General features: G+C 44.1%; 2 protein-coding genes across 3 annotated transcripts in view; one reads left to right on the top strand and one right to left on the bottom strand.

Annotated features, from left to right (window-relative positions):
* The window catches only part of FBXO9 (F-box protein 9), a 21,974-nt gene extending 21,115 nt beyond the window's left edge, over positions 1–859 (top strand). The window contains exon 13 of the mRNA XM_046640634.1: positions 270–859. Within this exon, the coding sequence (XP_046496590.1) occupies positions 270–378 (109 nt within the window). The 3' untranslated portion in view covers positions 379–859. The remainder of the gene's footprint in view (positions 1–269) is intronic.
* Positions 860–25,402: 24,543 nt separating this feature from the next.
* On the bottom strand, positions 25,403–61,850 carry GCM1 (glial cells missing transcription factor 1). 2 transcript variants are annotated; one of them, XM_046640624.1, is made up of 6 exons: positions 61,698–61,850; positions 41,835–42,045; positions 31,369–31,621; positions 29,902–30,014; positions 28,710–28,838; positions 25,403–26,976 (listed from the first exon to the last, which is right to left on the bottom strand). In XM_046640624.1, exons 2-6 carry the CDS (start codon positions 41,907–41,909, stop codon positions 26,239–26,241), a joined length of 1,308 nt encoding a protein of 435 aa, XP_046496580.1. In that variant the 5' UTR covers positions 41,910–42,045; positions 61,698–61,850; the 3' UTR covers positions 25,403–26,238. The 2 variants fall into 2 exon arrangements, with proteins under 2 accessions (XP_046496580.1, XP_046496581.1); XM_046640625.1 differs by lacking the exon at positions 61,698–61,850 and adding an exon at positions 44,254–44,300.
* Between the last annotated feature and the right edge of the window lie 10,239 nt (positions 61,851–72,089).

Here is a 72,089-nt window from a genome sequence, read left to right as displayed (position 1 = left end):
TCAGTGGAGAGGTGGGGAGCTTTGAAGAGGCACCGCAAGTGCGTGTTCCTCCGGCTGCCTCCGGGTGCTGGAATTAGGAGTGATTTTCCTTTATGCTTTTCTAAGTTTTTCAAATTATCTACAATATTCCTTATATTATTTAAAATTTACTGAGATGAATTAAAAATAAAAAAGGCTGTGGCATAAAATAAACTCCGCCTTAGAATATGCAAGGATTTTAAGTGAGGGGAAATTTCGTTTTAACTAGTAATTCTGTGCTTTCTTTCCAGATCAACTGGGGAGACGGCAGTCACTGCTTTTGAGATTGACAAGATGTACACGCCCTTGTTCTTTGCCAGAGTGAGGAGCTACACGGCTCTCTCCGAGAGGCCTCTGTAGAGCGTCCGCCGTCCTCTGGCAGTGTTGCATGGAAAAAGTTGATAGAGCAAAAGAGCACCTAAGTTATAAATGTACATATATATATATATGGAATTGGAACTTATTTTACATTGTTGGAGTTCTTTTAAGAGGAATATAAACTGATTATTTTTTTTATTTAAAGGGATAGTTGATTCTTGGGGTGTTTTGTTTTGAAATTAAGAAGTTGAAATTATCAGTTGTTTAAGCACATTTATGTTGTGAAAAACTTCATGAGCTTTAAATCATGTTCTTTTTCAAGCAGATTTCTGTTACATAAATCTTCTGCCTGATCATCCCAATATTTAAATGTATCGGGGGGAGAGCTCCACTGGGTGAGCATTGCTTTCATGCATGACATAGTGTCTTTGCACTATAGGCTCAAAATGTAAAAACCTGTTCTGGATTTGTTTGAAGCTCTTTGACCAATAAAGATCATAAATAAACGTTTCTTTCAAGAAAACATATTTGGATGGTCTTTTTAAATTCTCAGGATAATAAGCAGTCCTAGAGTAGGCAGTGACAGCTTAAGAATCACTGCCTCATTTCATCGTTGGTCTCTATCTGCAGCCGCACACTATAGATGTCTGTGCTCTGACTTCATCCAGGCACCTCACTAATGAGTGATGTGCAATGAGAAAGAGTGAACTTTTGAACACGCTCAGCTGGTCATGTCTGTTCATAAAAGAAGAACAGAGGATCATGTGAACCTAGGCCTAATTCTTTTTTTCCAGCATTAAAGTTGGGGGAGAGCCACCCACCGAGCAAACTGTATGTTGCCTCCCTAGTAACGATACTGTTAGTGTTTAATTTCACTGCTCTGTGTGGCCGACCTCTACCACATCCAGATGTTTTCGGTGATTCAGGTACAGCTGGAGTCGAGTACTCAGGTCCTTTCAGAAATCAACATCTGCAGCCACAGGTGCTTTCAAGTTCATGTTAACATCAAAGGACACTTTATAAGTTCCTGCCATTCAGTATGGGACAGGTCTTGTGAAAAACTACTACGTGTTACACTAAGGATGAAAACCAGCCAGCCAGTGTGTGCACTAAGAGAAGAGAAGCCTGCTTAGGTCGGCTTTTCACAGCAATGAGAGTGGGGCTCCTCAAGTTGGCAGAGGGAGAAAGCCGCAGCCTGCCTGCAACAGGGCAGCTCTCATGATATGGCTGTTACTTCTCCATACAGTTAAGAGAACATGGGGTTAGGACATGGTCAAGTACGGCTGGAACAGTCCATCACTAAGGAAAAGGGAATGTGGAGGCGCTCTGTCATGCCACCCATCCCTGGATTGGATGACCTGTTGCAAACATCCAGTGCGCACCAAGTTCAAGGTTCCTTTGTGACTCAAAAGCAACTTTCACTTATTTCGCTTGGAGCTGAAAATAACATATTTTTCAGATTACATTTTCCGTATATTTAAAATTTAATACAATGTCTATTTAGTGTGAGAAAATCAGAATATTCAGAGAATCAAAACATGAAACAATCCTAACACCCAGAGATAACAGAAGAAATTTTCGCAGTGTAACTTCTTTCTCCCGTTCTCTGCAGACCCTGCTGCTGAAGCCTTTGAACTTCAGCGCTGTCCTTCCTTGGCTGTCTGGCGACTTCAGAAACCAGCACTATGGAAAGCTGGCAGAGCAGTATCTAGACTAACTTAAAAACCAACAAAAAGTTTTCCAGAAATTGCATTTCATCTCCTGCTTGAACTGTGCTCAGGAGATGTCCTCACAGGGAATGTGGCCTAAGCACCAGCATGTGGACTCACCTCCTCGTCCACTCTTGCATTTTCCTCCCCAGTCCCCTCTTAGGCCTGAGTAGAGGGCAAGGGAGAAGCGCTTGGGGCCTTGGGGACGGGGTGCAGGGCTGAGGATTCACCTCAGTCCTCCCTCTGGCTCCATAGTAACCACTCAGCCTTGTGGTGTTTATCTTTTGACTATTTATTATTTGCATCTATCAAAAATGGGATTATATTGTACATAATGCTTTGTAAGCTTTCTTTTCCCACGTAGTAATACCAGGTACATCATTTCATTATTCTTAAAAACAACGTGGTCCAACCTTAATCTCCTCCTTAGATAGTTCCACTTTCTGATTTAATGCCAGTATAAATGTTTCTGGAATGAACATTCCTGTGGCTAAATCTTCACACACATCCTTAATTATTTCCTTAGGATGTTTCCAAGAAGTGGAATTGCTGAATCAAAGTGAATGTTTTTATCTTAACCATTTTTTTGTTAACATGTACACTATAGAAAAACTGGAAAATAGATGAGCACAAAGAAGCAAATGTGAGTCACCTGTGGGCAGCTCACCAAACTGAATCCACTGCTCACCTTCTGGCGTCAATCCTTCTGACCTCTCTCTATGTGCAATTTTTCGTTCCTACGGTGAAACACTTCCAGTTCTGCCTCCTTTAGCTGATGTTCTCATGCCCCAGATCTTACAACCTGGCCCATCGTTTCCCCAGTGATGGGTGCTGCCAGCCACAGCTCTAGGTAACTTGACTGTGACACCGTAACATGGGCTAGGGCTCACTGGGGCTTCTGTGGCTACAAAGAGTCTACTGGGGATCAGAGCAGAAGCTGGGGCGATGCAGTGGGTCTCTGTCTCACACTGATCATCCATCAGTCAACGTGACCGGTTGAGATAGCCACCTACATCCAAAAGGTGATTTCCATCTTTGGTTATATATGGTGAATGAAACCTGCACATTCATCTCCCCTCTGTCCTGAAACCCTGCTGAAAGGACAGAAAAGAAATAACAGGGCTTAAGTCCTCAAAGACAAGAGCAGGAGAGGCCTGATAGTATAGTGAACAACAGAGGTTAGGATTTGGGAAGTAGAAAGCAGATTGGCAAGTGACACAGTGGTTTGAGCATGGATGTGGGTGGAAGTGCTGGATCCACAACTTTGTGACTTTGAGCAAGTCACACTCTCCATGTCACAACAATAAATTGGAGGGGGGCTGACCCCGTGGTCGAGTGGTTAAGTTTGCACGCTCTGCTTCAGCGGCCCAGGGTTTCGCTGGTTCAGATCCGGGTGCAGACATGACACCACTCTCTGGGCCATGCCGAGGCGGCATCCCGCACAGCACAGCCAGAGGCATCACAACTAGAATATGCAACTATGTCCTGGGGGCCTTTGGGGAGAAGAATTAAAAAAAAAAAGATTGGCAACAGTTGTTATTTCAGATGCCAATCTTTAAAATAAAAAATTAAATAAATAAATAAATTGGAGTAAATAATAGTACCTACCCACAGAGTCACGAGGAGTAAATGACACACTCCATGCTAATTGCTTAAGACAATGCCCCCTGATGGAGTTGGTGCTCAACAAATAGCAGCCATTATATGGATTATTACTATTAGTGCTGCTGTTGTTCCAGAGAGACTCGAGACCTCAGCTGGAAGCAGGGGGAGCTAAAAAAAAGCAAATCAACTCAGCTGACCTCCAACTGGAGGTAACGAACCACACTGAACGGCGAGACTCCCCAGGAAGGACCCCCAGTCAGCCCCCAGAACTTACGTGCATCAGGCAGGAAAGAGGAGGCTTCCTCTCTAGGAAAACAGCCCCTCCCCTCAAATAAAGACCTACAGATACTGACACTGAGGCGTCCCATGCGCCACCTCTCAGTCAACACGCCCCTCCCACCCACATGCTCCAGTCAACGTCTAGTGCCTCAATGCTTGAATAGCAACAATGGACAAGCAAGGAACACCAGGCATGTGGGGTGAAAGTCTCTCTAACACGGAAGACAGAATTAACCTTATTAAATAAATAGAGACAACGAAGGCAGAGGAAACAGAAAAATGAAGGTAGAAGAAAATTTTAAAAACAAAGTTAATGTATCTTCAGAGAGATGAAAGAAAGAAAGATATCCACGAAACAAGAAAGCGACTATAAACAGAAACCATCGGAAGGCAGATCTTTTGGCTATTACAAATATGATAGCTAAAAAATTTTAAAATTTCAGGCAAAACTTAGATAGTCAAAGCTGGAAATTACCTTAGAAATCATTGCTTAACGAGCCATCTCAGTGTGGAGGTGAGGAAACGGGGCTCCAGAGAGGTGCAGTGGTTTGCCTGAGGTGGTAAAACTAGGACCCTGAAAACTACAGAAAAGAATTCCTACCAAGGGCCCAGCAGGAGGAAGCATTCAGTCAAGTTTAGTCTAAATACTGCTCATTAAGAGTTTACTTGCAAATAACATTTCAATAAAGCTGTTTAAAATTTTTAAGAGCTTATATGTAGGTGTGGAGCAAAAGGTTGTATTTATGCTTGCAACACATAGGTGTTATTGTCTCCAGTTTATAAATAAGAAAATTGACATTGAGTTTAAATAAACTTGCTCAAGCTTACCCTGGTTACCGAGTGGTGGAGCAGGGCTGACTCCAGAACCCTTGCCTGCAGCCAGAGCCAGGAGGCCAGTTCTGAAGGAATCCCATGAAACTCAAAGACGTTATCATTCCCACTGGAGGTAAACCGATGGCTTAGACCAGCCCTGCCCAGGAGACATATAACTTGAACTACATATATGATTTTAAGTTTTCTAGAGCCACATTAACAAAAACTGAAAAGAAACAGGTAAAATTAATTTTATTAATATACTTTAATCCGATGTATCCAAAATAGCATCATGTCAACGTGTAATCAACATAAACAGGCATTCATGGGATTTTTTTACACTCCTTTTTAATATTCTAAATCTTGGAAATCTGGAGAGTAATTTATACTTACAGCACATCTGAATTCGGACTAGCTATATTTCAATATTTCAGGCGCTCGATAGCCACCCGTGGCGAGTGGCTACCGTAACGGACGTGCACATCACGAGAAAGCGAGAGCGATGGGTGGTTTCTGCTGAGGTCCACCCTCTCGATTTCTCAACCTTTGCAACTGGCTACAGGGCCCGTCCGCCAAGCGCGGAGCTAATTAATTCCCGCTTCAACGCAGGCTCAGCACCTCTGTCACACATTCCCTGACTCCACCAGAAAGTGCCCCTTGTCTGTTTCCCCACATTCCCTCTACCCCAGCAGTTATCACACTCTGTTCTAATGCTGTGTTTACACGTCATTGATGCTCCAGCAAACTCTGGGTTCTTTGAGGACAGGACCATTCCTTGTAAATTCCTGATTGCCAAGCACCTCCGTGTTGAGAACATGAAATAAAATAATCCCTAGGAACCTCGGGACGCGTTCCACAGGCCTGGGGACCAGCTTTATTGACAGACACGAATGAAGGCACGCTCTTGCCGCTAGGTGGCACTGTTGCTCCTCTTTTATTTTTGCTTTTATTCCCTGTAGCCAGTGCTGGGGATCTGACGTTTCACATTCACAGGAAAAGAGGAGCGCCCCAGATCTTTCTGATTGGCCTGCACAGCTGCAGATGATCGGATCTAACACTTAAGGTGTGACTCCAAAACGCAATGTCATCTCTGTGACAGAGCTCTGACTCCTGCCAGGCCAAACTCCTCAACAACCAGCCAAGGAATCCCAGCTTTCTTGGCCAGAGTTTATCTGGCCAATTTGTCTTAGCTGTTTGAGGAAACTGAATATCCTGCTTTGGAATGAATAGGAAAGGGATCCTGAGACAAGTCACCTGCAGGGGGTGGGGGAGAGGGGAAGGGGCGGAAGAACAGCCAGCCTGTCCCCATTTGACAGCAAATGGCCCGATTTGTGACTACTTTATACTCGGGAGGCCTCGAGCCCCTCTCCCCATAGTCTTGCGCCGGGTACAGAGGTTTGATGCATGACTAGTGAAGCTACAGAAAGCGTCCATATCTGCACCTTCTTCCTGGGAGTCCGATAGACTTCTGGCTGTGGAACTGAGATTCCCAAAAGCACGCCACACCATTCTAAGAATGTCGGCTGACACGAGACACTATGTGTGTGTGCCCGCGTGTGTGCAGTAGACTGAGAGGACAGAGTGTGGAAATTTCATCAGCAGCACAGGCTTCTTTCTGACAAAATGGCTTTTCTGCACAGACTAACTTCTTTGAACACCGGAAACATATGCAGCCCAATTGACTGTGTGTAGGCCAAAGGAACAGTAAGTTGAAACCTGCTGTTTAAGCAAGGTGACCACATAGTTAGTTTACAGTCAAAATCAGGACACTTTTCAGTGGAAAGAGGAGTGTGTTTTGTAGTTACACTGGGACAACAAGCATAAGCAGGGACTGTCCTAGGCAAGTTAGGATGAACGGTCATCTATAAACCAGGCATTATCAATGTCCTACAACCAGCTTTTCATCAGACTTCACTTGGAATGGAGGTTATTTGTTCTGTTCTGGCTGCTCTTCTTCCTCCTGACAGAAAAGAAGAAAATGCCTTCAGAGTTCTCCAGTGGATGAAGAGGAACTGCCGTTGGACGCCGCCGATTTCCCTCAGAATGCTCACCCACGTCTGCATTTGACTACCAGAGGCCTTGGTGCCAGGAATCACCAACAGCTTGAAAGTGTATGTCAGGTTCTACCTTGCTCATATCTGTTCTTGATTTCAGAATGATTTCGCTGACGTCTCGCTAATTGCTCCCGGGCCAGGACTGTATTCCCAGGTTAATGTGGACAGTCGCCAGGAGAGAGCTTCCCCTAGCCTTACGACCCACATACCCTTGAAGTGTCGGGCTGGGAGCCAAGTTTCTCCCCTGCCCTGTTCCTTCTTCCGTCCCATCTTTGAGACGCCTCCTCTGTACGACTGCTAAGGGGTGGCTTTATCTGTAGCCCTATGATGTGAGGAGCTAGCTGCCTGGTGTGGTGCAAAGAGCACCTGTTGGATCAAAGGACATGAGCTCAGACCACCTGGCACAGAGTCTGACACGTAGTAGATGCTGGATAAACACAAGCCAATTCCCAATCAGACCTTCATGGTTAACACTTGCAGTGGAGGGGAGGCCTCTGTGGCCTTCTCCACCGACAGCCTGTCAGAGGAGGAGTTCCTTGCCCGGCTGCCCCTGCTGCAAGCCTACAGTAGTAGACGCCAGTACCATTTGGAGCAAGCGAGAGCCACAAACACGGGAGTTTCTACAGATGAAGGGTCTTTCAGTTCTGCATCCTTCAAACTTTCAACATGATTCCTTTGAGTCTTTGGGACCTGGCTCAAGCTCAAGTAAGGCAGGAAAGGATTGTATTCGCCTAGACATAAAGGAGTAAGGCCTTCCCTAACTCAGAACTTGAAGGGAAAAGTAAGGAAGTAGCAAAAAACAGTGGAAAGACACTGCTTGGGAGTCAGTCAGCCCTGGGTTTGAGCTCCCACCCTCACTAGCACTTATTATCACAGTCAGAGTCACCTGATACCTAGAGCCTTATTTGCAAACTAGGAATGATGATACCTACCAGCACAGTTGCTGTGACAATAAAATACTACAGAGGTGAAGCCCCTCATGTAACAGGCCGTCTATATGTGGAAACTCTCATTACGTAGGATTACCTAAAAGAACAGTAACACTCAGGTGGGGGAAGGTAGCTCTGTGACTGGGAGCCCCCAGAAAGAAGCTTCTAAAATCATAAACCTTGGAAAAACAAAAAAACCCTAAGACAGTACTTGTGACCTATATTAACTGGGTAGTTTATACAAGAAATCCCCTAATAGTAGGCAGGTTACCTTATGTCAAATCAACAACAGGGCTTGATGAATTGGTGGGGGCTACCTGAAGTTATGGTTGAGAAAGATGCTGATGTTGAGTCTGAACTCAGTAGGGAAGTGCGCCATGGCTGATTGATTAGTAATGCCTGCTCTGGGTGCAGGACTGGGGAACACATGATGACCCTCTGTTCCTCACGGACCATTGGATAAGACTACTCTTAACACAAGCAAGAATCTGGAAGTCTAGAGCATCACTCAGGCTTTGGGTAGCTTAGGGGAAAAAAATGGAAGGCAGTGGTGCTCCCAAGACTGATACACTAGAAAAGGTGTGGAGATCATGGGAAATCTTTGGTGGCATATGAGGCAAATTTCAATGATTTCCTAATTCTACCCAGGAGCAGCCCAGGAAGAGGAGCCAGAAAGGCCTGACAAATTACCTGAAAGAGTCAAGAGAAAATTGGGAAACTTTAAAAAGTTCACAGAACCAAGGTAAAGAGCAGGAAGAGAGGGGAAGCACAAAAGAATACATACAAGGTAAAATTCAAGCAAATGCCAACCTTGTCCTTGGGAACATTAAAAAGCCTAAGTTTATAAACAAAGTAGTCAAGAGCAAGAAAGGCTTGAATTTCCCCAAATTTAATGCCCCTTCCAAAATCCAGTGGCCTCCTCTAATTGTTGAATGATGTCTCAGTGCATTTATTCTGAGGACTCCAATCTTGAGAAGAATTGAGAAAAAGTGCCGTCTGGGTCGTCCTTAATTATAGAGAACAAATGATGACCTTTTTAAGAGTCACAGAGACTATAAGTAGCAAATCCCTGTTCCCAGCCCTGTGCTCCCCCTGCCGCAACTCAGCAAGAAATAGAAGCACAATCACGTGCAGTAAAGGGATGTGTCAGTCAACAACAGGCCACATATATGACAGTGGTCCCATAAGACTAGTACCATACGGCCTAGGTGTGCAGTAGGTTGTACCATCTATGTTTGTGTAAGTCCACTCAACAGGATGGCACGATGATGAAATCATCTAACGATGCATTTCTCAAAACATGTCCCAATTGTTAAGCGACTCGTGACTGTATTTGAAGCAGAAATAGTAGTCTCAAAGCAGACCTGAGTTAGGAAGGATAATCCTGAAGAACCTGGAAGAGTCAGGAGAAACAGAAAGATCAAGAAATTTTGTTTTAAGAAGGAACAAGTTTTGGAACAGGCTTTTCTTCTTCTACTGAGACTGTCATTAAGCAGCTTTCTCTGAGTGTGAGGACAGTGGCCCACGTGGCCGCCATATTGTTTGTACTCTTCAGGGTCAGCCATCATGGAGGGACCATGGTACAGCTCTCTCCCTAATCTTTCTGGGACAGGCAATGTTCTTTTGCCTTTTCTTCCTACATTTTCCAATGATACAGAAGACTGGGAAGTACCTATGAATTTTTCAAATTTTTTGGCAACTCTTATTGAAAACAAAAGTTTACAGATCCTGGCTCAGTTCGAAAAGATGTAGGTTCTAGATTCATTTCTTTCCTGTATTATTTTTCAGAGAATATATATTTCAATACCTTTTTTCTGATTATAGAATTAATATATCCATCTTGGAAAACGCAGAGAGGCATTCAAAGAAATTAGCATTTACCCATAAACCTTCCACCAGAGATAACCACTGTTCACATTTGTCAGCCTATTATCTGTCATTGACTAAGAGTACTCTGGCCATCCTGTCCATACGTGCTGTGGGACACTAGTATGTTGGGATGATGTCCTTTGTGTCTCCTTGCCAGTTATTCACCAGGAGCAGGACTGACAGGGTTTGGAATAGAGGAAGTGAGGGGCAGTAATAGGGATCAGCACAGTGGTGAGAAATGGCGTGATGGAAAGTGAATGTTTGTGAGCAAACGGTAAATTGAATGCATTATGAATGTAGATGTGATAACACTAATTGTTGGGCTGGGGAATCATCTGATGAAGATTCGGCTTCTCTGATGTATCCTGGCAGGTGTTTCACCAGCTAGAACCACTGTTTTTCACCGTTCGAGAAACATTGTCTTTCAAAGCCTAGTTTCCTTGTTTGTATAGTGGGGAGACCTCTGTTTACATCAGGTAAATTGTGTGAAGTTCCCTGCAAACTAGAGGTAAAACAATTATTTCAAAGCCTATTTATTGGGACACACACAGACAGGGCCTTTAAACCGTAACCATGGGCTCTGCCTCTCTGCCCCGCTGCTAGACCAAGTTTCTCTAAGTAGGCAGTGACCGCCCAGTTTACTGTGATGGGTGGGGACCATGGGGAAATCCAGAGGGAGGAGGACTCTGGGCAAATCAGAGGCTGTCCTAAGATTAGCTCCTCTTCCTGATCATTGAAATATTCCCTGGAATTCTCTGCTCAGTCCTGGGAAGATGTGGTCAAGGGGATAAATTGCTGGAATGGTTCGGGCACGTCCAGAAAACAGTAGGTACACTGACCAGGAGATGAGGCGATGCTTTACAGAAAGATCACCCCTTTGCAGTTAGTGGCTACTCAGAAGCGAAACTATCTCTTTTCAGTTACCCCAGTCACAGCCTTTCATAAATGCCTCAGTTGGAGTTGGTCCCATATGTGGACAGAGGAACCAACCAGACTTTCAGGACTCAGGCGACTGACTGAGGGATGGCTGTCTTTCAATGAGGAGCCAGAGAAGCAGGGTGGTTCCTCACTTACCAGCCATGTGGATTTTAACTCATTTCTCCCAGTTTCCCCACCTCTGGGTTTGTCAACCTTGGCACTGTTGACATTTGAGGCTAGATAATTCTTTGTTTTGAGGTGAAGAAGGCTTTCCTGTCCCTTGTAGGATGTTCAGCAGCATCCTCGGTCTCTCCTCACTAGATGCCAGTAGCAATCCCCTCCCAGTTGTGACAACCAAAAATTTCTCCAGACATTGCTAAATATCTCCTGAGGGGCAACACCACCCCTGTCTTTGGCCTGTTGAGGACCACTGAGATATCCTGAAGGAGGGAGAACCACCCAGAAGGCTTGGACAAGTTACCCAGCAGATGAAGAGATGGATTCAGAGACAGCCTGTTTTGCGGGCTCAAACCCCGTCATCACCAAGGCCCAGCTAAAACTTGGCTCACATGTCCTTAAATATATTACCCTAGGTTTGACTTTGGCTCAAATGACAAGTTCCTTGTCACCACCGAACTGGCCCAAACACTTAGATTCTCTGAAATCTCTCTGTACCGCTTTCCTATCTTCCTTGGTTCTAGCAGAGTTTTCTGCATCTTGATCTGCCAGCCGCAAACTGGCACTAGCCCTGTGTGCACCTGCTTTACCTGTCATTGAAAGGTTTCAATCGTCTTCATCCAAGACCATTCCCACCGATGGCTATTTTTGGTCTCCCGATCAGTTTTATCCTCCGCTGTTGTGTTAGTTTTCTATTACTAGTGCAATGAATTACTGCAAATTTAGTGGCTTAAGACAACACAAATATATTACCTTACAGATCCGGAGGTTAGAAGTTTGACGTGGGTCTCACTGAGCTAAAATCAAGGCGTCTGCAGGGCGGAGCTCCTTCTGGATGCCCTAGGGGCGAATCCATTCCCTGGCCTTTTCCAGTTTCTAGAGGCTGCCCACATTCCTTGGTTCATAGCCCCCTTCCTCCTTTTTCAAAGCCAGCAACACTGCATCTCTCTGAGCACTCTTCCTTCGTCATACCGCCCTCTCTCTGACCACAGCTGGCAAAGGTTCTCCACTTTTAAGGACCAATGTGATTAAATTGGGCCCGCCTGGGTAACCCAGTTTTGTCTTCCCATCTCAAGGTCCTTAACTTCATCACATCTGCAAAGTGCTTTTTGCCATGTAAGGTTTGGTCACAGGTCCTGGGGATTGGGATGTGGACATGTTTGGGGGCCATCTTTCTGCCTACCACAGCCATGAAACTACGGGCTATGTCAACATCACTCCAACTCTATGCCTCCATTCCTTGGGAGCTGAGTGCAGGTTACCGGCTCAGAGTTTTTGGCAAGCAGCGTCACTAGGTGGCTATCAGCCTGCGCGCAATACCAGCACTTTCACCCATGATCATCCTGGCCGGCATCACACATTGAGTCTACCTTCCTTCAGGCACCTAGAGATGAGTTTTGCTACTTCCACCAGCCCCCAACCCCCTTCCTCTGGCTGATCCAGAAATAGGGAACTCCAGGCCTGCCCCTCAAGGAGGAGGATCTAAAGGTAGTCCACTCCCATCTTAGCCTTCCTCTCTCCAGCACCCATAACAGCCCAGATGGCTCAGGACCAACTGGTGTCACCTCCTGTCAGCAAACACTGTGTGGAGAGGGTTATGCCAATCCCCCTGCCACATCCACACGCATCTCCTCCACCATCCCTTCCATTCTCCACTCATCCCAAGACACCGAGGGCTGTAGACTGGCTTATGAAAAATGTGGATAACAGTAAGCAACCCACACATTAACTCACCGAATCCTCACAACAGCCCTGTGAAGTAGGGGCTGCTGTCCTTTCTTATAGGAGAGGAAACTGAGGCAGGGAGTGTTCAGTAACTTGCCCAGGCAGTGGTGGTGATGGGCCTCACACCCAGGCAGGCTGGCTCCGAGCCTGTGCCTAGTCCCTGTGCTACAGTGCCTCTCCTAATGGAGACTGTCACACTGTCATTGGGAATTGAAGTGCATTCTCCTGCCTGGATGTCTTCGCGCTTTTAAAGAGCACAGAGAGGAGCATCTTGTGTGGCATGGAAGAACAAACCCAATCAAGGTAGAGGCGTTCCGATCGGGAGCCCCACAACAAAGATTTGTTCTGCTTCCGCCCTTTAGTGGACAAAGGGTTTTAGGCAAATAACGGACCATTTCTGAACCTCCATTTCCTCATCCAGAGAATAGGGGTGACAGTAACAATACTGCGCTCATAGGGTTGTGGTGAGGATCATTTGATGTGAAATGATCTGGTACAAGGTACTCTGATTGTTTGAGCATGGACTGCATGCTTGTTGAGGATGAATTTGGACAGAGCCCTTGCTGGCCCTCACATCACACCACGAGGCAGCACCTGTTCTTTGGCACATAAAGCCACCCGTTTCTTTTCATTCATTGCCACCACCTAGGTCAGGACCTTGCCACCTCTTGCTTGAACCTATACAGCAGGCTCCTATCAGACACCCTGCCTCTATTCCTGCCCCTTCTGATCTAAACACCACCCCAGATTAGTCTCACTGAGCCACAACCTTGCTCTGTTCTTCCGGAGTCGTGACCTTCTGTGGCCTTGCTCTCTCTGGCAGGGGTCTGCCTCAAATGAGCCAGGAGGGTCAGGTGTGCAGACAGACTGGACCCCGTGTGTCTCATCACAAAGGGAATCGGCTACTAAGCTCCCGCTGATTGTCTCCATGAGGACAGATCTTCCCATTTCTAAAGGGAAGATGGAAACCTGGGTTTTATGGGAGATGTCTGTATTTTTTAAAACTGGCTCAAATTAAAAAACAAAAGAAAACACACTATACAGACCAAACAAAAGCCGTCTACAGGATGAATGGGATTGGCCCGTGTTTGACCTTTGCTGTACAGCCTAAACCCAGTCATGAGTTTTGCCTTCTAGGCTCCGACCGATTGAACAATGACCTACCTTTCCAGTCTCCCTTCCTGCTCTGGTCCTTGGCTAGCCAAGAATAGTTCTGGTTCCCAGGACACCCGAGGCACCTCCCTGCCCAGACACCTTTGCTCTGCTGTCTCTGGAATGTCCATTCTCTCAGCTCCCCCAACTCCACCTCAAGAGTTCTACCGGTCTTCCCAGAGCTCTTCCCTAATTTATTCCAGCCAACGAATAATTAAATAATTACATACAATCTACTCCCACTGGGCCTCCAGGGCATTCTCAAAGGGTACATTTCACCTCTGTTGTACTTTCTACCACATCCCGGCATGCACCACACATCAGAAGGCTTCAGAGAAAAGTTGTGATGCTAAATTACAAGCAACTGTGTGCAGAGCCCTTTCCCAGCTTCCCGCCTCCAGCCCCAGGATCTGCCTTGTAGGTGCCAGATGAACGTCAAGACTTCTTGAAAGCTTTTGCTTTAAGGGACCAAACTGAGTTTATCCCAGTCAGGCTAAACTCAAATCTGGAAGACTAGGGCTGAGTGATTCAGTGGGTAAAATTCCCCCTTCTCTGCTCAGCCCCTCCGTAGGGCCAACGTCTCTTCCCCACGTCCTTGGTCACTCAGGGTCTCAGGCCAGGGGAGCCGAATGAACAGAGCACCCTCACCCCTCTGGAGAAGTGGATCCAGGTGCTGGCCTTGCTGACTGGGGGAGATGCCAGCACCACTGGGAGCAGGTAGAGACGCCCTGAGGGAGCAGCGCCTGGATTTGGCTAATCCAAATTAGTGCTGATAGCACCCTTAAAACATTAGAGACCAGAGGCACCTTATAGACATTAAGATCAAAGCGGGAAATTGAAGCCCAAAGAAGTATGGCTTGCCCAAACAAGGCAGGGCGTGCCCTAGATAGGATCCAGGACATGGAACTCCAGCTTTAAGGACTGTTTTCCATGAAGCCGTAGATTTGCCACTATCATTTGAAATGTTCTCATAAAAACCCAGCTGAGATATCACAAGGCCACGTTTTCAAAAATTCCATTCTATAGCTGTGCAAAAAAGGGCTTCTAATTTGTCTTGTCCTTCCTGCCTTCGCGAATGTAGCAAGCAGAGTATAACATTTGCTGGTCGAGCCATCCTCAGCTTGGTGCATTTCCTTAGCAGAAGGAGGATGAGTGGTATGTGTCTGTGTGTGCATCCACACCTTTCACACTCCTGCAAAACATGTCACAGGAGTGGACGAAATGAGAAAACTCTCACAGGTATTTTGCTGCGATGTGTCTTGACCTGCTCTCCATCATAGCTTGCCATTCCCTGGGAACATTCAAATGAGGAAGAGCTACCATTTAAGGCAAGAAAAAAAATTTTTTTACACTTAGGTATTTTTTTCAAAACCAAAGATGATACTGTTTCCTTCTCACGTCCACCCTGAGAATGTCTGCTGCAGAGTAAGTCGATGTAGGAAGAGGCCTCCTGATGCTCAGACCAGAGCATTACCTTCATTTTGCAGATGGGGAATGGAGGCTCCAAGCAGCTCAGAATCATTCATCCCTTAATTTGCAGTCAAACAAATGGGTCAGGCACTGAGCTAAGTTCTGGAGATACAACAGTGAGCGAGACAGACATGGTCCTTGCCCTCAAATTGCTTCCAGCCTAGCGGGAAAGAAGCTGTCGATAAGTTATATGAAATTGAAAGGAAACAATACGCCACCCCAAAGTATGCCACTTTGGTGTAAGGATTGTTTTGAGCTGAATGCAACTGAGAAACAAAGACTGCAGAAAAGGCTCTCTATCTTCCCTCTACTTGCCTAAAAGCAGGATGTAAATTTCCCATCATGAAGGTATCGCCCTCCCCTCTCTTGTCCAAGGAAGGGCAGAACGACTCCTGATCACTGGAGAGGACTCTGGACTCATCAGTTCAAAGATGGCACTGTGAGGAAGCTACATAACAACCTTCCTAAGACAACCCTTACCTTCTATTTGTTTTCCCATATATTTACCTTCCCACAATTACCACCCCTAGAAGCTCCAAACCTTTTCCTACATCTTGTCACTTTTCTACAAATGTATTTGCCTTTGTAGAAGCCTGTGGGTCTGACCACTTCTTTGGGGGTTTCATTTCACTTCTGTGAAGCCCACCATACGCACATGAAATAAACCTTTTTATGCTGTTAATCTGTCTTTGGCAGTTTAATTTCCAAGGCCCCAGCCAAAGACCTGAGAGAGTAGAGAAACTTCCACCCCCCCAAGAAAAAAAGTCCTGTGCCCTTTCTACTGCTCCATGATGCTGAAACCACACTCCTGCGTCAGCGGTGAATGGGATTCCCCAGGTCAGTTGCTCAGTCCTCAATCCTTATCAGCTCCCTTTACCCAAACCTGACCTTGTTACACCCTGGCCATTTCCATAAAACATGATTTATTTTGTGAGGCCAGGCCAGAGATCTTGATCTTCTTGGCCAGCATTTCACGGGTTTCTCACCAGCATCTTGCAGGGTCAATAGCCCAAAGCAAGCTGCCAGGCCCACATCATCAATGTTGTGATGATGTGGCTCAGCCAGAGAAACCAGAAGCCAGAGAGAGAGACAGCTTCAAAGAGTTTCTTGTTTGCATTACAATTACATAGCCATGCAAACAAAGCCAGGCTTTGACGGTGTCTAAGAAATGCCAAGCATTTCTAGGGAAGCTATCATTTAAAGTCAGCCTGTTGACCTCTGTTCATCCAAAGCATGTTTTCACATCCAGGCCCAGAATTCTTCACCCCAGCCCAAGTGCCATGTCTCTATCCTATGGTTAAGCCCTGGCAGCATTTGCTACCACAGAACCAATACAATCCAGCAGGAGAAACCACAACTACTCTGATGAAACAGGCTGATGGAGACAAAAAGACAACTACATCCAAAGTCATGTGTGTCTGTGTTGGAACTTTGGGGACACCATGAAATATTGCAAAGGGGGCTTTACCAGGCGCAAAGGGCAGAGCTTCAATAAATGTCACTGGATGGTGTGAGTGCCCAGTCGTAGTCCCTGTAGCAGCACCCTAGTTCTGGGTGACAGGTGTATCCCAGGTGTGCCTGAGGCTCACCTGCTTGAGTGTCAGGGACCGTCAGTCACTTGAGCAGTTGTGCTAAAGTCTACCCCACCTGCCGCACATTAGGTCCCCAGAACTTACTCATCTTCTAATTGTGAGTTTGATCCCTTTGACCAACATGTCCCCATCTTACTCTGTACTGTCTCCTGGGTAGCCTAGGAAGCTACTTAACATCTCGGACCCCAGTTTTCTTGTTTGTGAAATGAAGGCAATAACACTTTCTACATCATCGTTTTGAAGATTAAATAAGGTAATGCATAGAAAGCATTTGGCACCATATTTGGCACGTTCTATGCTCTCAATGTAAAGTATCAGAGTATTTAACCTCTCCCAGCCTTCATGAAAAATTTTCAGCGTCTCAGAATGGAGTTTCAACAGCTCATGGACTTCAGTTCCTCAAGGGAGGCTCTCCATCTCTCTTAAACCAGAGCAAAACCCAATGGGTCCCAAGACGTGGGAAAAGGACAGTCCTTGAAGAGGTTTCCGAGGGCAGAGGAGGAGCCTCAGCTGATAGGGAACTAGAGACAAGCTACCCACTGTCTCGGAGAAAAGAGGACAGTGTGCTGTTCCCATTGTGTGCACAAGGAGAAAATTGTGTGCTGGCACGAAGTCACACGAAAGGAGTATGAAGGAACAAGAACTCCCAGGCCTTTACGTCTCACCCTGCGTCAGCCCACGTGTCTCCAGGTTACTGTCCAATTCTTGTATTTGTTTTACACAAGTTCTCTATGACAGTTACATAAAAACACAAGTTCTCTGTGACAGTTAGATAAAAAACCCCAAGGCGTAGCAGAGGATGCTTTGATTTCCAAAATAATTTTTTCTTAGCAGGGCAAAGGGGAGCTGGGAAAAGAAACACAGGAAATTTGTTTCTTCTCTCCTGGTCAAAGAAAAACTGTCCTGGAGGTGGCCTCTATGTAAATATTTGCAAGATGAGAAGATAAAACCACTGAAATCACCCAGGGCAAGAGGCTTTCTCCTCTTCTTATAGGACAATGCTCTACTTTTGAGGGAGGGGCTCTGGTTAGAAGCTGGATAACTGTTCTTTTTATTTTGAACATCAGAATAAAAGTTTGGGAGTTGGTTCTGGTTTTAAATTCATCCCATCCTTTTTTCCTCAACTACTACATGCAATTATTTATCTTCCAATGTGTCTCCCCCAACCCGTCCCTCACCTCATTTTTGAATGGTCTTCCTCTCTCCCTCATCTTTTGAGCTTGGAAGGACCCAGTCGGCCACCAATACACTCATCTTAACATTCCAACCAAGCCCTGATATCCAGGTCCAGTTTAACTTTGACCCCTACTAGTAGGGGCTGGCTGACTAAAGAAAGCAGTAGCTGTTGAGTCACTGTCTGGAGTCAAAGCCACTTGCAGGCTGGCAACACCTAAACCAGTTGCCTTCACTCCCCATTCAACTCCACTGACCTGACCAGGGACATCTTCTCACTTGCCTCTCTGAGCTCACTTTTCTCCATTTACTCACTTCCTGACTAAATCTTATCTATGAACAAAAAGGGAAGCCCTCCCCCAAATGGAGGGCCCTTTAGCACCTTTCAGGACCAGCTAAAGTGTCTGTAGTAGAAACGTACAGAGTACAAGCACAGCTGTTACAACTCATGTAATAGACACACATGTTATATTAATCATATATGATGAACAATAGAAGCGAATAAAAAGTACTTGTGACCAACTTACATTAAGAGAAGTTCATGTAGTGCTTTTAATTTGATTTGTTATTCTTAATTTTTCAATCAGAATGACATTTGTACATGGTTAAAATATATATACAACAGTACATGCAAGGGCCTTACGTTGAAAAACACTGCCCCCTCCAGGCTTCCCCAAAAGGCAACCAATTTAAACCAGGTCTTGGTTTTTCAGAGGTTACCCTCATAATGCTGAGTCATATTCTTATTCTTCTACTTCTTAGTTGATCAAATTTGGATATCTATGGATTCTCCAGATTGAAAAACGAGATTTTAGCTCACTTGAGCTGTCACTCCCTTCTCTCCCCTCCGCTCTCCTCTCTTTGACTTCTCTCAGTCATATGTTGTTATCTGACTATTCTCCATGCCTCTAGTAGATATCTCTGAAACTTGACATAACACATTAAACCGCCATTTACTTACTATTCCATCAACGTCGGTCAGCGTCTCTTGATTCCCCACATGGATATAAATGACGCTACCAAATTCTCCTCCACTTCTATTCCCCTTTAACCTCTGTCAGCTACACCTTTACAACAGTTATATTCTGTGCTGTAGCTTTTATGAGGTTTTCTGTATTTTTCCTGTGGTTAATTTTAAAAGTTGGAACTCAATGAATATTCTTTACGTTATCATGTCTGTGTAACTAGCTCACTGCGGGGCCACACGGTGGGCAAGGATTATCTTTCCTTGTCTGCGGGTTTGAGTTTCTAGCATCGAAATCAAATGCCAAACAACCTTCACTTTAGGCCTTGTGCCTTTAGATCTTGGCCCTCAAAAGGCAAAGATGAGAAACGTTTTATTGTGGGGAACAAGCAGCCTGGTAGAAGCCCCAGTTGTCCTAGAATAGTTAGTTCAGTATCTTTTGAGACAAGTCTTAGTTTTATGGGAGTTTTTTAGTTTTTTCTTCTCTAGGATCCATGTTTGGATGAATGGCTGCTGGAGAGAGCCTGATTGGTAGCAGCTGATCTGTAGAAAGACCCTCAGGGTCGGCCTTGTTTCCAGGGCCCCCATCCCTCCTCATTCCTGGCCTTCCACTGGGTGACATCAAGCCCACAGCCTCTCCAGAGTCCTGCCTCCTTCATTTCAACTCTTCGCGCCTCCTCAACCTGGGTCAACACACTCTCTACTTCCCATCTCCCAGACACTTGTTGACATTTCTTATGCTCTTATTATCTCCCCATGTTCTCTTGGCTCATGAGTTCATTCTTTCTTTTGAACTTCATTATTGACATTTATTGACAAGGAGAGGTGGAAAGGGCATAAATTCGGTCCGACCCCTTGAACTAAATGATAAATGACTTCAATGTTTTTATACAAAATGAAGGTAGTAGAATTAGTTCCTATTTTGAACATTTTGTCCTTACTACGTGTTTATTAAAGTCAGTATAGTAGTCCCCATCATTGCTTTTGATTGGCCTTTGATATTTCTTCACATTTGAGCTATTTTAAGTTGGTTTTACACAATGAGCATTTCTAGGAACCTTGCTAAACAGGATATTTACCGGTTACACATATGGATCATGACAGTATCAAAGACAATAAATTTTAGTGCTATAGTAATTGGTAATATCCATGTTCCCATTTTATTTTCCTTTTATGTTTTTCTATTCTTATTTTATCTTGACCTTAATAAGTTTGGATCCCTTTGGTCAGGTATTATGACTTGTAAGTTTCTCTAGGCTCAAGTGTCGTTCTTGTGATCAGCGAATGCTCAGTAAACAGAGGTGACACAGTTTTGCCTGACACAGCAGTGAACATGAGCATAGTACCCAGGGCAAGTATATGAGTAGATGCTCAATGGAAAATTGTTGAGTATCATACCCAACTAAAAGAAATTCCAAAAACAGAGCCAGGAAAAGAAAGAAAACGAAATTATTTTTTAAAAAATACAAGAACTTGTCTCAGAAACAAAAGATACAGGTCATTAGATTGAAAGTCTCAAAAGGGCCTTGTGAAAAAAATAAAAAGATCCACACCGACACTCATTATCATCAAATTTCAGATAACCGGAAATGACAAAAAATATCCTGAAAGCTCCTAAAAAGAAAAAGTAGGCCACATTCGAAGGATCAGAAGTCAAAATGACATCCAGATTTCTCAACAGTATTGCTGGAGGCTGGAAGACAATGGAGCAGTAACTTCAAATTTTTGAATGAAAATTACTTCCAACCTAAACTTCTGTTCTCCCCTACCCTCTCGGTCAAGTATGAAGATAGAATTAAGACATTTTCAAATATGCAGGGGCTTGGAAAATGTATCTCCCATCCATCTTTGCTTAGAGAACTAGCAAAGCATGTGCTCCATCAAAACTAGGGAATATACCAAGAAGGAGAAAGATGTGGAAACCCACAGAGAGGAGAGGGAAGAAGGACCAGAGACGATGGTGAAGAGAAACAGCACGATGACAGCAGAGCAGCAGGGTTAGACAGCAGTCTGAACACATTTGAGGAGACATGGAAGTCTTAGGAGGACTGTCTTCAAGAATAATATGAGTTACTATAGAGAAAAAGAGTTTTATAGCTTGGACAGTATTTGAGGATAAACTATTGTTGGTTATGTAGAAAATTAAGCAATAAGAGGGGACAGTTATCAACTCCAGGAGAAACGAACTGTTGTCTAAGAAAGGAAATGTAATTATAGTATACCAAATGGCTTGGCTGTAAATATAGTCATAAAAGCAGGAATTCTGAATATTCATTTAACCAAAGACTATGATAAAACTTTGATTCAACAAATGGTGCTAAAACAATTTAATATCTTCATGCAAAATAAGATGAAGCTCAATCCTTATACTTCATACCATGGACAAAAATTAACTAGAAGTGGAGCGCTAAACTAAATGTAAGAGCTGAAAATATAAAACTTCTAGAAGAAAACAGAGGAGAAAATCTTGGTGACCTCAGATTAGATAGGACACAAAAATCGGGAAACAATATTTGCAAAACATGTATCTGACTACAGACTTTTATCCAGAATGTATAACTCTTACAACTTTTTATTAGGAAATCACTCTAATAAAGAAATGAGCAAAATATCTGAACAGACACTTCACCGAAGAAGATAGACAAATAGCAAATAAGAACACACAAAAAATGCTCGACATCATTGGTCATCAGGGAAATGCAAATTAGGACCACAAGGAGATACCACTACATACGCATTAGAACGGCTAAAATCGGGAAGACCTTGAACACCAGGTCAAAAAGCAACTGGAACCCTCATACATGATTGGTAAGAACGCAAAATGTTATAGCCATTTTGTGAAAACAGTTTGGCAGTTTCTGCTAAAGTTAAATGTGCATTTAACAAATGATGAAACAATTTCACTCCTAGGTATTTAGCCCAGAGAAATTAAACCACATATCCACAAAACAACCTGTGTGTGAAAGTTCATAGCAGCTTTACTCATCATTGGCAAAACTGGAGATAACTCAAATGTCCGTCAACTGATGTATAGATAAGCAAACTGTGGTACATTCATACACTGGGGTAAAAAGAAATGAGGTACTGATACATACAAGGATGAATCTCAAAAAGCATTATGCTGAGTGAAAGAAACCAGATACAGGAGACTTTATGATTCCATTTGTATGTCATTTTAGAAAAGGCGAAACTGTAGAGACACAAAACAGATAGTAGTTGCCAGAGGCTGGAACTCAAGCGGGGGATTGACTGCAAAGGGGCATAATAGAAGTTCTCATGGTGATAGCGATGTTTTACATCTAGATTTTGGTGGGGTTTGATAACCATATACATTGACCAAAACTCATAGAACTGTACACTTAAAATGAGTGAATTTCATTATATATAAGCTGTACTTCAATAAGGCGGATTTTTTTAAATTTATTGGGAAAATTGCAGGTAAAGGGTTGGGACATGTGTCCTAAATCCTAAAGTGTTGTCAGAAAACAGCAGATGTATAAAATTGAAAAACAGATGTGTAAGCATGTGATCTAGTGGCATAGAGGTAAGCTTAAGAAGAAACGGCTAAAAGAGTTAAAAAGTGGAGGGTTGGGAAGACGACCGGGGACTGAGAGGGAGTGAGTAAAATGGCTGGTGTTTGTAATAAGCTTTGTGGTTCCATCTGGACTTTTAAACTACATACATGTTCTTGCTTTGATAAATATCAAGATCACAGTTTTCTGGAGTGAGAAAGGTTTGGGAAGGCAGTGCGCCTAGTTTACCAGATGTCAAATGTTTGAAATATCCAGAAAGCCTTGGACCAAATAGAAACTAAAGTTCCCACCCAGACAGTCACTGTTTCCTGATCGCTCACAGTGCAGCGGGAACCTTCCAGGCCTACGACTCTCCATCACGCCCATGGCCTCATCCCACAGCATAAGCAGGCCCAAGCCTGTCCTTGCCTTTTCGGCCTTCTATAGAGCCTAAATTAAAGGCCATCCTTTGTGATAGCTGCGGCTGCCAGACTGTCTCTAATCTAAAAGGGGCTTCGGATTCTGTCACGTGAATTCCATCAATTATGTAAGTTTGAAATTCCACTTACTGGGGTCAGTGAAGATGTTAGGGTATTTTGACCACAGCGTCTTAGTAAGGACAAGCATTTTCAGGGCCCTGCACTTGGCTTTGTGAGTTACACAGACCGGGGTGTCACAATACCCAAGTCTGTAGTCAATTTTAATATTTTTGAACTGAACATCTAGTTCTTCTCAGGGAACAGTTAGGCATCCTTGAAACAACCTGAATACAAAGCAGCTGGTGAAATTACTATGATGCCTACACTCTGAAGGAAGGAATTTCTCTTCTCTGCAAAGAGAGAAACACACGCTTGATTAGCTTTCATTTGGAAGCTGTTAGGGAGATTTGTGTCCATTCAGACATTTGCACAAGTGACCTTTCATCTTTACTCAAACCCTTGGATCCGACAGTGATAGGTCTATAACTGGTTGTTTATACTCAAGAATTGCGCAGGGTGGAGATGCAAAATCCTGGAGACCCCTGAGGGGAGCTGAATTTCATCAGACACTACTGCCTGGAATCCCTTTCTTTTTTTTTTTTTAAAGATTTTATTTTTCCTTTTTCTCCCAAAGGCCCACCGGTACATAGTTGTGTATTTCTAGTTGTGGGTCCTTCTAGTCGTGGCCTGTGGGATGCCGCCTCAGCATGGCTAAGATGAGCGGTGCCATGTCTGCACCCAGGATCCGAACTGGTGAAACCCTGGGCCGCCGAAGCAGAGCACGTGAACTTCACTACTTGGCTGCGGGGCTGGCTCCTGCCTGGAATTTTGAGCCAAAATTTTTAGCAAGTGGAGACACCCGTCTTAAGCACAGAGGAAAGGCATTTTAGGTGAGAAGAAAAAAACTTGATGCAGCAATGAAAATAAACTATAGCTACGCGCGACAATATGATGATTCTTATGGACACCATGTTGAGGAGAAACGGCAAGACAGGAGAGCATGTGCACCAGGTGGCAGCTGGACTGGTGTGCTCTTGCGACAATCTATTGAGCTGTAGGCTATGACTTGTGCACTCTTCTGTGTGTACATTATACTTTAATAATTTTTTACAGTATACCATATAATTCTATTTGTTAGGTTCCCTCCAAAAAGCAAAACCAAACTATTGTTTAGTAATACATATAAAGGTAGTAAAAATATAAAGAGCCAGCCTAGCGATCACCTTGGGGATGCAGGAAGGAGCTTGTGATCAGGCGTCGGGCGCTGCAATCCGGGACCTTCTGAAGTGCCAGGAAGTTCGATTTCTTGGCCTAAGTAGTGCTTTTACAAGCATTTACTTTATAACTCTGCTAAACTGAATATATAAATTCTACACATTTAGACTAAAGAATTTAGTAGATTCAAACCAATCTAAATGTCTATCAATAGGGAACTATTTAAATTAATTATAAAACAGTCATGGAATGTATCATGCGCCATTTAAAATGAGGCAACTGTGGTCTTTTCTCCTTATAAGGATCTGATGCCTAAATTGTGTTCTACAAAGACAAAAGCCATATTAGAAATGAATCTGATATGAAACCACTCATATATATATTTACAGACTCTATCTCTTATCTCTGGAAGAATAGACAGAAACTAGTCAATGTTGTCTTCAGGGGAGCGGAAGCCAAATTTATATCATGTGCATTTGTTACAGTTCAAATAAAAAATATCATTTATTTTGAAAATATTTGTTTATTGCACAGTTCTTTCCAGATTTCATGTTTAGGCTCATCTTTATTGTAAAGTACTTCAGCAAAAAAGAGGAACTGGCATTCAAATATGGCTGCCTGACTACGGCCGTGTTAATTACACAAGGACTTTTCCACGCAAACATTTCTGAAGCACATATTTTGAAGCTGGCTCTGAGTTAGGCACTATAAAGAATAAAGGAAATGGGATGAAATCTAAGCCCTCAGGGAAGGGGAAGACAGTGAGGAGAAGGAGGAAAGAAGAGAGGAGATCGTTTGGCACCACTGGAATTTCTCTTCATGCGGCCATTTTATTTACGAAATGAGGTTAGGTCATATTCTTAGTCTCCACAAGTCTTAGAAGTCAACTAGAGAACACCTATTTTGTACACTATCCTGCGTGTTTAGTACTAGACGAAGTATTGCATACTTCGGTGATAGAATCTGTCTTTCTGCACCTCCACAGCTCTTCTACCATCTCTCCTTTCCTTCATCCTCAGTTTCCGAGGAGGTATAGATGTGTTCCTGGTTAGGTGGGCTTTTCACACCCCTGCTCTGTTCAATATGCATCAAGGACAATGAAAACCCAACAGATGATGCAGCTGACCTGCTGAGAGCCCCAAACAATGAGGGAAAAAAAAAAGCAGAGGACCCCTCCCCCTCTCATTGGACCAATTTCCATTCCTCGCTAAGGATGGGAGGACTAGAGTTGGGGGGTGGGAGGTGAAGATACTGGTGTGAAGAAAGACGTCTTGCCTTCTGCTTGTGACTGATTCTGATTTATCTGTGGTTATGTTCTGAAAACTGTTTCCTAAGGAAATTCTTCCAGTCATTTACCAAAACAGCTTTTTTGAATGATTGTAAAAGATTTCAGTCATCTTTCTCCCCCAGTTTTAGTGAGATATAATTTTATTGAGATGTAATTGACTTATAACATTGTATACATTTAAAGTGTACAATATAATGATCCAATACATGTATATACTGCAAAATTTTTACAATAAGCTTAGTTAATATCAATCACCTCACAAAGTTACAGATTTTTTTTCCCTTGTGATGAGAATTTTTAAGATCTACTCTTTTAGCAAGTTTCAAATATACAATATGATATTGTGAACTATAGTCATCAGGCTCTATATTCTACCTCTAGAACTTAGTTATCTTAAAACTGGAAGTTTGTACCTTTTGACCACCTTCACCCAATTCTTCCACTCTTTACCGTCTGCCTTTGGCAACAATAAATCTGATCTTCGTTTCTATGAATTTGGGAGTTTTTAAATATTCTACACATAAGTGAGATTATACAGTATTTGCCTCTCTCTCTCTGTCTGATGTATTTCACTTAGCCTAATGCCCTCAAGGTCCATCCATATGGTCGCAAAAGACAGCATTTCCTTTTTGATGGCTGTGTAGTATTCCATTGTGTGTATATATGTATATATATACATATACATATATATATATATATATATACACCCCACATTTTCTTTATCCATTCATCCAGTGATGGATACTTAGATGTTTCCATGTCTTGCCTATTGTAAATAATGCTGCAAGGAACATGGGGGTGCAGCTACCTCTTCGGGATAGTGATTTCATTTCCTTCAAATATATACCCAGAAGTGGGACTGCAGGATCATATGGTAGTTTTGCTTTTAATTTTTTGAGCAACCTCCATATTGTTTTCCACAGTGGCTGCAGCAAATTGTCTTCCTGGACCTCACAGTGCACAAGGGTTCAGATTGGGATCATCTTAAAGGACAGAAGTTTAGAAGCATTTCCGTGTTGCAGTGATCCAAACCCATGTACCTCATTTCTTCCTCAAAATCCCATTTGCTACTCTTGCCTGGCAGCGAATATTGGTGGTGAGGATGAGGGGTGTAGGTGAGGAGAAAGGGGTCTTCCTGAGGGGGATGGCCTGTGGTGGAAGGGTAGTAGCTGTTAAAATCTGCATGCACCTTCTCTTCGTAAAGATCACCCCCTGGATTTGGCCATAATGGGTGACAGCTAGGTTTGGCTGCAGGTGGTTCCACTGGAATCTGTTGGAAAAAGGGTTCTGCAGAGTTCTGGGAAGGGGAGAAGTCGTAAGGCCAGTTGGTCAGAGGAAAAGTGTAATTGGGACAATAGTTGTCATTAAGAGGATTTCTCCCCAAAGCAGCATTTTTATTCCATGGCTGCAGATCACTGTAGTCAGGGAAGACTCCGGAGACCGGCTGAAGCAGCTCCCCACTGCTGCAAAGCCGACCACTGGGCAACTTGCACTTCTCATAGAGCTTGGTGGGGCCCAAGGTGGAAGTGGGGTCTGCCATATTAGCGGCTCCCCCCAGACCATAACCCTTGGAGAGGGATAAGCAATCATTCAGTGACTTCTGCTGGGGCATGTTACCTATTAAATGTCCACTGTAACCGCCCGACAATTGGACGCCTTCTTGGAAAGACCAGGTTAAAGGTAAATTTCCCCAAGTCTGCATTTCCCCTGGAAGAGACTTGAAAGAAAAGCGAAAAGCTCACGTTAATAAGTCAAGCAAATCAACACTACTACCACTGGTACCCCCGAGTTACTCTGGACAAGCCAGCACTCTGGCGGATCCTCATTCCTCACATTCTTGAAGCACAAACACACAGCACAGTTTTCCACAACCACTCAAGACCTGAAAGAGGCTAAGCCTGCTGCCATTTCCACTGTAAGCCTCCAACCCAGGGAAGGCAGGCTCTCCCTTTATCCTGAGGAGACGTGAGTGTGTTTACAACATTCCACCCTCAAACGCAAATCCGATGTCCCAACGGCCTTGGTGAGAACTTCTACGGGCTTCTTTAAGAAAACTCAAACTATGGCTTCGAAGGTTTATTTTATGCTCAGTACAACTGTCAGGGGATCTCTCTCTCTCTGTCTCCCACACACACACATGCACACATTATCATTTCCCTCCTTATCTATCTTTTAGTGCTATTTGGAGTCTGCGACATTAGGGTTGTTCTTTTTTCTCTCAAGAGACTTTTCTCTGAATTCACGGGAATTTCGTTGGATCATAAATAGGACCTCTAGAATATGAAGTGGTCAATTTATTTTTATAAATGAAGGAAGTATATTGTCCTCCAGTGAGTCACAGGAAAAGAATCTGGCTAAGAATTAAGTTGTTTATGCAGACTATAGACCAATAAGAGGATAGAGGAGGAGAGACTCGACCAGAGAGAGTAAGGGAGGAAACGCCCTCCACTTGTCCCGTGGCTGGGAGAAGAGATGAGGGACCAGCCATTTGGGCTCGGGGCGCACACTTCCCTACCACAGACTCAAATTACATTTTTTTTCCTATGTAAGCTACATTTAGAGCCTCCAGGGAGACCAGCTCCATCTCTGTTCTCCGAAAAGAAACGTGGAGCATGAAACTGTAGGAAAGTGCAGAAGGTGCTATCACTATTAAGCAGAGAAACCCACAAATCTATAGTCATCATAGAGCCGCAGCCTTCACACCACAGTGTGGCTGCAGGGAGGGGCCTCCAGCCCCGCCCCCCCGATGACCATCATTTCAGAAACCTCCTGGTTATTTCATCTGGGTAGAATATGCTGAGGAAATAAACTGTTTAGTGAAGAATAGAAATTCGGGGTGGGGGGGAAAGCACGAGGCTAATATTTTGTGGAGACCATTTCAGTTAATTTTGATTCTAACAGAATCAAAATACAGAGTGCCAAATATAGATTAAGGACTAATTCAAGCCTCTTTTTTTTTTTTTTTTTTTGAGGAAGATTAACCCTGAGCTAACTACTGCCAGTCCTCTTTTTGCTGAGGAAGCCTGGCCCTGAGCAAACATGTGTGCCCACCTTCCTCTACTTTATATGTGGGACGCCTACCACAGCATGGCTTGCCAAGCGGTGCCATGTCCACACCTTGGATCCCAATCAGCGAACCCCGGGCTGCCAAGAAGCGGAACATGCGAACTTAACCGTTGCACCAGCTGGCTGGCCCCTCAAGCCTCTTTTTAATTATTGTCGGGAAGATGATTTTAGAATTCCATGGAATTTACGGTTGACAGTATGCCACCAAGATGGTAGAAATTAAGAGGAAAACCTCACATTCCATTTCTTTGGTGGATGCTTGCTGGTAGATGAGCCTGTAAGATTTTTAGCTCTCATCCATAGGTAAGGGACCTGGGAAATCTACTGCTCCCGTCGTAGGGGTGGCAAATTGCCGCATGTTTTCAACACACAGGGGAGGGTTACCTTTGTCTCGGGGCCCCCCTTGAGCTGCAGGGAGCCGGAGGAAGATGCTGACTGCGCCTTCTTCATCGCTCTTCTTGCCTCCGCTTCCAATTTGGTTTCTGGTCTCGGATGATCATGCTCTCCCTTTGACTTAAAGGAGACAAGGAGAGAAATAAATGACTAGATTGTACGTCACTGTGTGTCCAGTTTCACCCTGTGCTCTGCCATCTGACTGGGTGTTGCTGCCACCAACTACCAGAACCAGATGGGACCAGCCTTTGCAATTCCTCCAAAGCCCACTATGCACCTTCTGGCCCACCTGCCTGTGCCCTTGAGGCTGCTTCTCCCCGCGGCTCCTCTCCCCCACCTGGCAAAGTCACCTTCGTAGCGATAACAAGGAACGCTTATTACACACCGCCTCACGCCATCTTCACACAATCTCGGGAGGTCCAGCCCATTATTATCACCCCCAGTTTACAGAATAGGAAACTGAGGCATGGAGAGATCCCACCACCTAGGTAACCTCCCCTAGTAAGCCGGGAGCTAGGATTCCAAGTGTGCCGGAGCCAGCTGAGCCGAGAGCCAATTGTAGACCTTCAGGAAATTCGTGAGCTGGTTGTTAAAAATGGCTGGGAGCTTGAAATCAGCCCTGGTGGGAACGGGTTACATCACAGAAATGGGCAAACCCTATCAATCAGCGCATTTCTTTTTCAGAGGGCAGGTCAACCAGCGCTCCGCTGACCCAAACCCAGGCAGCCTGCTGCCAGATGCTGCTCTCCATCACTGTACACACCTCCGCCCCCATGAGAACTTCCTCCTGTCCACATTTTACAGAAAACTGGGGCTCAGGGGAGTCAAGTAAGGGGTGCGGGTCTACAGAGCTGGGTGGAAGTGAGTGGTGTTCAGCCTGGGAAGTTGTGGAAGTCTGCCACCTGCCGCAGCCCTGAACCAGCCCCAGTGGATCAGATTACTGAGCACCGCCTCCCGTACAGAGGCCGAGGTGGAGGCAGCTGCTGCCCTGCCCTCCAAGGGTCCAGCACCTGATGCCTGTCGAGGGGTGGGGTACAGATGGTTGCTCCCCCAACTGGGCCTCAGGGGTGGTGCAGGTTTTCATTCACCTGTGCACCTCCTGCATGAAACTCCTCCTCACACCCTGCAAATCCTTCTCGAATTAAAGAGAAACCCTATCTCATAACTCGAACTCCAAGCCAACCTGGAAAAAGATGAAGCGTCCGTCGTGCCTCCAGAAGTTGGTGACCGGGAAGCCCCCGTGGCCTCGGCAAGGAATCAGCTTCAGAGGAGCTTCGCAGTTGGGACAGCGTTTCCCTGCAAAAGAGCAGAGGAAGGGGACCGCGGCCGCTGAGCCATGCAGCTGACGCCTGAGCCTGCGCAGTGCTGACGGCTTCAGCCTCGCCGCCAGGATCAGAATGGCAGCGAATACACATGGGCAGAATTTTCTGGGCTTCCATCCACTGGGCACTACTCCTGACCCCAGGAGGCTGGCCACCCAAATGTCCCAGACGCATGTCACCCGTGGGGAGAGCCAGCAGATGCCACAGAGTGGGAGAGTCCCCAGGTCAGAGAGAGCTCTCCAGAGCTGAAACTTCATCCTCCTTCTTTACTGATATTCGAAAATCTTTGCAGAGAAGAGGAAAAAATTATTTCATTTCACGATTAGAACTAAGGGTCAAGGGACAAAGCCGCATGGGAGAGAGAACACAGCTTCTAAATTTTCACAAAGTGTAGGTATCCGATAGCAGATCCCGCCCCGAGAGCAGGTCTTGAAGACAAATTACAAGGAAAGGACATGAAGTAACTTGAGGCCTGAAATAGGCAAGGCGCAGGGAATGCTGAACGCATCTATTTCACAATCTGATGAATCTGATAAAAAACCAAAATGAGCAAATATTTCAGCATGTGATTACGGCATGGAATGGAACATAATCTCAAACCGAGTCCACTGCTCCCACCCCCCATCAAAGCACTCACTGAGATCCTTCAGGGACCCATCCCCCAAGACGGGGGGTGGCAATCTGATAAATGACTTTCTCCTAAACTTTATGGGGGTGCAGTGATGAATTTATGCTAGTCCCCTAAGTGACACAGTTTCCTTTGAACAGACGCCTTGAGTCAGGTGCCTTAATCCAAGGGAGCAGTTCTGGGTTTTTTTTTTTTTTTTTGAGAAAGATTAGCCCTGAGCTAACTGCTGCCAATCCTCCTCTTTTTGCTGAGGAAGGCTGGCCCTGAGCTAACATCCGTGCCCATCTTCCTCTACTTTATATGTGGGACACCTACCACAGCATGGCTTGCCAAGCGGTGCCATGTCCGCACCCGGGATCTGAACCGGCGAACCTGGGCCACTGAAGCGGAACGTGCGCACTTAACTGCTGAGCCACCAGGCCGGCCCCCAAGGGAGCAGTTTTAATGGTGGGTGCTCTGGACATGGCAGATCTGTGGGGCAGATACCCATGGGGGACGTCTGGGCAGTCCCCCATGGGGGACAAGGGGGCTGGTTGGCTCTCCTTAATATGTTCTACCTAAGAACAACCTTGTTCCTACACAGGAGCACTGCAATGTGAAGGCTGAGCCCTCGGGATGTACTGGAATGTAGTGGCCCATTGGGGTAGGAGCATCTGTATGGATGCCAGCTTCCTCTCCAATACCAGGGAGCCCCACTCACTCTGCTGCTTCTGCCGGGCTTTGTCACAGATGGCAGGTCTCAGGTAGATCTTGCGCCCCTCTTCCACAGAGCAGTTGCGGCTGCACACCACCACGCCCAGGCAGGACTTCTTGAGGATGCGTGAGTTGTGGTTGTTCGTGTTGCGCATGGCCCAGCTGCTCAGGTGCCGCTGCGCGTTCCTGTCCTCTGAGCTGTAGATGTGCTTCTCGTAGGAATCTGGCCATTCCTGGAACCAGTCGGTCTTTTTCACATTCTGATAGAAACACAGAGAATACCATTATATTTTAAGCTGGAAAACACAACTGCCCATCATGGTGAAGTCAATAGACGTGAAGGTTGTTTTGGCCCTCCAGAGCTGAGTGACAGGTGGGCAAAGACCATCCTGGATTTAATTCTGTCGGTGGGATCTGGGCGCACAGGACAGCAGCAGCGACGTAACTGCCGTGCCTACCGAACGTTTGCTCCCTGGACCAAAATGAGCTGCAAGTGAGCTCCTCTGAGCTCTACCCGGTTGATATTTCTCTAGCCCTTGATAACAATTGTTCTGACCATTTCTCACTCAGAATTTTTGACGGTGAAGTAATATTATTGTGCTCTTACACAATTACTGTGGAAAACATTGCGGTGGGGTAGTGAGATAATGTCTCATACCACATGGTAGTTACCTTATTGGGAATGCTAAGGGTTTATGTCAAGTCACCAGATAAGCAGTGGGAGGACTAGAGAGCTGCAGTGCAGGAGGGTACTGAGAGCTATTTCCTCCCCTGCAATTCTTCTTTTTTCTCTACTCCCATATTCGTGTGCCTCCAACAAGGCAGAAGAGTAAGGAGAGTTTACTTTTACTGGAAACTTCTATATTCTTGCCCAGGACTGACACTATGAACATCTAATTAAGCTCTCCTTTAAAAGGTCAGGGACACAGACACTCAATCCTTACGGCCTAAGTTCTTTGGCTTTCTGTGCTTTTGTTTCCTCATCTTTACAATAAGGATAACGAGACTTGCCTACCTCCAGAGCGGTTCTGAGAATTAAATAGGATAATATATAAAAAATACTTAGCACAGCACCCAGCATGGAATAAGCTCTTAGTTCCTGATGTTGTCGCTCCCATTTCTTAGGCCCTGCTTTGGTGCACAAATGTTCCATGTAACAGATCCCACCTACTTCTTAGAGTGAGAATCATTAAGCAGTCTCAGAAGACAAACTCAGGCTGTGCCCATCCCAACAGCTTCCAGAGATCTGGCATGGTCTAAAAACATTTTTCAAGAAGATTCTGGAAGGTCAGAAAAGAAGATTCTAGAAGGTCCGGAAGGGGAGATCAGGCTGCCTCTCGTTTGCTCCTCCAACAGGAAAACCCAGCATAGAACATGAGACAGGAAAGATAAGACGTTTTAGAAGGAAAAAAAGCAAACATCAGCATCAGGATGGAAGGGCAGCACAGGGAAGTTGGTATTTATTCGGTTAGATTTCAAGTTTAGAGGTGCCAAAGAACTTTGTAACATAAGACTGTCTCTGAAGCCTCATTATGCTCTTCCATAAAGTGGAGACATTGATAAAACATGCTTCCAAAAAGTACTGTAAAGAGCAGATGTGTTGTAAACTGAACTTTTATGTAATGCTAGCTGTCATTTGAATGGAATGTCATGGGAACTGAGGTGGGTCTGAGGAAATATAAATGAGAGGTTTCACATACATGAGAGGTGGTACTAGTTAATGGCTAAGGGCTGGGGTCTGCAAATTAAGGCCCATGGGCCAAATCCAGCCCACTGCCTGTTTTGGGGGGGTTTTTTGTTTTATTCTGTTTTGTTTTGTTATTTGAGGAAGACTGGCCCTGTGCTAACATCTGTTGCCAATCTTCCTCTATTTTATGTAGGACACCACCATGGCTTGACAAGCAGTGCTAGCTAGGTCCACATCCAGGATCCAAACCAGCGAACCCCAGGCTGCTGAAGCAGAATGCATGAACTCAACCACTACACCACCCAGCCAGCCCCCCACAGCCTGTTTTCATAAACAAAGTTTTATTGGAACGCAGCCATGTTCATTCATTTAAGCATTGTCCGTGGCTACTTTTACACTACAGCAGAAGAAAGTCGTTGCAGCAGAGACTGTTATGGCCCACAAAGCCTAAAATATTTACTATCTTGGTCTTACAGAAAGCTTGCCGCCTCAGTGCCTCCACTTTCTACTCTGTAAGACAGAGGTAACAGGAGTACTTACCTCACAGATTGAACCAGTTAACATACACAAGGCACTTAAAACAGCACCTGGCACATAGCAAGTTCCGTATCAGTGTTAGTTGTTACTCTACTAGATCTGGGGCCACACACACTCAGACAACGAGGTTGTAAAAGCCACCGGCATTCAGGAGCGCGAGAAGACCCATAGACAGGTTACGTCATGCCTTAAACCTTGCCAAGCCAAATCCAGGGCAGGAGCCCAAGCACCTACAAAACAAAAGCTTAATTGGTGCAACTCTTGTCCCAGGACCTCTTTCTCTGAGCAATGACAACGGCTAGCCCTTCATGCACTGCACTGAACTGCTGTGGTGCAGGAAGGGGAAGTTGCTCGAGAAGATAAGGGATGAAGGAGTGTGGGGGCTGGAGAAGTCCCCTCTGGTCCATCAGGGAGCTACAGCAGAGTCACCAGCAGAGAGCCAAGGCCAGGCCAAGATGCTGAACGGACCGTCGGCTTTTTCCAGGTCTTTCCCTCTCTCCCTTAATTCCCTGGTAATTCTGAGCTGGAGAAGACTCGGTGTCCCAGGCTGACAGAAACAGCTCCGCAGCCCCATCTCTGCTCTCTCCACCCAGCTCCTCTTCTCTTCCTCCGACCTCCAGCTCCAGATGGTGCTCTCTTGTTTTCTGTCACAAAAATGCCATAGAAAGCCTACTATTTTATCTTCGGAAATAATAAAAATGCAGGTTAAAGTGTTAAAATGTGCACCTTTCCTAACAATTCGGACTATAACAGTATACTGGTGGACTTGAATTATTCAAATGCGAAGCATGGTTGTAGGGTAGCATAGACAAGGGCAGGATGGACTTGGAGAAAAGCTGAGATTTTCCAATCTTAAAGGTGAGCAGTCTGTTCAGGCTGGTCAGAGCCGCAAAGCCCCCAAACCAGGAAGAGGAGAGTTATTTGTGAGAGCACATCAGAGTTTCCAGTAAAAGCGGAGGCTCTCTGGCTACCGCAGAAGATAGGATCTCCACCATCTTTGTTTTTTCACTTTCTCTCAGTTTAATATATATTTTGATCTCCCTTCCAAAGGCTTCCTCTTTGACCCATGGATTATCGAGGAATACATTATTTAGTTTCCATATATTTACAGATTTTCTTGTTGCCTTTTGCTATTAATTTCTAGTTTGATTCCATTGTAACTGGAGAACACAGTGTGTTTCCAATTATTTTAATAATGTCGAGGTTTGTGAGAGGGCTCACAATGTTCTCCATTCCACCATCTTTTTAGCTTTTTTTTTCAACAGCCCATCACTGGCAACCTAATTTTCCAATTCTATTAATAATGAAGTAACGATTTTGACAACATATGGACTCGAGAAAATTCCTAGGAGTAAATGTGTTGACACCAAACTATTACTTTGGCTGTTTATTCATGCCCAGTCTTTTGATCTGGACTCTTACTGGGATCTTTGACATCTTCTGACATTGAAATTAAGAGAAAACACAGATTCCAATAATACAAAGCGACCCAGATGTCAAAAGAATGATAGCGACCTCTGAAAGCCGTGTAAATGTAAGGCACCAGAGAGGTAAAAGTTAAAAAGAAAGAATAATCATTTCTTAATCTTGTTTTGCAAATCCTCACAAAACATTTTCTTCTTTTCAGGTCTTTTGTTTACTTTAATTTCTAACTTTTCATGAGTAACTCTTTGTTTTTCCTCTTGGTTAAGAAGTTTATAATTTAAAGGGAATATTCTCAAGGTTTCCAACATGTAAATCTAACTAATTTATATTTTATAACCTCATGAGTAACTTCATTGGGGGTTTAATTAATATTTCTATGACTTCTGTAATTTTTTTACTGAGACAATCTTCTAGCTCACTCAAAATCTTTGAAACGCTATGCAATCATAGAGCATTCTTCATTCTCCCCTCATTTTAATTTACTTAACTAGTTGAAGCTTTATATTCATTATTATACTATTATATAAAACTAATAAATTAAAATCAATATTCTGAAATAAGGTATCAAAAATATCTACGTTATCATGTTATTATATTAAAAGTGGTTTTCACTTGGAATATAGTCCGCTTTCATATAGAGCAATTATCTGCCGGGTTTTCTCTAAGGACAAGTATAGCTTATTAATTCCTTATAAATAAATGTTTCCAAATAAAACAGGGATAGCAAACAGATACGGCTTTAAGCAAGTCAGATAGAGGGAAAAATTAGATGTTTTTTATGGAACACAGAAAAAAATTCAACCGGTGTTTCAATGTACGTGTAACTTCTCAGGAACATCTACTGAGCCAACTGGAAACCAAACTCCAAGTGGTATCAAAGGGAGAAATTCAATTCAACAAATACAGTTGAGTTAACGCAAGAATTACTCCTTATGCTAATCCTGCAATTTCCTCCCTTTGTTAAAGGGTCAAGATTCAGGACAAAAAGTTCATTTGCTCAGACTACACTAAGATTACCTACTTGTCTTTTATCTTCTCCCTTCCCTTTCCCATTCTACCAAGTAAGGGACCTCCTGGCAGGCACCCAGAGGAGAATCTCTGCTACCAGAGATGCGGTAATGCTCCTATCACCGTCACACCAGAAGCACAGGGTGGCAGAAGAATTCTGGCCCCAATAGTGGTGGAGTCAACGACCATGGGGGCCCATTTGGGTGGAGCTGTCTCAGGAAATTCAAAAGACCTTGCGATCAAGGAGAATGCTGGCCGAAGAGGACAAAGTCATGAGTGTCCTGGTCAGACCAACAACAACATGACCTGACCAGGCAGTCAGATAATAATTGACAAGAAATCCAGAGTCTGGTTTACCTGTTAGCTCCCTAGCAACAAGACACATCTGCGTACTACAACCGGCTCCTTCTGACTACATTTAGCCACAGGAATTCACACCAAGAGGTCAAAGATTCACTTTTGCTCGTAAGTTTAAGGCAAAGGAAATTTTGCTGCCTAAACCATGGTCCGGGAATCAACTAAGTGAAGATGTGGCCTCTTTGTGCTTGACTCACTGGGTTTTGGGTTGGCCTGTATTTATGTTTAGCCGATGTATGTTTTTATGTGTTGTCTACAAAAAATATACTTAAACCTTGGAATTTTGTGAAAGACTTAGGGTGGCTTGGGCCATGAGTTTTATCTGAAAACTGCTCATTCTTAGGAACAAAATGATTCAGGGTGTTTGTGTACTGTGGCGCTATGGAACACCCTGTATTTCTGCTTTGAGAAATTCGCTGGTGTTAGGAACAGAGTGGGTGCTCTTATCTGAAGTGGGTACTAACAGGGGAGAAAGGAACTGATTTTCTTCCTAATTTTCCATCAGAAGCAAAACAAAGAAATTTCTTAGGGAATTCAAGCTCTCAAGTATTACAATCAGTATTAATAAGAATATGACTCTTTTCAGGACCATGTAAGGAAATTTTGTTTTTTGTGAGGAAGATTAGCCCTGAGCTAACTACTGCCAGTCCTCCTCTTTTTGCTGAGGAAGCCTGGCCCTGAGCTAACATGCGTGCCCATCTTCCTCTACTTTGTACGTGGAACGCCTACCACAGCATGGCGTGCCAAGCGGTGCCATGTCCGCACCCGGGATCCGAAGCGGCGAACCCCGGGCTGCTGAGAAGCGGAACGTGCGAACTTAACTGCTGCACCAACGGGCCGGCCCCAGGAAGATTTTTAATGAAGCTGAGTCTAAATCAACACCAGACATTTGCTGCTTGGACCGAGCAGTCTCTAAAGCAGTTATATTTGAGCTTTTAAAATGCAAATGTAATTTAAGGGGAATAGGAAGGGAAAGCAAAATGGGTGTAATTACGTTGGCCTGGAATAGAGAGCTTTATCAAGGACAATTTTGAGTGAGCTAAGTGCCCGCAGTTCTGGGCTAGGCTCCCTGGGGGCTGGATTAAGGAGATAAGCTATCAAAATAACCACAAGTTAGGAGTGTCCAGAAACAAGTGAAACAAAGATTTATAATGACATATATGCAGGTGAAAGGAGGAAACGGACATGAAACAAATATACGGGAGGAATGATTCAGCCAGGGCAACTAGACTCTCTGCACCCTGGATCTGATCACACTTTCCAGCCGCGTAAGCCCCGTGGCTTCACACTGCCTATGAATTAACCAAATCCTCTCAGGACGGCCTGCGTCCAAACCACCTTTCCAGCCAGTAGCCTCCCTTATCTCCTTGCCAAAGGCCTGTGCACAAGCTCCCTCAAATGTAGACTTTGACTCGCCTTCAGACTTGGATACCCTGCTCTGCCCCCATTGTCTTGTCTGCTTTCTTCACCTGCCCTAATCCTCTCACCTTTTACGATGTTCGTCTCCAGAGAAAGCGCACCGCCACATGCTCTGCTTTGCTCCCCAGGCCTGAGTCACGCTGAATTACATAGTCCCTCTTTCAAGCACCTCTAGCTTTTTTCTATATGGCTTTGATTCTCTGTTTAGGCACTGATCTTGTCCCACTAGCCCAGAAGATCATGAGCCCTTCCATGGAAGGTCAACAGCTTAATGGCCCCTGCATCCCTGAGCCTGCTCCAGCGTCTGGCACATTCCAGTCACTCAAAAATGCTTGATGACCTAACGAGGACATCATCATTCACTCTGGCCAAAATTAACCCATAAATCTGGACGTATCCGAGATGTCAAAGGGATACGGCGTTTCCAGGACCAGAAGATGCAATTAGCATTCGGGTGACCATTCTGAAACTTGAAGCATGTGAGTGGATTAACAGGAAAGCAATTTGTCTACAAGTTGAAGGATTTGCCCACGTGTTGCAGAAGTGATAATTCTGGCAAGAATATAAAATTATGAAAAATAAACTATAAAGTCTTTGTATGAATGGAACAGAGGATAAAATTAGGGGAATTATAATAATAACAAGCCATTGCATTTGATCCTGTAAACCGCCTTTTTATGCCCAAACAGGTGGTCTGGGAAACATTAATTGTCTGAAGGGCTCCCTGAAAAGAAGGCTCCATGGTCAAAACCAAGCTAGGACAGTATCGCCTACCATGGCCTCCTCTTGGAGAGCCACCAATGCACGGATGATGAGAAGTCTCTGAGTCTACACTAAGGAAATCTGCTTAACTGTGTCGAACATAGTATTTCTCTTTTTCTTTCTTTACAACACCCATTAAAATTCTTTGTAACTTATACTCTACAGAACATGGTTTGAGAAACACTGTTCCAAACAGCTTAAAGATTTAGGTGGGTTATATAAGAAATTACTATTTTCATTTCACAGAGGAGATAACTAAGACTTTAAAAAAATTGGTTTGGGGGCCAGCCCCGTGGCAGAGTGGTTGGGTTTGCACGCTCTGCTTTGGCAGCCCAGGGTTTCACTGGTTTGGATCCTGGGCGTGGACGGAGCACTGTTCACCAAGCCATGCTGAGGTGGCATCCCACATGCTACAACTAGAAGGACCGACAACTAGAATATACAGCTATGTACTGGGGGGATTTGGGGAAAAGAAGGAAAAGTTTAAAAATAATAAAATAAAATAAATTGGTTTGTTTCGAGTCTCACAGACTATGAGCAATGGAGCCACTCATTAATGAATTTCATATTTGTTGTTCATTGTTTACTATGTGCCAGGCATCGTGGTGGGCACCAGGCTGACAGTTCTAGAATGCAGGCCACCTTCCAAATCTCAGGTCACAAAATCCTAGACTATTAGAATTAAAAGGGTACCTGAGAGAGCATTTAGTGCAACCACCTCATCCTCAGAAGAGGAAAGAGAGACTCCGAACAGGGAATTGTCAGGGCTGGCCTTGTGGTGTAGTGGTTAAGTTTGTGCACTCCACTTTGGTGGCCAAGCGTTCACAGGTTCGGATCCTGGGCAGAGACCTAGCACCGCTCGTCAAGCAGCTCATCAAGTGGCAGCGTCCCACATACAATAGAGGAAGATTGGCAACAGATGTTAGCTCAGGGCCAATCTTCCTCACAAATAAAAAAAAGAAAAAGGGAATCAACTCCCTGAGTCTCTATAATAAAAAGAGGCAGAACTGGAATTCAAAGCCAGGGTGTTGTCTCCAAGCCCCGTGCTTCTCCTGGTACACACTCAACCTCCAGATATGCTCACAAAGTATAAAGGCCATTATGCTTGGAAATCTTTCCAAGGCCTTTTATTTTTCACCTCAACTGGCTCTTGATAAGATTTCAGAGCTGGTATGAACCCAGCTGAGGATGGCGTTGTCTCTGCTCAGAAAATGTTAAGGGACTTTTGCACTGTTAATAATTTCCCTGGCATAATTAACAAATTGAAGGGCACTTAGCAATTTCCACGAGCAATCGAACCTTTCCTATGAGCTACAGATGATATATTTCCAAACCTGAATGTGTATTTTTGTCACTCATATCTCAGTTGAGCATCTTGGGTAGCTGAGAATGCTTTTATTCCTGGAAACTCATGTTGGAACATGAACTTTTATGAGCCCCGAGTTTCCCTCCAGGGAAGTGGTTCTTCCTTTCTTTACCTACGGATCTGATGATTGATACAGATCTTCCGTCCCAGAAAAAATGCATGTTAGTACACAGTTTCGCCCGCCATTTCAGGGGTTCTCAGACTCCCATGAAACCCCTGTGCTGGGATGTGACATTGCAACCTCTTCTCTGTACCTGCTTACCTAAACTCTTGATTTTGAGGCTGCCCAGCTTCCATTTGGGTGCTACAATCATGAAATTAGGAATAGGCGAAAATGTGGGTCCCTGACCCAGGAATGATTAAAATTTACCTTAAAGTTTCCCCTAAAACAGCTATAATAATCATAATACCAATTAAGGGCAACTACAAACATAAACCGCTAGCGTAGATATTTGCACGATTTAGCTGTGGTTTATTCAACCATCCTTAAATGAATGGAAAGTAGGGCACACTTTATGCCCTCCAGCTCTCTCGAGACCCACCAAGAGAGAATGTAGGGGGGAAGTTAAGGAGAAACGTAAAGAGAAACAAAAGAAAACCTTCAGGAGCCGGCCCTGTGGCCGAGTGGTTAAGTTCACACGCTCCGCTTCGGCGGCCCAGGGTTCAGATCCTGGGCGCAGACACGGCACCACTCATTAGGCCATGTTGAGGCGGCATCCCACATGCCACAACTAGAGGACCCACAACTAAAATATACAACTATGTACTGGGGGGATTTGGGGAGGAAAAAAAAAGCAGGAAGAAAATCTTCATTAGAGTGAAATTTGGAATGATCTGGAAGTCTTCAGTAGCATGAAATCTGGAAAGATTATAAATCAAGCCTGTGGAATCTCCATTCCCTCTCCCCTGTTTGGGATAATTCAAATTTCTTGTTCCCCAGACTCGGCAGACTACCTCACCGTTTCATTACATGGTGCTGGTGATCTCCAGTCTTAGCCTTCTTATTTATGTTTTCAAACAACTCCCAGTGAAAACATTCTTCAAACGCCAAAAACAGAGGTCAAGGAAGTCCGCTTTAAATAACTAATGTTTTCCACCAAAATAAGAGTTAAAAAGTCGATTGCCAAAAATGAAGGCAAAGAAAATATGAAATGAAAGTCATTCTATAGCTGGAAAGAAGCCCAGTGTGCAAGTACTGTGTATTACTTAGGAAAATTCTAGAAGAGCATGCCATATGCTAGAAGAGCACTATCATTTGGACATTCCAGTTACAGATTTAGTTTTAAACCATTATTATAGCAAATAAGGTTGTATAAAAACTTGCACTGGGGCCGGCACTGGGGCCGGCCCTGCGGCCGAATGGTTACGTTTGCGCCCTCTGCTTCGGCGGCCCAGGGTTTCGCTGGTTCAGATCCTGGGCGTGGACATGGCACTGCTCATCAGGCCATGCTGAGGTGGCGTCCCACATGCCACAACTAGAAGGACCCACCACTAAAAATATACAACTATGTACCAGGGGGCTTTCGGGAGAAAAAGGAAAAATAAAATCTTAAAAAAAAAAAAAACTTGCGCATTACAAAGAGTTAATCTACAGGCAAATACATTATCACGGGTTTTATCCTACTAGCTGGCCAGGGCGGGTGTGACCTCAGCCAAGCCAGCTTTGAAAGAGAAGGGAGGTAGCATTTTCTTTGCTTCAGTCTATACCTGGGGCAGTCTGGTCGGCAAAGACTCGCTCAAGTTGTAAGTCTCGACATCTCCTCTTAAAATTCCTCGGCCAGATGTCCAGCCGCAGCTCTGGAGGAGTTTGTCTGCTCGGGACCCTCACCAATTTCCTTCCAGGTCTTAGCACATTGACAGTCAAGGCTCCAGAGCCAAATGCTGAAGGCAGATTCTTACCGCAAGTACCTACCTGTGGCAGTTTCATATCATTAATATCCCAGCTTAATATCTCTTTGTCCTCAGAACCAAAGTCTTCAGGTTGCATGATAAAGTCAGGTCACCCACAGGGTCCGTCTATTCAGCTCCCCTCAGAAGTGCCTGAGAATCTGGCTCTCAAAGGCTCTTAATACGGTTGGATCAGTCCGCTCAAGCAGCTTAGACCAGGAGACTGTTTTCTGACACTAAAAAACAAATGATAGTAATACTGACCATTAAAGAGATCCAAATCAGGGCTTGTCTGCCAGGAAAATCTGTTTTGTTGGCATTTTTGCGAGCACTAATGTACGAATAAAAACAAAATGTAGATGCTGTTAGCAGTCTTGCAGAAATAAAGCTTGACCATGGGGGACCAGAAGCACGGCGATCATTGCTTTCTCCTTCGGGTTTGGGCTTCCTTTCTCGTTGCTGGACCCAGGCTGTGAGGCCTTGGTAGGGACTGTTGTCACCTGTAAGCAATGGTTAGGACCTTTCCCTCCGTATACCTGTGTTGGGCGGAAGGGAGAGCTGGCTTGGAGTTGCTTCCACAGAAATGCCTTCATATGTTAGCGAAGGTGTGGTTAAAGTTACAAGAGAGAAACATCACAACAGAGGTGTCTAGGAGTATTTTTTTAAATCCAAATTACCATAGGGATCAATTTTGGTCTCCTCAATAAATCCAGTGTGCACTTTCCAGCTTCAAATATTATCAAATGATATCCTCATATCAGATTCCTCTAAAACCTCGGTGTTATTGACATTTTGGACCTGATAATTCTTTATTTGGGGGGTTATCTTGTACATTGTAGGATGTTTAGCAGCATCCTTGGTCTCTGCCCATTAGACGTTGGTAGCATTCCACTCTTACTTGTTGTGATAACCAAAAATTTCTCCAGACAATGCCAAAGGTCCCTTGGGGAGGGGGAAAATTGTTTGAGCACCACCACTCTAAAATAGCGTTTCTCAACTTTGTTTAACTCAAAGCACCTTCAAGACGTTCTGACTTTTATCTTAGCGATCTCCTTCTTCCTTGCGGCCCACAAGAAAATTCTGCATCACTTTACTTTGATTAAATTGGATTATGTAAACGATAGATATTCACAAACGTTTCTGCCAACTTCATTCTTTACCCCATGAGAACTACTGCTCTAGTTTCTAGCTATAGTTGGTTAAAGAGGATTTAGAAAGAAAGAAGGAAAGAAAGAGAGGGAGGGAGGGAGGGAGGAAGGAAAGAAAGAAAGAGAAGAAAAGCAAGAGAAAGTTCTATCCTGAGAAAAAAACTAATCATTTTGCAGATGCAAGGTGCTTGTTAGTAGAAGATGAAATGAACATGTTGACATGCGTAACATTTCTATCCGTTGGTGCTCTTGTGAAAACAGGGGAGAGGATGTTACGTGGAATCACTTACTAGTAAACTCAAACTACAAATTAGATTAATAGTCTCAACCTTAGGAAGTCTCGTGTGCTCTGTTCTTGGTTATTTAACTTTATGTAACCCGAATACTTGTCAATCACTGAGATGTATTGAGCGAAAGTGTATGGATATAGGGACTGCTGACTGAACATATAAATGAAGTTCTCAGCCATTAAATAACAAGCTAAGTGGAGTCTCTTCCCTCCCTTGCCCCCCTACCCACACTCACCTGCAATCTAGTGGTTGCAGACTCAAAAGGCTTGAAGTCGTTGCCCCCCGATACAAATGCTGACATGCAAGATTAAATTCCCATGACTTTTAAATCAAATTCTGTGTTTGGGAAATAGACACTGAGTAACTGAAGAAATGGTGCCACAGGTTGACTTTAATTCGGGAGACTTAAGTCACAAGTTTATTAGACACAAATATCAATTGTACATGTGACAGCAACTTTTTGTGTACTTACCTCTTTCGACATTAACAACAGTAACTCAGGTGGCCTAAAATTTGTTATAGTTAATTGGAATAGATTGATTTTGCTTTTGAAAACTTGAATAAGAAGATTCACTTTTCGGAAAGCAGACAACATTCTTCTAAGCCTAGGCAATGTAGATATAATTCTTTTGCTTTTAAAGCAAGGAGAGCAGAATCAAAAATCTTGCTGCAGAAAAAACGACATTGCTTTTTAAATTTTCCTGATATAAATGTTTGCCAAATAAATGAACATTAATTTTGTATTTCCCTGAAAATTAAGAACAAAACATAAAAAAGAAGACTTTTGCAGCCCTTAAAACATAAACAACTAAACTCAGTTTTCCTCCAGGACCAAAAAACTAAATTCATCGAGACTGTTTTTTTTAAAGCAACTCAGGCCAAAGTGTATTCAATTTTCATCATTTCTACAGAAAACCAAATAGAACAAATAAAACCCTGTAGAAATGGGGAGGCCATTACCGTATCCCTTACATTTGCCTCTCCCCAGAGTTTGTGTCTTCCTTACCTTCTGACTTCTTATGGAGATGCAGACAATACCATGTTATAAAGCTGTCACCTCTGGTTCAGGTCCCAGCAGGCTCTGGTCATTTTCTAGGTGAGCTGCTGTTCCCTAATCCAGGTCAAGGTACACTATGCTAATGAGCTCTGGCGATAGTCCAATCAAAATCTAGATGCTCTCAGCTAGGGATAGGTAAGGCCAAGGGGGCCGCTTCACCAGCCCAATTCTCTGCAGAATGCCAGCAATGTGATGAATATTCTATGGTGCGCCCCTGAACTTTCTCTTCCTTTATGTTATGAGGACATTTTAACTGAAATAGACATTGAAAAGAGCCTTATGAGAAAGTATAGATGTGTCCCTTCTTAAAATTTCATAGGTTGGGCTCAAGGCGGACTGATTAACAATCGATTCTAATTCTCCCATCATTTACCCCTGCCTGTGTACAAGAGCGGACAGACAGACACCGGTAAAGAGCTGTCACACTGACGGAATTCACCGGGATAATGGATAGTCAACATCTCCTAAACCAGAAAAAGCAAAATGCTATCCTGCCTCTAACAGTGATGTCCCACTAATTCGTTGTTTTTTTTGTTTTTTTTTTTTTTTTTGAGGAAGATTAGCCCTGAGCTAACATCTGCAGCCAATCCTCCTCTTTTTGCCGAGGAAGACTGGCCCTGAGCTAATATCAGCGCCCATCTTCCTCTACTTTATACGTGGGACGCCTACCACAGCATGGCTTGCCAAGCAGTGCCATGTCCACACCCGGGATCCGAACCGGCAAACCCCGGGCCACCAAAGCAGAATGTGCGAACTTAATCGCTGCGCCACCGGGCCAGCCCCCTGACTAATTCTGAATGTTCTACTTCCCCCCAAATAATACAATTCTCCCTTCTAGAGAGTCCTCAGCAGTCTGGGCACATCCCAAGTGCTGTGTTCCAGGCAGTCTGCTGGGCTCTGGAGATACAAGGGAGAATGAAAGCCATTAAGAAGTTCAGGGGCCGGCCCGGTGGCACAGCGGTTAAGTTCGCAGGTTCCGCTTCAGCGGCCTGGGGTTCGCCGGCTCGGATCCCGGGTGCGGACATGGCACCGCTTGGCAAGCCATGCTGTGGCAGGCGTCCCACATATAAAGTAGAAGAAGGTGGGCCCCGATGTTAGCTCAGGGCCAGTCTTCCTCAGCAAAAAGAGGAGGATTGGCGGCAGACGTTGGCTCAGGGCTAATCTTCCTCAAAAAAAAAAAAAAAAAAGAAGTTCAGTCTAGTGGAAAAGATGAACAGACACTAAATAAGCCTAAGATAACTTGATGCATGGAATAGAGACAGTCTAGAAGGAGTGCAGAGGAGGAAGGTGTTAAGCTGGACGGAAGAGAAGCAGAGGAAACTTATTCCACCAACATGATGCCTGATCAGCCTTTTGAAGGATAAATAAGGATTCATCAAGTCATCATGGAATAGAAGACGGTGTTCCAGTAGTGGCAATATCATCGGCAAAGGTAGAGTGCTAAGAAAAGTGTGGTGTGATCAGCATCACAAGAAGTCGGGACCTTTCAGGAAGGTCTGGACCATCAGAGTTACGCTGTGGAGGAAGGAATGAGCAGACCAGAAGGCAAAATGCTTAGGGAGCCCCATAGGCTGTGTGAGGCAGTCCCTAAGAGGTCTCCGACAATGCTGACATTTCTCACCAGTCTTTCAGTTCATGAAGGAACTCCTCTTCCACCTGGAGGTTAAGACTCTGCATTTCTCTTTTGCAGTCCCTCTTTGGTCAGTAGGTTCTCTCTCTATCTCCCGAACACACTGTAGCAGGACCGAGCCTAGCGGTGCGCCAACGGGCAAAAGAGAAATGTCTACGGGGTCCAGCTCCAGAATCACAGAGCAGGGCAAAGAGGAGCTTTAGAGCTGAGAGGCAATCAGTTGATAACAAGAACACCTGTCAGGATTATCCACTAGCTGAGGACCCTCCAGAGCGTCTGCTCCCACCCACATATCTATCCTTAAGGAACCCCCGAAATGCCACCCCTTTATGAGAACTTCCCACACTAGTCTAGAACACACGATGTCTCACTTCTGTGGTGCTCCAGAACTCAACTAAATTCCATGCTGTCTTAGATCACTTAGAACTAACATTTTTTCTAATTACAAAATAAATTCACAGTCTTTAAAAAAGTCCTGTTCTGATCTCCTAGAGATTCCCACGGTTTACATTTTGGTCGTGTCCTTTCAGACTTGCGTTTTTCCCTACATCCATCACCAAACACAGGTATTCTTTGCCTAGTTGTAACGCTACTGTACGTACTGTTGCTTTAACTGTTGATTGAGTGTTAGTCCTGGCTCCCCAGCTAAGCTGCTATGGTTCCCTCATGGTGAGGTTGGTATCTTCCACTTGCCTTCTCACAGAAGGTCCTGCTGGTATCCCAGCTACAGCGTCAGATCCATCCTTGTTCCAAGAACCAACCCTACTCTGACATAGACAAGAACTGAGATGCTGTCTCCACACCCTGATTGAGCTATGACCTTATGTTCCAGACTGGTAATAACAGCACTTCTGCTTTCTGAAGGCCATGGTCCTACCTTCTTACCCAAATTCTCCTAATTGGATCTCTGTCCCTGTTATTAATAACAATAATCATAGCAGCTTCCCTTAACCAAACACTTACAACGTGTCAGGTGCTAAGCACTTGATCTTTACAGCATCCCTGCGAGGTAGATGCTATTTTTATTTTCCCCCTTTTGCAGAGAAGGAAACCAAAGTTCAGAGAAATAATACCTCACAAGCACTTAGGCGACACGGCTGCTGGCCACAGTCCTGCGTGAACTGCCCGATGCCGTTCAATGTCTGGAGTCTTTGTCTCTGCTCCTATGTACTCGGAGCTCCACCTCGCTCTTTCCGGTCTCTGTCTCCTCCCTGAAGACAGGAATCCTGCCCTAAAAGGCAGGTGGCTAGAGGCCCTATTGCTTGGTGACCAACCTCAACCACTGTAGCTTGGATTTCTCAGTCTCTCTGCTTTTAAATTCCCTGTCCCTCTGGAGCCTGCCTATTGAGATCTTTCTGGGTTCTTTCATCATCAGTGGTGCTTTAGGCATTTTAGGAAGGATAATTCTTTGTGACTGTCCCAGGCACTGCATCCTCAGCCAGGAAACCTGACTTCAGAGCTGCTATGGCCATCTCTGGTGGCACATGGCAGAATCTGAGAGATGAAACCAACAAGGGAGCAAAAACCAGAGGGGAGAGAGAAAGAAAGGGAGAGGAAGAGGAGAGAGCTGGATACAGGCAAGCCTGAGGCCAGCTCCAATCCTCTCCTTTCCAGTTATGTGATCCACAAATAGTGTTTACACTTTGACTCCTTTGAATTGAGTATCTTCATTTTGCACCTATTAGAGATCTACTAACACATCCCCCATCGAGGTAAGCCTGAATATAGCCAGGACCTCAAAATAAATCTCTTTCCTCTTTATTTATGCTTCTAAAGGTTGGCACCCAAATGGACATATCTGACACACCATAAAATCAGAAAATGCCCCATAATGTCTCACCTGAGTCAACATTCAGGGCTCAGAGGGTGGCCATCACCAGCCCGATGAGACACTTACCAGCACAGGCAGTTCTTAAAGCACGTACTTGAGAGACCTCTCAGGGGTCACTTCTCTGTGCTGTGTAACACTGAACTTTGGATTTTTCCTTTAGAGTTTCTCAAATTTTAAGTCATTTGTGGCTCTCATGTGGAGAGTCTCCAAGTTCTGTATAATATACTTCATTTCTAAAGACCAACCTGAGTCATCTTAAATTGGATTCTGAGCTGCATCTGTTCTGAGAAAAGAGACTGACGTAGTGGTCTTTCTCTATATCTCTGGGCAGACAAGACACACACGGTTGGCAGTTGAGAGTCCCCAGTCGGTGGTTCAGGTGGGAAAGCCCCTGCACGTCAGGGTGCCCTTTGGAAAACATTGTGAAATTTTAAAATATTTACTTCATACAACTTAAGAACTGTTTTACTAATAGAAACTATGACTAACATATGGATATGTAATACCAAAATCACAACTATGAACCCAAGGGTGAACCCCCTAAAAGGGGAAAAAACAAGCTCTCACATTTATCGTGGTAGATTGTTTCCCATTTCCTATAAACATTTTGCTGTCCTTTGGTTTTGTGCTAGACGGCAGGAAATGAGGTGTCCTACAGGTTGATAACAACGTGGGTAAATTCAGAATTGAGAGAATTATTCTATTTTTTTAAATAATTTTGCAAATTAGGAAACCAACATCAACTTTTTCAAAGGTAAGCACCACAGCCCAAACAAAGCAGGAATATGATCCCATCATTTCCATGAAGAAGCGAGGTACCCCAATTTTTTTTCATAAAAAATATAATTTTTATGGTTATTCTCACTAAAATATGGTTTTATGGTTCTATTTCATTAAAATGTTATTTATGTAAAAATGTAATGAGTTGCTACTGTTATTTTAGGTGAATCAATGAATATTTCAAAAAACATTGAGTTCTAGTTTCTAATATGGTAAATATTGAGAGATATAACCACATAAACAAAAGGTACTTGAGGTTCTCATTAATTTTTAAGAGTGAAAACTCGTCCTGAGACCCAAAAGTTTGAGAACTGCTGCCATAAAGTATTAAATCCTAAAGTACTCCACCTTGGTCATCAGGCAATGGCTGTTCCTGGTGGTACTTAGCACTCAGAGTGTAAACCGCCCCCTCTCTAGGCCCCCATGGGCTCGTATTCAGGACGAGCATGGAAAGGGGAAGATGATGAACACGAAGAGAGATGCTTTCAGTAAAACCGCACACCATCAACTCACACAGGACAAAATACCACTTGAGGAGGCAGGCCCTGCCCACAGCAAGGGTTTTTGGCACCCAGCACCGATTCCAGCAGACCCAGCGCCCTAACTCCTGCAGCCCGGGAGCCCCCATCAGCGGCAGTGGAGGCGCCCAGCAAAGGTGGAGGCGCCCAGCCGAGCCTGTTTGGGGATGCGTGACCCTGGCAACTGAGTTATCCTCTGCAGCAGGCTGTGGAGACCTTAGCAGCTCCCACCACCAAAGGGGCAAAGCAGGAGAGGAAGAAAATGGTGGACATATGTGCTATGTGAAGACTCAGTGATGAGCACACAGCACACACCGGAAGAAGACACAACCAGGGAGCCGAGATCCTGCAGGTGGGTCCAGGGACCAGCAAAAAACAGCCTAACTCTCCTTATGTCACCTCAATTTAAACTTTTGAAGCCTCGTGAAATCAAAGATCACTTATTTACAATTAAAGAATACCGAGGCAAATGCAACAAAAACGGCAAAAGCTGTGCTTTGTGTTATGGGATTACTGATAACATTTCTTTCTTTTTTGATATTTATCTATAATTTTCTAAATTTTCCATAAGAAGCATGCATTCTTTTTTTTATCATGTGAATCATTTAAAAAAAAAAAAAGGCCAATGATACAAAGTCAAAACACCTATTTGTACAGTATAGCAGCAGTTCTCAAACTTTTGGGTCTCAGGACACTCAAAAAATAAGCAGAATCTCAAAGAGCTTTTGTTTATGTGGTTATATCTGTCAATACTTACCATATGAGAAATTAGAACTGAAAAATATTTGAAATATTTATTAGTCTAAAATAATAGTAATAACATTACATTTTAACATTTTTATGAAAAGTAACTATATCTTCAAAATAAAAATTGAGAGGAGACACATTGTTTACCACTTTTGCAAATCTCTTTAGTATCTAACCTAACACAAGACAGCAGGACAGCTGATATCTGCTTCTGCCTTTGGTCTGTTGCAATCGCACATGTCATGTAAGTTCTGGAAACTGCACCGCATACTTGTGAGAGATTTACAGCAAAAAAAGGGCAAATAACATCTTAGTATTACCATGAAAATAGTTCTGATCTTATAAACATCCTGAAAGGCTCTAGGGGACCTCCAAGACTCCCTGGGCCTCACTTTGAAAACTATTTTCTTTGAACCATACAAAATACATTCACAAACAAATCTCATTTGACTCTCAAAAAATATTTTGAATTGGGCATGTTTTTAAACAGATGAGGAATCTGAGATTCAGAGAGGTTAACAAATTCATCCCAGATCACACACTCAGATTCCTCTTCAGATTCTGAATTCAGGACTCCATTCCAGACAACCAGCACATCAACTCTGGAAAGGCTTTTTCACCACCCACCTTTCCCAGATAAACCACAGCCTGGGACACTCAAAAGAACTTTCACACAGTAATTAGGATGGCTAATATTTTAACTCTAGAATGTGGTAGAAAAATGGAGATCCAGAGAAGTTACGTGAAACAGAATATGACATAGCAGAAATAAGCACAAGTCCTGGGATGCAGCAGACCCGATTTCTGGACGTCACCCGCCACTTCTATGTGACTTTGAGACAAGTTTCTTTACCTCAGTGGGCACCAGGATTGCTTCATCTGTAAAATGGGATAATGATATCTTACCTGCCTGAAGGCATGGGCTGGACCAGATGATTGCCCAAGGTCCCTGCTAATGGAAGGGCTGTCATTTACCAAAAATCCCAGTCATTTAGGAGGTTAGGAATACAGCCAGCTGAGATGGACTCTCCTTTTGAAAATGTCGTCCCTATAAATTTTTTCTTTTTCTCTAACATAATATCTGGAACTTAGTATTTATTGAAAGCTATTTCAGTTATCTTTCTCATAACTCCTTCAAACTTTGTCTGAAGATCAGCCTGGAGAACAATTCACTGAAACCACTTGAAAAGTTGATATGTAGAAATCAGACGCAATCCACAAGCCCAAGTATATTGAACACCTACCGTTGTGCAGTAGACGTGTAAGACTAGCGAGGCCTGCACATCCGATTTTATTTCTGGGCGTGCTACTGGATTTGCACATTGACAATGCACTTAAGCTGCTTTATTGTTCCCATTTTTTTAACTGTGGTAAATATATATATTACATGAAATTTACCATTTTCACTAGTTTTAAGTGTACAGCTCAGTGGCATTAAATACATTCATATTGTTTTGCAACCATCACCATCATACAGTTCCAAAACTCTTTTCATCTTGCAAAACTGAAACTCTATACCCATTAAACAATAACTCCCCGGGACTGGCCCAGTAGCTTAGCAGTTAGGTTCACATGCTCCACTTCAGCCACCTGGGGTTCATAGGTATGGGTCTGGGTATGGACCTACTCACTGCTCATCAAGCCAAGTTGGGCAGCGTCCCACATATAAAAAATAGAGGGAGATGGACGCAGGTGTTAGCCCAGGGCTAATCTTCCTCAGCAAAAAGAGGAAGATTGGGAACAGATGTTAGCTCAGGGCCAATCTTCCTCACCAAAAAAAACACAAACAAGCAAAAAACAATAACTCCCCTTTCCCTCAGGCCCTGGCAATCACCATCTACTTTCTGTCTCTATGAATTTGACTACTCTAAGTACCTCATCTAAGTGGAATTATACATTATGTGTCTTTTTGTGACTGGCTTATTTCACTTAACATAAATATCCTTAACGTTCATCCTTGTAGTGGCAGGTGTCAGAATTTCCTTTCTTTTTAAGGCGGAACGATATTCTGTTTATTGTATACCAAATTTTGTTTATCCATTCATCTGCCAATGGACATTTGGTTTGTTTCCACTGCGTTCAAGATTTCAAGCCTGCATTTAAAGGTTAGAGAGATTCCACCCAGGCAAAGAAAAAAGAAAAATAGAGCTAATGGCGCTAGGCATGGATCACAGAAGTATGCACTGAGTTTTTTCAAATCTGAGGAGTAAATTCCAGTGTTTAAAAAAAAAGCCAGATTTTTGTCTTTGTTATTTTCCTCTCTCCTCTAAAGATATGCTACTAAATTGTAAGTTTCCTAAGATCAGGGAATGTACTGCATCTAACTTCGCATTCCGCGTAACACACAGCAGAATTCCAGGCAAATTCCATTACCTTATCTTCGAATACAGCAATGTATTGTACAATTAATGAAATATTTTGATCTGAATTGCTACATTTGATTTTACAACAATCTTCCGAGAAGGACAGGGCAAGTATTTGTGCAATTTTATAGACAAAGAGGCTGAGATCCTCCACCCTTAGCTTACCGCTAGGCAACATGGGATCCAGGCCACCACCAGAGGTCTTGTCACACCAACGCCAGCTCTGGCCCTCTGTCCCTACCATCTGTCGGGATTTGTGAATGAGCATTTGAAGTCACTTCCATGGAGGCACAGAAATATAAGCCAGACAACATCTTAAGGTCCTTCTAAGCTTACAAAGTGAAAAACTTTATGAAAACTAAAATCAGGGAAACTTTCCAACCAGAAAGTTAAACCAAAAGTCAAAGAGAACAAAAATAGGAACTAAACTTAGAGGCTCAGACTAGAAAAGTCTACTTAACCAAAATTAAAAGCTGCCAGATAAAGAAATAGTTGAAGGAAGAAAAAATAAAGAGATACAAGAAATTTTTCCCGAGTTGAAGGACGTGAAACTCTGCACTGAAGCTTCTAGAGGATGCTCACGTGTAACTGAAGGCAGGTCTGTCCTGACGTATGGCTGGGAAAGTTCATTTAATTCTTAAACTTTCAGAGAGAAAAAGCAGGTTTCATGCAAAAGATGGGAAATCAGAATTTCACGAGATTGTTCCAAAGCACTCTCTCCAGAAAAACCAGAAGTTGATGGAGGAATCCCTCCAAAATTCCAAGAGAAAAGTATCTCCAAGCCAGAATTCTAGAGTGAGCCATGTCAGTCAAAGGTGAGGAAAGAAGAAAAACATTTTTAACATGTAAAGGCTCTAAAATTTTACTTCCCGTGCACTGGAAGCTACTGAAGGATCCACTCCACCAAAATAGAGGTAATTGAATGAAGAGAAAGGGCTCCAGGAGAGCAATGAAGAAAAGCCCAGGACGACAGTGCAGGGACGTCCCAGCAGGGCAGGTGCAAGAAGGCCCTATGCATGAATAAAGGATTCTGGGAGAGAGATTGCGATGGTTAAATTTTTTCTGTTGTGTGATGATTATTTTATACGTCAACTTGGCTAGACCAAGATCCTTACATATGTGGTCAAACACCACTCTAGATGTTGCTGTGAAAGTATTCTTTAGATGAGATTAACATTTAAATCAGTAAACTTTGAGTAAAGGAGATTACCCTCCATAATGTAGGTGGGCCTCATCCAATCAGTTGAAGGCTGTAAGAGAAAAGACAGATGTCGCCTGAGGAAGAGGGAATTCTGTATCCAGACTGCCTTTACACTTGAGCTGCAATATCAACTCTTCCCTGAGTCTCCAACCCAACAGTCTGCCCTGCAGATTTAGGATTTGCCAGTCTCCACAATCATTTGAGCCACTTCCTTGAAACTAAATTTTTCTCTCTCTGTATGCACACATACATCCCATTAGTTCTGTTTATCTATAGAACGCTAACTAATACAGAAGTCGACAGGAAAAAATGAGAGGCAGTGCTTTTGCGAGTATGGAAAATATTATTGGTCAGTATGTGGCAAAGTTTCAATAAAGTAAATTAATTATGAGTACATAGGAAACCGAGCAAATGAAAAAATGAGGCAATTTTTAACTCCAGGAAAAACAAAGGATTGTACTTCAGCAAGAAACAATTATTTGTTTGTCAAGGTAACGCAAATACCTACCATCAACTAGCCAAAAATGCTTTACGTAATTATCTGGGGAGAGGAGAATGAATCAGTAATATCTAAAACTGATAAATTGAGAAACACAATATAAACATATTATTCAGAACCATGGAGAAAAACGCTAAGACAAATTGTGAAAAAAGGCAAGAGTCATTTCCCGCAAATACAGGGGAGGGAGGCAAGAAAAGTCAGATCCTTTTTGCAGGGTTTCATCGTAAGCCGTTTGACAATTTGAATTTATGTTCAGGCATTGCTCAATGAACATCTGACATGGACTGTCATAGAAAAGCACAAAACTCCTGCTCAGGATTACTCTGAGTGCAGGGCGTGTCTAGGGGGCAGTATGGGGGCGGGTGCGGCGACAGGACAGACCCTAAAGTATGTCCCGCACTGGTTTTCCACAGACGCTTGAAATTCAATGACGATCTCATTTCCTTGGCTCTTGAAGGCTTTTTGATATTTAAAGTTGGCTCCTAAGACAGAAACCTTCCCAGGAAAGGAGCACCCCTTAGTAGGGATTACTCAGCTTGCTACTGAGAATGAGAATGGAAAATCGACCGGGAGGGAAAGGCGGCGGCCGTGGCCACACTGGACTAGCCCTGGACCAGGTCCCTGTTTTCACCCGGCACCGCGCCGGGGCAGGGAGAAACCAGCTGTGGGCCTGGAGGATTTGCAGCAGCAGCAACCGGCCAGGAGGTGGCAGCCCTGTCTCATCTGGTGCCCCAGCCTCGGTCCCTGCAGCGCCATGGAGGCGGGGAGGGCAGGGCAAGAGCCGGCAGGGTCACCTGAGAGGCAGAGAAACTTGGCAATTCTGAGCCACAGAAGTAGTTTTATGACATTCCTGCTGCGATTGCAGTGAGCATGCAGCAAATATTTGTTTGAACCCGTCAATTCCGTGACCGGTCGTTCAGATTGCTCCCTTGAATGCACCCTCGACACCAGGGCGGGGACCACAGCCCGGGGTCATCCCACTCTGCTCACCAGACTCCCGGCCCCTTGCAGCCAACAGTGGCCAGAGAAACACGGCGCAGACTGCTCTCACTTAAACTCATGTCCCTAAATGTCACCTGGCCGTTAGTCATCCTGTACTTCCCCAGTGTGCTCATTCTTCCACTCTCTCCTGAGACAACTATTTGACACTTTCAGCTCACTTGGCAGACCTCCAACGCCTCGCTCTGCTGCTGGCCTTCCTTCCCACTTCACTGGGAAAATGAAGCCCCCAGAAGGGAACTTCCACGAGGCCCCCGCCAACATCCACACCTTGGAGCTGGCTTTCCTGCCTGTTGTTATAGACAAACTGTCCTGGCTCCTAAGGGCAAGCCAGCCTGTGCCCCGGATGGAATCCCCTCTCATCTCCATGGGAACATGACTCCAGCCATTTTCCACCTTGTTTTCCCTCAGCATCAATTTTCCTCTCTCTACTGTGTTATTCTCACACAAACCTGCTATTATCTGTCCCATCGTTATTATTTATAATCCCTCCTTGGCCCCAATTACATATCAGCTGTGACCTCATGTCTGTCCTCCCTTTTCCGGTAAAATTCCTGGATTTTCCATGCTCTCCGATACTCGCTGTCTCCGAAGCTTTCCTGCCGTTCTTGGTTAACCCCACGGCTATCAGGCTTCTGCTCAGCCCGTTCCAGAGAAGTTCCCCTTGCCCTCCACATCGCCTAAATCCAACGGTCAACTCTTTGTCCTCATCTTAACCTTATCTATAGAAAGCACTTAACACAGCTGACTGCTTGCTTCTGGAAACATGTCTGCATTGGCTCCCAGGTTGCCATCATCTGGCTTCTCCTCTTCCCTTCCTAGTTCTTTGCCGATTCCGTCTTTTCTCCCCAGTCTCTTATTCTTAAACTCAGTCCTTGGACTTCTTTTCTAAACATAATCGCACTCCCTTGGTGAGCTCCTCTAGTCCCATGACTTTAAATACCACTTAGATACTACAAGTCCCAAACAGACACCTCTGGCTCAGACTCCTGCCCTGACGCCACACTGTGACATCCAGCTGCCCACCCAGCACCTCCCCGTGACCGTTGAGTCGACGCCCAGATTGAGATCCTGATAGTCCACTGTCCTGCCCATGGTCTTCCGATCTGATCTGTTAACGGCAGCCCTATTCTTCCGGTTTCTCAGGCCAAAATCCTTGCAGGTGTCTTTCATTCCTTCCTTCCTCTCACATCCCATGTCTAATCCTGCAGGAAATCCTGTAGGCTCTCCCTTCAAAATATATCCGGATTCCAACCGCGTCTCAGCACCTCCACCACCACCCTGGGCTAGCCACAGTCATCTCTCCCCCAGTTACTGCAATAGGCTCCTGACGGGTCCCCCCACTTCCACGTCGGAGCTCCTACAGTTTCATCTCAATACAGCAGCGGAGCGATCCTTTTTTAAAAAGGCAGATCATGTCACTCCGCTCCTCTAAACTCTCCAAAGCTCTCCCCATCTCAATCAGAATAAAAGCCAAAGTCCTTAGAAAGGTGTATAAGACGCTAGACCAGCACCATCCAATAGAAATATAATAGGAGACACGTGGTATTTTCAATCTCTTGGCAGCCACAATAAAAAGGTAAAAAGAAACAGGTGAAATGAATTTTAAGGGTACGTTTTATTTAAGAGTATCTCTAAAATATTGTCATTTCAACATAGAATCCATATAAAACTTGAGAAATTTTTCATTCTTGTTTTCAAAGTCTTTGAAACGTCGTACATCATTTAGTCATATAGCACGTTTCAGTTTGGACTAGCCGCATTTCAAGGGCTACATGTGGCTAGAGGCTACTATGCCAGACAATGCAGCTTGAGCCCACGTCTCTCTGATGGTACCTCTGATCAGCCTCCTGCTCCCCTCCACCTTGCTCACTGCTCCAGCCACCAGGCGGGCTTGTGCCTCAGGACCTTTGCACAGCCTGTTCCCTCTGTCCCCCAACCCTCTGCTCTTTCCCCTGATAACCTCATGCCTGCGTTTTTGACTCCTCCTCCTCTTCACTTACAAGGCCATCCCACTTAAATTGAAGCCACCTGACTTCCCATGCTGATACTCCCAACTCCTCTTACCTGCTTCAATTTTTCCCCCTTAGCACTTATCACCTTCTGGAAGATCATATATTCATTGGGTATTCTCTATTTTCTCACAGAGAAGATAAGCTCCACAAGGGCAGAGGCCTATTGTGTTCCCAACAGTGCCTGGTACATAGTAGGCACTCAATAAATGCTTCTTGACGGAATGAATTCACGAGAGCATAACTCTATCCCCCCACGAGGGTTTTCAGGTTAGGGCTTGGAGCCAGTATCTCACACCAGACCACAGCAGCACTGATCTTGGAGTGATGGAAACAGAGCCATCTCATCTGTTAGCAATCCTGGCGAGAAAAGGCAAGGCTAGGTTCAACGGCAAACGTTCTCTGAGCGTCCACCGTGTGCTCGGCCGTAAAGCAGCGGCCATGGATTTCCTCCGCACAGCCAGAGGCCAGAGCCAGCACCAAAGGGGGAAACTGACAGACTGATTTCAATTTGTTGGAAAGAAGAACGTTTGACTAATCAGCACAATTCAAAATGAATTGGATTGTCTTAGGAGGTCTAACCATGGCCCAAATCGAGAAACCACCATTGCTAAGAAGATCTGGGCTCTGGGTGGGAGGCTGGACCAAATTTCCAAAGTTGCCTTAACAGGCTAAGATGCTTAAGCCTACATTCTGATGTAGTAGAAATGATATGGGTTTTGACATCCGACAGCCTGGGTTCGAAGTCTTGTTCCACTGTTCGCCTGCTGCTGCTTAACGATTTGCATGTTTGTTATATATTTTCAGGTTATTGCCTGTCCCCAAGGATTTTTTCCAGATCATGTATGTAAAACTGTTTTCCACACGAATTGACATCCAATAGAAAGTACGTCATTTTTTCAAACTTTTCTTGGAGGACTTTCTCTTAGCTTCCAGGATTTCCAAAATTTTCAAGGTTTCCTCCCCCTTTATTTTTGAATTCCCAGGCTATTTCTAAAACTCTGCTCTCACCACATGGCTCTCTCTTCCCCTCTCTTTTCCCATCAGCAACAACCACTGCTCCTCAGTGTCAGGAGCTATCTCGTTTCATCTTTGCAGAGGGTGTGGAGGTGTTAGCCAGAATTGTCTCATTATTCAGATGAGGAAACAGAGGCTCAGAGAGGCTAATTAACTTGCCCAAGTTATCTAGTTAAGAGGCCAAAGGTAGCCTAGGAGATCCCAAAGATTTTCTTTCACTGTTCTGTTGTCATTTGTTTGCTCAACAAGTACTCACTGATCTCCTGGTGCAACGGTTATTGTGCCAGGAGGTCTGCTAGGAACTGAGGACACAGCCACATGCAAACCCCTTCTCTGCCCTCTGCGCCCTTGGACTCTGGAGTCAGGTTGGAGGCTGTGGACCATCACCTGTCCCCATTCACGTAATCCCCTGTCAGCCCCTCCAGGCCCGGGCGGGATCTCTGTAGATGCTGCTGGTCTGCTGTTCTGCTGCTGGCTCTGCAGGATTTTCCTGAAATTATTGTAGCCATAGTTGTGCAAATAACCTAATCATTTTCCACTTCTGATTGGATAACAAGACGGAGGTTGGGGCCAGCCCAGGGGCGCAGCAGTTAAGTGCACATGTTCCACTTCGGTGGCCCTGGGGATCCCAGGTGTGGACATGGCACTGCTTGGCTAAGCCATGCTGTGGTAGGCGTCTCACATATAAAGTAGAGGAAGATGGGCATGGATGTTAGCTCAGGGCTAGTCTTCCTCAGCAAAAAGAGGAGGATTGGCAGCAGATGTTAGCTCAGGTCTAATCTTCCTCAAGAAGAAAAAAAAAAAAAAAAAGACAGAGCTTACTTTTGCTTAAGAAGCAGCCGCACATCTTAGCCAACATCTCGCAGAGTGGACTGTAATTTGAAAACCTGAGAACTCCGAAGCCCCCTTCATGTCTCCTTGACTTCCAATTTGTTTCGGAATCCCAGTTACAAACTGTGCATACCTTGGGAAAGGGTAGTTGTGTGTGCACACTGAAGTGGGGCGGACATTCATTAGCAAAAAACGTTTGCCTGCTCCTCCCCTCTTCCAAAAGGTCTAAGTCACACCTCTGTTCCTGTCACAAACCCAGCCCTTGCTGGCCCCTCCCTGGCCCCTCCCGGGGCCAACTTCGAAGGCCAACCATAGGCACTCAATGCGTGTTTTAAGGGCTCAACCTTCCTCTTTTTAGTCAATCTGATTTTACTCACTTGTGCTGGGCAAAGTATTTTCTAAATTACTTTCATTTAAAAAGTAACCAGAGGGTCTGGCCCAGTGGTGCAGCGGTTAAGTGCGCATGTTCTGCTTCGGCGGCCCGGGGTTCAGCGGTTGGGATCCCGGGTGTGGACATGGCACCACTTGGCAAGCCATGCTGTGGCAGGCGTCCCACATATAAACGAGAGGAAGATGGGCACGGATGTTAGCTCAGGGCCAGTCTTCCTCAGCAAAAAGAGGAGGATTGACGGCAGATGTTAGCTTAGGGCTAATCTTCCTCAAAAAAAAAAAAAAGTAACCAGAAGAGAGGCCAGCCCCGTGGCCGAGTGGTTAAGTTTGCACACTCCGCTTCGGCAGCCCAGGGTTTCACTGGTTCAGATCCTGGGTGCGGACATGGCACCACTCATCAGGCCATGCTGAGGCGGCACCCCACATAGCACAACTAGAAGGACCCACAACTAAAATATACAACTATGTACAGGGGGGATTTGGGGAGGAAAAAAAAAAGAAAAAAAGAAGATTGGCAACACTTGTTAGCTCAGATGCCAATCTTAAAAAAAAAAAAAGTAACCAGAAGATTACGAAAGCTTAAAAAGAACTAACTGTAGTTAACTCATGCCCAGGTCATATGATATCCTAACATAATGTGTTTCAAGTATTTAAAACGCTTTCATATTCAGGAATGTCAAATGGGAGGAGGTGTGCTCATTTCATTGATTTTTCTCCTTTTCTCCATGGGGCAGGGGAGCAATAGGACATGAGGGGTCCTAAACTTCTTAGTGTAACATTCAAGGGCCTCCCTGATCTAGTTCTAAATGACCTTTCCAGCCCATACAGGTACCATGTCACTCTAGACTGGAACCCTCTGATGAATCTTTATTTCATGTCCCCACACAGTGCTGGACACATGGTAAGCATGCGATATTTTCAGTCATCGTATGGCATTATCAAGACACTATCAATGTATATGATCTCTGTGAACAGTCGGTTCCTTGACTTCTTTACCTCCAATGATCTTGTCCTCCACCCAATGCCACCCACTCACCCCCACGGTTGGACCTAAATTTTGTCTTGACCAGAAGCTGCAACTGCTCATGATCTCCGCGTCAAGCATTCGATTCCATCTCACCCCTTCTGGCAGCCCTCTCCAGCAGTCTCCCCTGGACTAGACCCTCCAATCCATTGATGCTCCAATTTGCAGTGCTCCCTCATCTGCGCTGTGTTCTCTCTCCCTCCTAATCACGGGACCTACTTATACTCAAAATTGTTGTTGATCTGAAATTCACATTAACTAGGCATCCTGCATTTTTATTTGCTACATCTCACAATCCTACAATCATTATAATCACTCTCTTATTAAACTCCCAACCTCTTTGGTCTGGTCCAACTTGAAACTCCCTTGGCAAAACCATAGCTTGTTAAAGCCAAACTTTCTGACAACTGTATCGCCATCCACGCAGCTGATGGAGGCTGGAGAAAAGCACAAGCCCACTGAATGGATCTCGCTTGAACTTCACGACCGCAAATCTCAAAAGAGGTCTTAATGCTTCCTGGAGAAGCATTGGACTTCTCTGTTCCTAGTCAACTCACGCTCTGTGTTTTACGCCTTTACTTCTGAAATCTTCAATACCTTCTCTCTCATCCTCATTCGCAGGGTCCTACTTCACTGAGAAAATCAAAACACTCAGGAGACTTCCCAGATGCTGCTCACCACACCTTCCCAGCTTATTTGTACTCACCTACGTTCATTTCTTGTCTGTTACATAGATTGAAGGTCGGCCACCGATGGCCTGTGGGCCCAGTGTGGCCCACTGCCTGTTTTGGTACAACTTTTAAATAGTTGGAAGGGGAGGGAAAATCAAAAGAAGAATATATTTTGCAACATGTGAAAATTCTATGAAATTAAAATTTCAGTAACCTAAACGAAGTTTTATTGGAACACAGCCATGCCCGTTCGTTTATGTGTTGTCTGTGATGGCTTCAGAGCTACAGCAGAAGAGTAGCTGGGACAGAAAGCGTATGACCCAATAATACTAAAATATTTACTATCTGGTCCTTTATAGAAAAAGGTTGCTGGCCCCTCATCTATCTGTACTCCAATCTAAAACTCCTTAATTCCATCCCTTTGCTCCTTTTCGAGAATATTGCCCTAGGAATTCTACCCAATCCTGCGTCATCAGGTTTACCCTCCTAAATCATTCCTACTAGTGTCCCAAAAGGCTGGTATTTCTCCAATTCTGAAAAAACACAACCACACACCGCTCTCTGTCTTCCCCCTGCCCCCACCAGTTACTGCTCTCATTTGCAGCAAAAATCTCCAAGAATCATCTGCACTTGAGGATCACAATTCTTCCCCAAATCTCTCTTAAACCATCCCCATCACTCTAGTGAAATGCTCGCATCAGTTACCAACGGCCCCCGCGAAGCGAAATCCAGCGGCCAGCCGTCCATCTAGTCCATCTCGTCCATCTCGTCTTACCTGATTGATGGGTGGCATGTGACAAAGAGGATCTCTCTTGGCCTCAAAGCTCTTTTTGCATTTAGCGTCTGAGACACCACACCCTCTTGATTTTTCTCCTACCTGCTGGATGCTTCCTCATAGTCTCCTCTCCTTGTTCCTCTTTCTGTCCTCTTATCACTGGAGGGCCCCAGGACCTCCTCTCTTTTATCCCTGGTCTCTCCTTCGCAGCCTCCTTCAGTCCCACAGCTTTAAAGGCCACTTCTCATGCTTATGACTCCCCAACATATACTTCTGGCTCAGACCTCTCTCCTGAGCTCCACGCTTTATGATCCGGCCGCCTACCTGCCGTCACCACGTGAGCATTTAACAGACATCGCAAAATCAACATTCCAGTCCAAATATTCAGTCCAGAGCTGAAATCCAGGTTCTTCTCCATCCCCAACCTGTCTTTCCTTCCTTCTTACTGGCAACCCCACCTTTCCTTTCAGACCTAAATCCTTGCAGTCATTCTTGGTCACTCTCTTTGTCTCACACGCCACCTAGAATCTGTCAGGAAATTCTGTTGGTTCTACGCTCACAGCTTATCCAGCAACGGCCCGCTTCTCACCCTACCTCATCATCTCTCCCCCAGGTTACTGCAACACCCTCCTAAGAGTTCTCCCTGCTTCCTTCCTTGTCTGACATTCTCCTCTCTACCAGCAGCCAGAAAAGTCCTCTTAAATGGAAGTCAGATCAGAACGCTCCTTGGCTCCCCATTTCACTCAGAGCAAAAGCCAAAGTCCCTTGATGGCTGACAAAGCTCTGTGAGACCAGGCTTGCTGCCTCCCCTCCCTTCACCTCTCTGACCCCTATCATCTCCCCCAAACTCACTCACGACAACACACTGGCCTGCCTGCTGCTTCTGGGAAAGACAGGGCTGCTCCCACTTGGGGCCTTTGCACTGGCTGCTCCTTCTATCTGGAATGCTTTTCCCTAGACAGCTGCATGGCCAACCTCTGTCACCTTCAAATCTGGTCACATGTCCCCTTTTCAGTGTGACCTACCTGACCAGACCCCTCAGCTCTGCTCTGCTGTATGATATTGCTCTATTAGCTTTGGACGTATTACACTATGCGCTTACTGTGCAGTTCACTAGAATGCTGACTTCAAAGCCAATATATTTTGTCTGTTTTGTTCGCTTCGATTATTTGGTTTCAAGTGCTTGGAATTAAAAAGTGTCCAATAAATGTGTTGAGTGAGTGAACTGAACGTCTACTTGCTAGACGATTTCGCCTTTGTTTTTCTTACTTAATTTTTCAGTAACGTTGAGAGTTATGTGTCGTCTTCATTTTACCTTGTTGAATTAAACAAGGAGGCCATTAGACCGAGAGGTGGCTCTAAATCTCTGGTGGCCTACAGAAGCAAACCCAAACCTAAGCCTGTAATGCCCACAAGTTAAGAAATCGGAACCTAAAGATAACCATTCACGAACAGCCAATTAGGCTTTAGCGGTAGCCAATCAAATAATCGCCTTTCTCTGCTTTGCACCTCCTCTATATAATCACCAAAGCGCTCCCACCCACTTTCCATTGACCGCTGCCCCATTCGAACCGATTTTTGCTCAAATGAACTTTTCAAATTCTTAATATGCCTCAGTTTATCTTTTAACAACCTATAAGGATACCAATGCTTAAGAAGTTTAAGTAACTTGCACAAATCACAAGTCCTTAAGTTGAAAAGTGAAACTGAGGACCTTAGTCTTTTTTTTTCACTCCACAAATAATACTGTTTCCAGCTTTCTGCATGGCGGCCTCCCAGGTTCCAGTTCGTGAGGACCGAGGAATGACAAGTTCACTCACACCAAAGATGGGCTCTTGGAGTCTGGGAGGAAAGCAAATTTCTGTAAATCAAAGAACTTCCCAAAATAATGACAAATGAAAAGTTAGGAGCGGACACTCGCTTGTGATTATAATTCCATTTGTCCCTAAAATAACTCACGCATTTAAATAACATAATTTTTAAATTATTTAAATAGGTAGAAATCTTTTTAAAATACTTAGAGAAGTAAACATCTAACAAATCACTTACTTTGATCAGGTTTAAAGGTTTCTTTGAGGGCGTTGTGGTTGTAGAGAATTGAGATGAACTTGATGAGACCTGGTTGTTGGCTTTGGGCCTCGAAAAACGGAGAATAAAAAAAGAGTGAAAGAAGACGGAAAAAATTAGTGGAAAGATGTTACCTAAAAACTTTAGATAGAAGACACTTTCTAGATCACTAAAGGTGATGATCTCAGAGAACCTTTCTTTGTTTTAAAAAATCTGAAGATGGTAGCACGCGCTGTCTTTTGCCTTCGGGAGAACCAAACGCTATAGTCCAGATCGAGAGTATTGTACCTAGAAGAGAAAATCAGGACAAAACCAGCAGAACATCTACTACCCTCTGGTCCCTGGACCTTTCAACCCAAAACTCAAGCTCCTCCCATTTCCGCTGTGGGAAACCCTCAAATTTGCATCAGAAGCTTTGGAGGAGGGATGTCTGGGGACCTGGTCAACTGAAAAGCTAGCTGTGCCCAAGGGTACACTCACTCTTCCCATATGTGGGTATGGCTGTAATTGGCCCTAAGATTTGTAAGGAGACGGGAGGGGGACATTTTTATATGTCATCATTAATTCTCATTTAAAATCAATATAAAAACTGCAGAATCTCTCCTAGTTAATAATTAAATACAAGAGCCATCAATCTAGCCATATTAGGATTATGCATTTTTAAAAATCAGATGCTGCAGATAAACAAGCACTGTCATTGCATGAATAACGCAATGTAAGAAACGATAAACAGGACACGTAGTTATCTTTTTTCCTCATTCCTCTCAAGCTTACTTGCCAAAGATGGAAAAAACAATAGGCCGCCACATACCCCAGTGGAGTAAGAGGGCGTGGGCTGGGCCATTTATCCTGAACTGCCCCTCCTTCCTAAGATCGTTGCATTTCAAGGGCTCCTTGAAATTGTTAAATACAGAAAGTTTGAAAAAGAATGTAAGTGATTTCCAGCCTGGGTCCCAGATTGGTTCCCCAGTTGGCCTACCCAAAGGAATGAGCCTCCCACCATTGCTGACAACGCTTAACTCAAAACTAGTCTCTGCTGGGGATTCAGTTGTGGAAGAGATACTGCACAACACCTTCAGCTGAAGCAAATCTCCACCAAAGCACCAGAAACCAGGAGCCTGGTATGTTCTATCTGTTATGTCATCACTAGAGGCTAGAGCACATCTCCTATGGCTCCACCTGGTAAACACAGTTAAGTAAACTATTCATTTAGTAAAGTAAATGGGTAGTAATCTAAGAACTATGTTCTGGTCTTATCTATACCACATCTATACAGACGTGGAAGATACTACATTGAACAGATCCTTAGCAAATGTCTGCATATTGACTCATAATGGATCAATAAAATATTTTTGCTTAGGGCAGGCCCCATGGCCGACTGGTTAAGTTCCAGCGCTCCACTTCGGCAGCTGCGGGCTTCACCGGTTTGGATCCCGGGTGCAGACATGGCACCGCTCATCAGGCCACAGTGAAGTGGCGTCCCACATGCCACAACTAGAAGGACCCACAATTAAAATATACAACTACGTACTGGGGGGATTTGGGAAGAAAGAGCAGGAAAAAGTAAGATTGGCAACAGTAGTTAGCTTAGCCGCCAATCTTCAAAAAAAAAATTTTTTAAATATATATATATTTTTGCTTACAACATGTTTAAAGTTGGCTAATCTAACTCAACTTAGGAAGATAGTTAGATCTAAAATATAACTTTCCTAAGAATCATAATGATATCTAGCAAATTAAGTCATTACCACTGAAAAGCTTATTTTTAGTTTAGTTTTTTTTTTAAGATTGGCCCTGAGCTAACATGTTGCCAATCTTTCTTCTTCTTCTTCTCCCTAAAGCCCCCCAGTACATAGTTGTATATATTGTAGTTCTAGGTCCTTCTAGTTCTGCTGTTTGGGACACTGCCTCAATGTGGCTTGACGATCCATGACGTCTGCACGCAGGATCCGAACCGGCGAAACACCAGGCTGCTGAAGCAGAGCATGCGCACTTAACCGCTCAGCCACAGAGCCAGCCCGTTTTTAGTTTTGAGCAATTAATCTAAAAGATGATGGCATGGAGCTTGCAGAGTAGAGTAAGTTCTATTGGGTTATATGGCTAAATAATATTGTTGCTTGACTGCCTTTGTGCTAGACACACAGTTGGACAACTGGAATGCCAATCCTGGCTACCCTACTTACTGCTTATAGACCTTGGGCAAGTCGCTTAATGTCTTCGCATTTCACCTGTGAAATGGAAATGATAATACATCCCTGCCTCATTGGTTAGACTAATGTAGGCGGAATAACTCTATGACTCTAAAGTTCTGTACAAAAGTTAGTTATTTTTACTATCAACTACTATAATTGCCAAAATGGCCAATATCAGCCAAAAGCCACATGGGATTGGCCCTAATCCCTTGAAATGGATTTTTTGATCACATTCTGGATTATTATATTTTATATGTTCCCAGTAGATGGATGACAAGAAAAACTTACTAATGTCTTTCAACTTCCATTTGTGACCCCCAAAGGAAACAATCTATATAAAGTCTTAATGTCTTCATTGGTGGTGTGAATGAGAGCAAAAGATTGGAGTCAACCTAATTGTCCATCCACAAGGGCTGATAAAATAAATTATGGTTTATCTATCCTATAGAATACTGTTCAGCTTTCAAAAAATAAAATAGGGAAGCTCTTTCAGTATAGTTATATAAAGACTTCCAATACACATTGTTAAGTGTAAAAAACAAGATGCGGACCTGTATGTATGGTATGCCACTATTTAGGTTAAGAAAAGGGAGAGAGACAAACTGATTCTAAAACATACATGGACATGGAAAGGGCCAAATATAGCCAAGGTAATCCTAAAGTGGAAGAAAGCCGGAGGACTCAAACTACCGGATATCAAGACTTATTATGAAAAAAAAAGATCAAATTCCTTAAAACTCAGTAGAAAAGTGGCTGCCAGGGGCTAGGAAGTGGGGGAAATAAGGAGACGTGGGTAAAAAGGTACAAACTTTGGGTTATAAGATGAATAAGGTCCGGGGGTCTAATGTATAACATAGTGACTCTGGTGGATAACACAGTATTGTATGATGAAATCTACTAAGAGAGTAGAACTAAAATGTTCTCACACACACACAAAAAGGTAAATATGTGAGGTGATGGACGTGCTAATTAACTTGATGGGGGGAATTCCTTCACAATATATACCGTATTGTCACATTGTGCACTTTAAATATATTACAATTTTATTTGTCAATTACAGTACAATAAAGCTGGGGGGGAAAATACTTATTATGAAGCTCTAGTAGTTAAATCAGTGTGGTATTGGTGCAACGAAAGGCAAATAGACCAATAATATGGGCAACTCACTTATAACAAAGGTTATTGCAGTGTGGTAGAGAAAAGAGAGCCCCTTGCAAAGATGGTGTTAAGTGAATTGGATATGCATGTGGAAAAGAAAAAATGAATCTTGACCGCTAGCTTACAACAGACAGAAAAATCAACTTGGATGGATTGGAGATCTGAAAACATAAAACAATCAAGTTAGTAGAAGAAACATAGATAAATATCTCCATGAGCTTAGGGAAGGCAAAGACTTCTTAAAAAGGAAACAAAAAGTGCTAACCATAAAATTTCCCAATTGGACGACATTAAAACTAAGGACCTCTGTTCCTCAGAGGACACCACGAAGAGGGTAAGAAGGAGACCACGGAGAGGAAAAGCTGTTTGTAATACACACAATAAACGAAGGACTCATAGCCAGAAACGTAAAGAACTACTAATCAGTGAAAAAATAGAAAAACCTGTTTTTTAAAATGGGCAAAAGGCCTGAATACCTAAAGCTATCTGAGTGACCTGTAAACATATGAAAAGGGGTTCAACTATTACTCTTTAGGAGAATGTATAGGAAAACCACTCCGCAGAATGACTCAAATGAAAAAGACAGTCACTATTAAGTGTTGGTGTGGATGCAGAGCAGCCCTGAAGGGATTGTAAACTGGAAAATTGCTTGCCAGTAGATAGTAAAGCTGAATGCACATGGCCTGTGAGTCAGCAGTTGCACTCCTAGCTATACAACAGAAACGCTACATGGATTCACAAAAGGCAGGCACAGTTACAGCTGCGCTCTGCACTACAGCCCCCCAACTGAAAATGACCCAATGCCCACAGAGAGCAGAGCAGATAAATAAAATGTGGTATATTATTTATACAAGGAGTACTATTTAGCAACAAGAATAAATCAATACCACTACGTATCACAACACGGATGAATCTCACAAACGTAACGCTGAGGGAAGGATCTGGGCACACTGGAATACATACTGTATTATATAAAGTCCAAAAGCAGGCAAAACGAATCTATGTCGTTACAAATTCATGTGGAAAGGGCGTGGGGTGAGCCAATGGGCTGGTTATTGACTGCACATGACTTTGAGATTCTGGTAAAGTTTTCTTTCTTGATCGAGGATTACACGAATGTATTCACTTTGAGAGAAAATCTTGAGCTGGGCACTTACGACTTGTGCATTTTATCATCCAGGCGATTATACTTTAATAGAAAGTTTACATTTGAAAAGTAAGGTAAGTAAACATTCATATTCATATGCATTAAAATCCCTGGAAGAATACAGAAGAAATTTGTTTCAGGGTGCTGGGCAGATGGAGACAACTATGGGAGAGAAACTTCTCACTCTAATTTCTTCCTATCTTTTGAACCATTGGCACGGATTACGCACTCTAACATTTAAAAAATAAACTTAGGGGGCCTGCTCGGTGGCACAGTGGTTAAGTTTGCACGTTCCACTTCGGTGGCCTGGGGTTCGCCGGTTCAGATCCCGGGTGTGGACATGGCCCCCCTTGGCAAGCCATGCTGTGGTAGGCGTCCCACGTATAACGTGGGCGAAGATGGGCACGGATGTTAGCTCAGGGCCAGTCTTCCTCAACAAAAAGAGGAAGATTGGCAGCAGATGTTAGCTCAGGGCTAATCTTCCTCAAAAAAAAAAAAAGGGACCCACAACTATGTACGGGGGGATGAGGGGGCTTTGGGGAGAAAAAGGAAAATAATAATAATAAAATCTTTAAAAACTAAGCAAAAATAAAATTATAAGATATGAATCAAAAATAACACTCTTCTAAAATTCTAAGAGTTGTTTTCTTGGTGGTCACCAAAATTCTTGTTACAAGAGCCAATAGTCCATCAACAAATGAGCAACCAGCTATGGAAATTGAGGATGCACACAGAAAGGTGTTTTATCATTTTGCTAATTATTTTGCTAAAAAGATGGTTTATTATTTTGCGAATCGATCAACTTTCAGTCTTTAACAAATGTACTCATAAAGATGACAGCTCAGCAAAGGATTTAGGAGTGTAATTTAGGACGAAATAAACAGGTTGTGACTGGGCAGCTCTCCTTGTCTGAGGACTGTCCTGGGAGGGCCGGGGGCTCCAGCCCAGTGGAATATGAGACACATTTGCCGAAATGGGAATCCGAAAAGAATTCTCCACCGGCTGGGAAGGATGCTGGCGAGGGAACACTATTGTTGTCTATTTAACTCTTCCAGAATGCTTTGCCATCAACTTTTAGCCAGACTGCTGGCAGCAAAAATACTTGTCTACTCTTTCATGTGCTTGGATCAATACAAGAAGATTCTTTAACAAAACCTCTGAGTCACTGCTTGTTCCGTCGCAGGACAGGATGTTCTGGTTAAACCAATGTGATATCGAATGCTTCAGCCCCAGCTTTCCGCAGCCAGCACTGAGTCCACAAGGAGAGGCGAGACTGCCCTCATAAGAGGGAGTGTGGAAGAGGTGGAGGAAGGGGCCACGGCAGAGCACACAGCTACTGCCCTCAGAAGCACAGCAGAGCACGTGACAGAAAAAGAGAAGCAGAATTTACCTTTTTGTTTTTCTCCCCGAGGCTGTGGAAACAGACACAGCGGGGACAGGGGTTCTCAGGATGACATGACCTTGCACTGGTCAGTGTTTGCAAATTTTCCTTGGTCTCTAGGCTCCAAGTCTGCTCCTCAGAGCATCCTTCCTTCCTCCTGTCTTTGTTTTCCTGCCTTTCTCCTGCTACTCTTCCTTAACTGTTGGTTGTATTCTGTTTTTATTTATTTATTTCTTATTTTTATTTATTTATTTTTTTTTAGGAAGATCAGCCCTGAGCTAACATCTGCTGCCAATCCTCCTCCCTTTGCTGAGGAAGATTGGCCCTGAGCTAACATCCGTGCCCATCTTCCTCCACTTTATATGTGGGACGCCTACCACAGCACGGCTTGCCAAGCGGTACCATGTCCACACCTGGGGTCCGAACCAGAGAACCCCGGGCCACCAAAGCAGAACGTGCACATTTAACCACTGTACCACTGGTCCAGCCCCAGTTTTTATTTTTAAAATCAGGTTTATTAAAGTATAATTTACATCGAGTAAAATACCCCCTTTTTTGGTGATTAGTTCTATGAATTTTGACAAATGTATACAGTTATGCAACCACCGAGACATAGACCCTTTCCATCACCCCCCAAAACTCCCCTCGCCTCTTTGTGATCCATCACATCCTCCCAGCCTGGGCCCTGTCAACCTGATCCATTTTCTGTCTCTTTAATCTTTTTCAGAATGTGGTACAAATGGAATCATAGAGTATATAGCCTTTTGAGTCCGGCCTCTTCCAGTCAGCATAATGCTTTCGTAATTCATCCATGTTGTTGCGTATATCAGTAGTTTATTCCTTTTTATTGCTGAGTAACTATTCCATTGTATGGTTGTTAGTTTATCCCTTCACCTGTTGATGGATATTTGGGTTGTTTCCAGTTTGGGGCGATTATGGATAAGGCTGTTATAAACATTGGCAGACAGGTTTCTGTGTACTCCTTAGTTTGTTATAAATATTCAAACATACATAAAAGTGGAGAGAGACAGTACAGTGACCCTGCACACAGCCATCGCTGAAATGCAATAGTATCAACATTGGGCCATATCTTCTATATCCGTCCCTTTTTCAGTTTTTTGCTAAAATATTTTAAAGATGCTTGAAATCATATCGAATCTCTAAAAGCACAACAGATCTCTAAAGCGTGATGTTTTCTTGTACAACCTCAGGACCACTATCACGCCTAACTAAGTTGCTTTTTCTTGGTATTATCTACCATATTGCCCTTAATAAGACTTCTTTCATCATCTCAAAAGTGTTTTCTTGCCGTTGGTTTCCTTGAATTAGAGTCCACATTACACGAGGTTGTTAAGTTTCTTTAGTGTTTTCATCTAAAGTAGCCCCCTCTCCTTTGGCCCCCATGTCATTGACCTACAGAAAACAGGTCTGTTTTCCTATAGAATGTTCCCCATCCTAGATTTGTCTCTTTGCTTTCTTGTGGCATCATGTAACCATCTCCTCTATTTCCTGCATTTCATGTAAGTTAGCCCTGAGGATATGATTACTTTGTTGGGAGTGTTAAAAGATAAACTGAGGGGCCGACCCCGTGGCACAGAGGTTAAGTTCGCACGGTCCACTTTGGTGGCCCAGGGTTCACCGGTTGGGATCCCAGGTGTGGACATGGCACCTCTTGGCAAGCCATGCTGTGGCAGGCATCCCACATATAAAGTAGAGGAAGATGGGCACGGGTGTTAGCTCAGGGCCAGTCTTCCTCAGCAAAAAAAAGAGGAGGATTGGCGGCAGTTAGCTCAGGGCTAATCTTCCTCAAAAAGAAAAGATAAACTGAGGCAAATTAAAAATTTTTAAGAGTTTATTTGAGAAAAATCAATTCCAAACCAGAGGTGTTTGGGAGGGCTCCACCACTGGAGCTTGGGAGAGACTTTTATAGAGAAAAGGTGGAATTAAAATAAGGAAATTACTGATTGGCCATAGCTTAAAGCCTAGTCAGCTGTTTGTGATTGGTTGTCCTTAGATTTCCACTTGGTAACCTTGAGGCACGTACGGGTTTGCTTAGAAAGGCCGCCTCAGTCTAATGACCTCCTTATTTAGTTAATTCGTCATGGGTGAGACTCCTTTATGGGTGGGGCAATGAGCTTCATGTTCCATTACATCAGGAGCTCCATGTCTGCTGCCCCTATTAGTGATGCCAAATTCGATCAATGTCAGAACACGCATGGCAGGTCAGTCATGAAAGGGACCGTCAAGCCATCTTTAAAAGTCAGGCTGCTGTATTTGCTTGACTCTCCCCGTTCCCTTCCAGGGAATCCCTGTCATGGATGTGGAAGCCTGGGCCCTCTGTTCCTCACTCCTGCCGGCACATCCCCCTGCGGAAGGAACCCTCTCTCCTAACAGCTCTACTTGGCTCTGACTGCATTCTGTCTGGCTTATTTGCGCCCACCCCTTTTAGGTGCAAGGTTTCCAGGGCCGGGCGGTGGTTCCTGTGTCTCCTCATCCCTACTTCCCTAAGCGGTATGATGTTATCGCTCAGAGCACAGCTCTGGAGTCAG

Source organism: Equus quagga, chromosome 15 (genome assembly GCF_021613505.1).
Source record: "Equus quagga isolate Etosha38 chromosome 15, UCLA_HA_Equagga_1.0, whole genome shotgun sequence".
Taxonomy (NCBI): domain Eukaryota; kingdom Metazoa; phylum Chordata; class Mammalia; order Perissodactyla; family Equidae; genus Equus; species Equus quagga.
This window is presented reverse-complemented; position numbering and strand designations above follow the sequence as displayed.

Bases quoted from the DNA above. Each gene is read 5' to 3' on its own strand.
- GCM1 (XM_046640624.1), bottom strand. From the start codon at position 41,909: ATGCAACCTGAAGACTTTGGTTCTGAGGACAAAGAGATATTAAGCTGG. The intron at 31,622-41,834 runs GTAGGTACTTGC...TGTTTCTATCAG, and splicing joins ATGATATGAAACTGCCACAG to AATGTGAAAAAGACCGACTG. The intron at 30,015-31,368 runs GTGAGTGGGGCT...GCTCTTTTGCAG, and splicing joins AGCCCGGCAGAAGCAGCAGA to GGAAACGCTGTCCCAACTGC.